Here is a 72,089-nt window from a genome sequence, read left to right on the forward strand (position 1 = left end):
AGAAATCACATCACGAAATTAAATTAGAAAGTATTTGGAATCGTATATGTTGTAAATATAAACCTCTTTATCTCTGTGAATTGAATATATATATCACATTTTAAAATTTAACAAGTATATGCGGCTAGTCTAAACAAATTGACACTCACCAATCTTAGGTTATCTTCATCAGACCAATGTAGGCGCTTGCCTGCAGCATCCTCTTCATCTTCTTGACTGTCTTCATCTTCAGAAACTTGTTGTTGCTCGCCTTTATCTCTAGTGCGGTGACCTCGAGATCCTAAAGCTGATGGTGGTTTCCGGCGTTTAACACCTCTCCGGGTGCTCGCTGAAGCTGGAGACCCAGTACGGGCACCAACAAAATGTGAATTTTGTGATTGATACTGAGAGCTCGCTGTATCAAAACGATTGGTAGAATCGTTGGCTGGTGGATTAGGCTGAAAGTGATTGGGAGAATCATTGGCTAGTGGAGTTGGAGTGTTTAACAAATCCGTGTAGGTGCTGTTTGGGTCATAGTCGTCCATGGCTGTAGGAGACAGAACAAAGCAATGAAAGTTCAAATCGACCTGTATATACATACATACATACATACATATATATATATATATATATATATATATATATATATATATATATATATATATATATATAGCAAAACTAATATGTGCACCCCGTAGAATAAGCTATTCTATGCCCCCTCCCCTCATAAGGCCCAAACCCTCTTCCACTCCCTTCCAAAGGTCCAAAACCCCTTTTCTATCCTGGTCAAAGCTAAATCCCATCGGTCAAAGCCGTTATTTGACCTTCCTTCACACTCTATCTTTGCCAACTCCTATCTATCTAAAAAATACAGTAACACGAAGACAAAAATACAGTAACAACATCAAATAGTCATGACGGATCTAGTTTTCTAAATCATTTTTTTTTAACCAATGTGGTGAAAACGGTTTTGAAAAATAATATAAAACACATGATATATTGCTCTCTAAAGATTAGAAATACAATATTTTTAGCTCTCTCATATGCATTAGCAATATTGTAGCAACAATATACAGTCATAATGTTACTGTATTTCAATCATGATGTTACTATATTTCTATCACAACATTACTGCAACTGTGCAACACACACGTTACTGCACGTATATCGTGATGTTACTGTACTTCTATCGTTACTATAATTATAATTGACCAGTAACAATATACGTATTTTGTAGCAACATAGCGGTATTACTGCATAGAAGGCGCATCATTACTGCACTTATAGATATTTCTTAAGATTTTGAACTTTAAACAATTTTATCTCTCACCTCATATATTATTTTTTAAGAACTTTTGTACCATATTGTTTGAAAAAAATTGTTCTAAAAAAGTAGGTCCCTCATGGGTATGTTTTGACGTTGTTACTGCAAATTAGTCGTCGTGTTACTGCATTTCGTCGTGTTACTGCACAATTCCTGTGAGACGAGAGGTAAGCTGAGATAGATTTGAGGGGAAGCCCATAAAGAGGTTCACCTATGACGTTAACCCTTTGACCAGCCTTTAAATGAGGTGGGGGTAGTTTTTGGGCCTTGGGAGGGGGTGGGTTGGGCGTTGGGAGGACTTCAATAAGGAGGGGGTGTAGAATAGCTTATACTAAGGATGCACGGATTAGTCTTATTATATATATATATATATATATATATATATATATATATATATATATATATATATATATATATATGCAACGGAAACATGTGTCCTCAACGTCTAATTTTTGAAGTATTCCATACATATAGCAAGTAGCAACAGAAATATATCGGCTTCTGCTGACTTCATCCGCGCGCGCCCGAAGCACCGAGAAAACTTCGGGAGAACGTTGCGACGCCGGCGCGCGGTAAGCATCGCAGCTTCGGTAGACGTAGATGCAACAGAATTAGCACCAGGTTGATCCTACGTGGCAAAACAAACCGGATTTTTATTTTAAGCTTCTCTTTAAGCACCCCTTTGGAGATGGCCTTAGGGGTGATAGTAGTGTAGCAGGAATAAATTTCACCGTTAGTTGTGATAGCTGTTTTTATTGATTTGCTTAAGTAAGATGGAAGTACAATTTAGTAATCGCGCTACCCGGAGTTGCGACGTAGACAGATTTGCGGATGGAGAAGTTACGATGGTCGGTGGCCGTTTCTCGTGTGTCATGGAAGAAAACAAACTCAGAGTTTGCCTCAGAGTTGCATCAGCACCAATTCAATCACTGAATCTACAACTCAGACTCTATTTGCATTTACATTTAACGAATTACGACATGTTTATCCTTCCTTTGTCCACTTGAATTATTGCCAGCTAAACCTACAAATGTCTGCACATATATGTGACAAATTAAAATAGCTGGTGGACATAGAGCATGACATTTTTTTTCTCAGAACTAATTGATTCGATGTATTCATATATAGTCTCAAAATTACAAACTCTTACCAGAACACTTCCTTTCAAACAAGGGGCATGCAAACATGCAGGAAGAGCGGAGATATTCATGTGTGTACTTATGACGAACAGAGATGAGACATCCGTCATATATACAGTTATGAGTTTCTCTCATTTCCTTCGTTGTCAAAAAAAAGATTAATTTATTAAGCTTGCAACTATATTAGTCTACCACTAACTTCTGACCCACATACATAAATTGATTTTACTCATCCTTCATCATTCTTTAAATTCGATAACTACAACTCACGTCATCAGATCGGACGACCATGAATGCCTCCACCTCTCCCGGTGCAGAATGCCTAATCCACGACGCGTCACCACCCCATGACCCCGAGATCCCCCATCATCTCGCCAGCGAGTGATTCGCTATTGTGTTGCTCCCCTAATCTTGCTCCCCCCAATCCACGACACGACACCACCCCATGACCCCGAGATCCCCCATCATCTCGCCAGCGAGTGATTCCCTATTGTGTTGCTCGCCTAATCTTGCTCACCCCAATCTTGAGTCGTTGTCGATCTAAACCTGTTGTCATCACCATCCTCCTATCCACATTGTCGTCGTCGCCTCTCACGGCCCCACCGCCGCCCCACGGCCTCACCCAAGGAACAAATTCTCAAGGTTTGCCTAAGACAGGAAGGATGGTATAAAAGAGGAGCTGACCAAATTTTTGGCTATTGGTTTCATCAAAGAGGTCAAGTACAATTGGTTGATGAATCTTGTTCTGGATAGGAAAAGGAACAATCAATGGCATATGTGTCGAATATCTGAACTTAAGGATCCGTCTTGGTTTGCCACATATTGATTAGGTTCTTGATTCAATGGTCGGGTGTGAATTACTTAGCTTCCTTGACTACTACTTGGGTTACCATTAGATTAGTTTGGAGGTTGAAGATCAACTGAAATGTCCTTCATCACACCATTCGAGGCTATTGATACATCAAAATGTTGTTCGGACTAAATAATAAAGGGAAAGTTATCAACACGCTATTCAAGGATGTCTTCATTCTCAGATCGGGTGTAATGTGGAAGCCTATATCGATGATGTGGTGGTCATATTGTATTGTGCATTTTCTTTTGTAGTTTGTCAGCTTTAACAATTTGAAATTCTGCATATGCCAAGCATTCTTTTGTATCTTTTATTTTAACCTTTTGTTCCTCATATCCGGTCATTGCCTCAATTGCAGTAACATCAAGTAATTGGATCAAACTAGTCTATGTCTCTGACATTTGTTACTTTGATTATCTAACTCGTTCTGACAAAATACTACCAGTCAATAACGATTATTCTAGCTTTATATAATTAATTATAAGTTGGCACACATTGTAGATGTAAGTTTCCAAGTTTGGACGGTAATTTCAAAACATGTAATGTCAAGTTTATAAACTAATTTCGGAGTATTGCAACAACGAGTTCATACACTAACTTCAGAATCACTACAATATCAAGTTCACACATTACAAGAATAATTTTAATTAATTAATTTATGTTATCTTATTTGCAGAAAATTTAAACTTTATAAAGCTAAATGTAATGAAAATTACTTTATACAAACATGAATTTCATCCTATACAACTTCCTGTCTCCTTATATTAAATAAAAAATAATTGATGTTTGTATATATTAAATGAACAAAATGACCGTGTAACTCTCAAATAATACACAATTCAAAGTCTAAATGTTTTATGAGTTTTAAAAAATATCATTGTGTCTCCTTATATTACATAAAAAGAAGTTAAAGTCAAATGTGTCTGTACAATACCCAGCAAATATTTATCCCACGAGTTCCTTTTAGTTCAAAAAATAACACACCATTTTAACCAAGTCAAATTACATATGATGTTTTAAATAATTGTGTTGCCTGTTCATTATTATCATGTGGTGCACATATCCTTTAATGTTTTAAAATTATGCAGTGATACATCATTTGATAGATCAAGTAATTTACTTATTTTATACAAAAAGATGATGTCAACAAAATATTTCTATAACCCTAAATACCTATTTGTGCTAGCAAAGAATTATCTCTAATGTTATTGTTAGTGATTTGGCTAGTTGGGTGTCTAATCAAAGTGGTCTAGAGTCTTGATCGATCTTATGATTAGCGCAAATGTGGCGTCCCGAGGCGGCAGCATCAGTGCTCGAGCGGCGGCGGCGAGAGCCGGGCGCGGGTGAGGCAGAGAAGGGTGGCAGTGAGCGAAAGGGGGTGAGCGGAGCGGCCGGGGTGAATTTTATAGGGCGAGGAGGGCACGTCGTCAGCACGCGAAGGGCGGGGAGGCAGTTGGCGGTGGTGTGGCCGTTGCTGGTGCGGCGCCGGGAAGTGCGGGCGGCGGTTGAAGGCGGCGGCGCGCGTTGCGCGCGTGGTGGCAGGGCATGCGTGGGTGGAGCGCGCGCGGATTCGGCGGTGCCAGAGAAAGCGGACGGGTGGTGGCGTGGGTGCGGGCGGCAGGCGTGCGTGAACACGGTAGCACGGCGCGCACGGTGTGGCGATGGCTCGCACTACTACAAGAGTGATTTTTCTATACGAGACCCCATGATTTTTGCAAACGGACGATTACTAGTGTTATTTTCCCATACGGCTACTTAAGTGGCCCGTATGGAAAAATTGATTTTTCCCATACAGGCCTCTTAAGAGGGCCGCATGCAAAAATGAGCTCATTTTTGCATGCGGCTCACTTAAGCGTCCGCATAGAAAAATCGATTTTTTCATACGGGCCACGTAAGCAACCGTATACAAAAATAAAATTTGAAAAATTTAAAACTAGTGTATCTCACTCATATGAACTCCAAATTGGATGATTTTTTTCCTAAATATTTCTAAAATCATGCTCTATCATGTTATTGTGTTCTTACTAGTATTATATTAGCTATTTTTTCTTGTGACTTTGTTTTATCAATAAACAATTTGAATTTTAAAACTTCAAATAATATTTTGAAGTAGTAAATGATTTCAACCGAAAAAGTCATCAATAACAAAGTTGTATAACTCATCAAGATCTATAACTTCTATTTTGATCATTTCCTTATCCGAGAAAGTGATTTATAAGATTATTCACAAAATGTATATTTCTTATAATACTATACAAGAGATGTATAAGAGATGTACATTTTGTGAACAAACTTACAAATCACTTTATTGGATGAAGAAATGACCAAAATAGAAGTTATAGATCTTGATGAGTTATACAACTTTGTTATTAATAACTTTTTTAGATGAAATCATTTAGTATTTGAAAATGTTGTTTGAAGTTGTCATAATTTGAAATTCATATTCAAATTATTCAAACAAAGTCATATATAAAATGACCAATACAAAAGCTATAGATCTTGATAAGTTATAAAACTTTGCTTTTGGCAATTTTTCCATTTGAAATCATTTACTACCTGAAAAATTATTTGAATTTTTTATATTTTAAAATTCAAATTTTATATAACTCAATCAAACTCGAATGAAGAAATGAACAAAAGAAAATTGGTAGATCTCAATGAGTTCTGCAACTTTGTTTTTGGCAACCTTTTCATACAAGTTCATTTAATATCATAAAATTATATTTTAAGTTCTCACATTTTTAAATTCATTTTTAATAACTATTTTCGCATGCAGTCCACCTAAGGAGCCACGTGTAAAAATCTATTTTTGCATGCGGCTCCTTTAAGTGGACTGCATATAATGTTTTCCTCCTCCGCAGTTTAAAATTTTTCATGTCTTCTCCTCTCCCCTCCTTTCTCTAATATCTCATCACTATCTTTTTCTTCCTCTTCCTCTCTCTCTTTATCACCTTGATCTGCGCCCGACCGAGGAGGCGGCGGCGGGAGCGGGCGGCACAGCCGAGGAGCCGACGTCGGGAGCGGGCTGCGGATGCCGCAGCCGAGCAGCGAGCGGTGGGGGCCGCGAGAGGTGGCGGGAGCGAACGACGACGATGGATGGCGGCGGGTAACGGCCGAGCGGCGTCGATCCGGCGCAGGGGCCCCTCCCTCGCATGGATCTTGCGGCGACGGCAGGAGCGAGCGCCAGCGAGCAAGCGATGGTGGCGGATGGCGGCGGTCGACGGCCGGGCAGTGCGGATCCAGTGCAGGGGCTTCCTGGATGGGAGTGAGCGGCGGCGGCAGGAGCGAGCAGCCGGTGCCGAGAGCGAGCGGCGGCGACGCATGGCCGATGATGATGGTGACGACGACAGTGACCCCGACAAGGACGATGAGCGGGTGACGACGACGACGCGGGTGCAGTGGTGGCGATGACGGCAACCGCGACAACGACGATCTGGTGGCGGAGAGCCTCGTCCCGCCCAGATCCGAAGGCGAGACTTGCCGGCGGGATCGGGGGCGGCAGCAGGAACCGGCGGCGGTGGGAGCTCGGGCAGGTCGCAGGGCTACGATTTGTTTAATTTGGAATTTTATTTTTTTCACGGTTTTTTCTCTTTGCATGCGGTCGACTCAAGCGCCGCATGGAAAGATGGCGTTCTTTGCAGACGATTTCTCGCATGCGGTTGGCCCAACCGCATGCGAAAATCGTCTTTGCCCGTTTGCAAAAACCTATTATGTAGTAGTGTCGGGCTCGCTGGCGGGGTCATGAGGCAAAGCAGAGGAGAGCGGCTGCGTGCAGCGCGAGCGTGACGCGACGGCAAGGCGCCGCTCGGCGGCTGCGAGGCACAGCAGCGATGCGGGGCGAGGCGGCGAGGGCGCGGCACGACGGTGAGATGCACGGCTCGACGAGCACTAGCAATGCGGGCGAGGTAGCGGCTGGTGGCGAGGTGGCGGCACGACGGCGAGGCACAGGCGGTGACGTGCAGTGGCAAGATTTGGCTAACGTGGCAGAGGAGAGAGGCGGCTGGCAAGCAGCAGCGACGCACGGCGACGAGGCCAACGACGTGAGTGCGCCGAAGCACGTCCAGGGCGACGGGCTCTGGTGTGGGCGCCGGTTGAAAGAGGACAACGAACCCGACAGGTAGGGCCCACCTATCGGTGTCCCGAGGAGGAGGGAGGTGGCCAGGACTTCAGGCGCGGTGGTTTGGGCCGTGGCCTGGCTTGGCCCTGTGCGGGAAAGGGAGAGAGGAAGGGAAGTACGGGGTGATCTGGGCCAGGAGAAGAGCTGGGCCAGCCCAGGGAAAAAGGAGGGAGCAAGAGGACACATGCCGAGCGGAGGGATGTGATGGGGACTTTGAGCGCGAGTTGGACCGCAGCTCGGGAAACTGCGAACAAACTAAAACATGCACGAATCAGAGATTCACACAATGAATCAATTCCGAAACGCGAAACTATGAACTGTTAGCGGAAAAACGATTGGAATTAACGACCTGTTACCTGAGATTTAACGACTCGCTAAACCAAAAATTAAACGACTTTAACGTTAAACCAATCTACGTGCACGAAATTAAAGTCCGCACTAGAGATCAATCTCACGTTAGCTAATAGATTAGAAAATCTAAGCAATTACATGGTAGATCAAAAATAGATTGATTCGCATGAGTAAAACGTATGCGAACCTAAGATTCGGTGGAGAGATCAGCGACGGATTGCTATTATTCCTCGCTGTTCGGCTAGAAAAGCTAAACAATTAAACGGTAGATGAATTTAGATTCATTCGCAAGAATAAAATATATGTGAACCTGAGATTCAGTGGAGAGATTTGGCGAACGGCTGCTGCGCATAGGGAGCAGTAGGGCTGTCAGCGGCTTGCTGCTAGGACAGGGGCAGTAGGAGGTGGCTCGAGGAGCACGGGAGAGGGAGACGGAGAAAAGAGGCGAGGCTCTAGGGGTGTATTTATAGAGAAGAGCTAGAGATAAGCTCGGTAGGGGGGAGATGGGGAGACGTGCGATCTGGGGGCAGGGGGAGGGTCGCACACGGCTGGCGGAGGAGGGGGATCGCACAAAGGGGAAGAGGGAGAGGGGAGTTCGGCCAGGGGAAAAAAGAAAAAGAAAAAAATAAAAGGGAAAAAGGGAGAAAGAAAGAAGGGAAAAAAAGGAAAAAGGAAGGAGGGGAAAAAGAAATTGTCTTCAATTTTACCGATTTTTATTAAGTTTACTTGAGCAAATTTTATTGACTGAGATTCAAATTTAAATCATGTTAATAATTTAAAATGCTTTCAGGATATTTTAGAACATCCGAAAAGCTTCCAATTAAATTAAATTAATTTACACTGGGTTTTCTCTTTGAACTTTAATTAACAAAATATTTTTAATACATTATATGTATTGAGTTTTAGTTAGGGTAAAACTCAGAGTGTGACATGCAACCTAGGTATACCTCATAGTTTTGTCAATAGAATCTTCACTAAAATTGATGCTTCTTTTTGTAGCTGTGATGCTGCAATAGATAATATTTAATGATTGAATGCATGTGTTTAATTAAGTATGTGAATAATGTAATTCTAACTTGTTCTTTTTTGTGGATATATCAGCTGCAATATCTTCTGTAGGTGCACTGTCTTTGTTTATTGTTGTATCTTCGACATGTGTGCTGAGATGGATTTTTCATTAGCATTTAGCAAGTATAGCGATGAATAGAAAACATGAGAACAACAAACCTTGAGATACTTGTATATGTTGTATGTGTTGGAAGCTGTAGTAGATCTTTGGTCTTGGAAGGTTGGATTAGAAAGATAAGTTATACTGAAGAAATATTAAATGGTATCTTCAAATAATATTTACCAACCTCTTCAAATGTCAGCATAGGGTTTTCCATAGTGTTATCAATTGGGAAACTCCTTTTCAGAACATAGCTGATGGGGAATTTAGAAGATGAATCAGTATTCATCCCTATAGTAAAGAGTCTTTTTTTCCAATGGCATTATTAAGAGCTGTTGGATGATCAAATGAGTCTATCTTCATGTTCTGAGAGGCATGGGCTGCATCAAGCTCTACCAGGTCTTCAGCAACAAGAGAAAATGCCACATCATCTAAACTCCCTGAATTATCTGTAATTGTCACAGGGAGTTTATACCTGAAGAATTATAGAGCAGTTAGTTACATGTATATTGGTACATTACAGTTTTTGAATTGTTGGAATGCAAGTTGAGAAACTAACATTGGTTTGGGGAATGAGACTTCGCATGCACATGTTTGGGACTCAGTGTTATAGCTGTACGGAAGTTATCTTTGCAAGTGCACTGTAAGTTGCTCCTCGCTAAGCGATAAAAAATATAAGTTATACATTGTGTAAAGAAAAAAGTACATAATTTCAATAACAACGCAGATATTTCTTTATGTGATCAATTTTACCTGAAAGGCTCAGACAGGCATTGCAGATACTTCATCTAGGGTGTACATTTTTCCTGCTGCTTGAATTGGGGATAAGCGTATAACCTTAGGGAGCTGCTATTGAAGCCTTGGAGATTCCCATTTGTACCTTAAATGTGCAAGGAATAACTTGAAAACTTTACTGATAGCAGGAAGCCCGAGTTCAAGTGGTTTGTTGGGACTAAATAAGACTACCTGAGCCGCGCTCTTTTGAGGGATTGTAGGTTAACTTACCCCGGCGCAGAAAACATAGTAATAGATTAGTACATGATTAATTAATTATTAATTATTAGAAAAACATGAAAAAGAACTTTTCTATAGAAAATTTTTGCAAAGTATACACCGTTTAGCCGTTCGGGAAGCGTGCGCATGGAAAACTGGGGAGATAAGTTATCTTAGCAGTGCAGCCGACCACGGCCCTAGAGCGATACTCTGCCACCTGAGCTATATCAAGGTCAATATGAATATGAGTAGCAGAGCTCGAAGATGCTTCTGTTTTTCCTGCAATCATAGGTGGTCAGTGGGTCTTTGCTATGTGTGAGGACACAATTATTTTCATGGAACAAACCTGAAAAATATCCTACAGTAAGACCAGCAAATATTACTACTACAATTCCTTCCTTTGATTTTTTTAGTACTTCATATTCGTTGAATGATTCTCCATATTGTCCCCAGAGAACTACATCTTGAATCGGTTGTCTACAAAAGTGGAAAAATAAAAACAATTAGTGAAATTACTGGAATTTTTAAATGTTTTGGAAGAGAAGCATACTCCTGGTTGTGAATTTGAATTCTTCTGATATTTTTTCCTGATGTTGGGCTTGCAAAATCATATGGACCAACATGGCTGATTACACCAATTAAATCTAAACAAAACATGTCACATAATGTTAAGTATAATTGATATTATAAGGGGGTGGATTAAAAGCAAGGATTACCTATCAGAGGTTTGGCTGTAATGTTTTTTCTTGGAACTTGATCAAATGGGCAAAAGTTGAAAAAATATCTCGGTATTGTTGATCCTCTAGATTCCAAATGATGAACTATTGTGTCATGTTTAAACTGGATCATGTAATGCTGGGGCTGATAGATATATGTTTTCCTTCTGGCATCAACAACAATGGTATTGCTAATCAGGTAGACAAATCCTTCAGTTAGCAGGGGGCAAAATTGTTTCTCAAACTTTTTTGGCACACTAATTTGTGCCACCGAACCCTGCAAGATCATTACACATAAGATTCATGGTTAATATTACGTAAGAAATTGACATACATGTTCATCTAAGAGGATACCATCAATGCTGATCAATGGATTTACAGATTTTGATTTCATGTTTATAGCATCCCATAATCTAATTAGACGTCCAAAAACCTTGCAGTTTTGCTGGCCAACAACTACATCTTTTAGTGCTACGGTTGAGTTTGTCATTGAGATAAATCTAAAAGGAAAAAAAAATAATATTAGATAACCAAGATATTGCTTATGTTCAGTGCAGCATGTAAATTGAAGTAGAATGGTACCAAAACAATGAATAAGATATGGCTAAAAATATACCAGATATTTAGTTCATGCGTCTATTTATTTGGCTAAAAATCTCAGAATACACTACATTGTGTGTGCAATTTTCATAAGAAATAGGGTTATTCTCTATTAGAACTTTCAAACCCTTGGGTGAAGTAACCCTTGAGAATGCAACATACAATTGACCATGGGAGAAAACAGGAGATGGCAGATAGACAACAACTCTGCTCAAGGTTTGCCCTTGGCTCTTGTTTATTGTCATAGCATATGAAAGATGTATTGGAAACTACCGACGTCTTAATTTGAAGGGCCACTTGGATTGAACTGATGTTGTAACGATCTGAGGAATATATGCTTTAGTACCTTTAGCTTTTCTATGATTATCTCTCCCTCAATCACACGACTTGTCAGCTGCGTGAAAATGAGTCTAGTCCCATTACATAGGCCCCTTGATGGATCAAGATTACACAGAAGCATTACAGACACCAATTTTTAAGTGCAACACATGTTCTGGAAGTCCATTTATAGAAATTGTGTTTAGGAATTCTGTTGGATACAGTGCTTCTAGAGTGTTATGGTTGGAACAACTATCATCAATGGAATCTAAGCTATAATATGACATTTCAGTAGCTGCTACCTGAGCAATCATTTTGTTGTTTATTTCTGAAACCACCACATTTGTACTGGCTAAAATTGCACGTTCGCACAAGAATGATGTAAGATTTCAACCCATCCAAATTCCTACAATCTGGTGAGAAGGAGAGATCGAGGTATCTCTATGAAGACGCTTGGTTGGTCTGGGACATCAACGTAAGGTTCTGAACAATTGCCTACTCTCAATAGCCATTCAACAAAGTTTCTAAGCTCTTCTCTTTCTAATTTCGATGACAAGGAGCGTTTGACGAAAATCTCCACCAAGAACCACTGTTATACCACCAAATTGTTTGTCTGCTGCATGTGGGCTTGTATCAAACAATATATCTCGTAGAGTCCGATCTAATGCTTCAAAGAAATACTTATGATTAACGAGAGCTTCATCCCAGACAATGAGTGATTTTTTTTTGGAACAGTTCAGCTAAATTTGTATTCTTCTTTATACTGCACATTGAATTCTGGAAAATTTCCAATGGGATCTTGAAACGGGAGTGAGGTATTCGTCCACCTGGAAGCAACAAGGATGCTATTCACGAGGATGCAACAGCTAATGCTATCTTCTGGCTTCTTATAGAATTGAGCAAAGTCGCCCATAACAAGGTTTTACATTCCGCTGTTCTGCCATCGACTTCACCTCCGTCAGCTACTTTTGCCACTACATCTTCTTCCATGACTTGGCACCGCCGGCTTGGTCACCCCGGCCGTGACGTTTTGGCTCGTCTTCGTCATAGTGCAGATCTTCCTTGTACTAGAACGCCTGATGAGTATTTTTGTCATGCATGCCAGTTAGGTCTGTCATGTTAGACTTACTTTTTCTTCTTCGCATGCGAGTCATGCCTTTGATCTTATTCACTGTGACCTGTGGACTTCTCCTGTCATCAGTCTTTCTGGATTTAAATATTATCTGGTGATTGTTGATGATTTCTCCCATTACACTTGAACTTTCCCGTTGCGTGCTAAGTCTGACACGTTCTCCACCCTCCTCCACTTCTTTGCCTGGGTCGCCACTCAGTTTGGTCCACTACTAAGGTCGTCCAGTGTGACAATGGCCGTGAGTTCGACAATCACGCCTCCCGTGCCTTCTTTCTTTCTTGTGGTGTTCACCTGCGTATGTCTTGCCCGTACACCTCCCCTCAGAACGGCAAGGCTGAGCGGATGATCCGCACTATGAACGATGTTTTGCGCACCCTCCTCCTTCAGGCCTCCCTTCCTGCCCGTTTTTGGGCTAAGGGGCTCCACACTGCCACCTACCTACTCAATCGCCTTCCTTCCACTGCCTCCCCTGCTCCCACTCCCCACCACGCTCTTTTCGGCACACCTCCTCAGTATGATCACCTCCGTGTCTTCGGGTGCGCCTGCTATCCTAACACCTCTGCCACTTCTCCCCACAAGTTGGTGCCTCGCTCGACTCGGTGCGTGTTTCTTGGTTACTCCCCTAATCACAAGGAGTATCGTTGCTTTGATCTCACCACTCGTCGAGTCCTTGTCTCCCGGCATATTGTGTTTGACGAGTCAGATTTTCCCTACTCCACCTCCACCACTCCCACTCCTGACCCTAAGTTGGAGTTCGTGTTTTTTACTTGGTCCAGCCACCTGTGTATCCCTTTCTTGCAGGTTTCCCGGGTACACCGCCTCCATTTCTGGTGGGTTCTGCTGCGCCGCGCGTGGCTCTGGAGCCTACTCCCGCGCCCTGGGCGGCCCCGACGTCCCCTCCCGCGCCACGCGCGGCCCTGGAGCCCACAGTCGCGCCACGCGCGGCCCCGACGCCCCCTCCCACACCACGCGTGGGCCCAGCGTCCCCACCCGGGCCACGCGCGGCCCTGGAGCCTCCTACCCAGCCCCTGCTTGTCTACCGACGCAGGACGATGCCGACCACAGATCCGATGCCTCCTCCACCTGAGCCGCCGATCCACCATCGGTCTCGCTCTCGCCTCGACCCGGTGGTGTATCCTCCGTCCGTCGTCCATCGGGATCCTGGCCACACTCATCCCATGGTGACACGGCGGGCGGCAGGTGTTCTCCGGCCTTCGGCCTTCTCCGCCACTACGGGTGAGCCGGGGATCTCACCACTCCCCTCCTCTCTCCACGACGCCCTAACTGATCCTCACTGGCGTCAGGTGATGGAGGAGGAGTACGCTACCTTACTTGCAAACCAGACGTGGGACCTCGTGCCGTGTCTATCTGGTTGCAATGTGGTGTCCGACAAGTGGATCTTGACGCATAAGCGTCGTGCTGATGGTTCCTTGGATCGCTACAAGGCTCGCTAGGTTCTTCGGGGCTTCACTCAGCAACCTGGTGTGGACTACGATGAGACTTTTAGTCCGGTGGTGAAGCCTGCCACAGTGCGCACTGTCCTCTCGCTTGCTCTCTGTCGCTCCTAGACAGTGCATCAGTTGGACGTGAAGAACGCCTTTCTCCACGGCACTCCGTCTGAGACAGTCTACTGCAGCCAGCTAGCAGGGTTTGTGGATTCCAACCGTCCAGATATAGTGTGCCGACTCAACAAGTCTCTCTATGGTCTAAAACAGGCTCCTCGGGCTTGGTACTCACGGTTTGCCACGTTCTTGGCCTTCCTGGGGTTCACCGAGTGTAAGTCTGATACCTCCCTATTTGTCTACCGTCGTGGCACCGACATTGCATACTTACTGCTATATGTCGATGACATCATTCCTGCTGCCTCCAGTCAGTCTTTGCTCCAGCACATCATCTCCAGCACATCATGTAGTCACTACAGCGGGAGTTTGCTATGAAGGATTTAGGTGTGCTCCATCACTTCCTAGGTGTCACTATTGAGCCTCGCCCCTCCGGACTCTTTCTTCATCAGCGACATTATGCTCTTGATATCCTGGAGCGAGCAAGGATGACAGACTACAACCCGTGTTCCACCCCTGTCGACACTCAGGCTAAGCTTTCTACAAACTTGGGTGACCCGGTTGTTGACCCGACTGCCTATCGGAGCCTTGCCGGTGCCTTGCAGTACCTCACCTTCACTCGGCCGGACATCACTTATGCCATCCAGCAGGTCTGCCTCCACATGCATGATCCTCGCGAGTCCCATCTCGCTGCCCTGAAGCGGCTCCTCCGGTATGTTCGTAGCACCGTCGACTACGGCCTGGCCCTTCACCAGTCTCCTTCCACCGAGCTTGTTGTTTACACTGACGCCGACTGGGCTGGTTGTCTGGATACTCGACGCTCCACCTCCGGCTACGCCATCTTTCTTGGCGGCAACTTCGTCTCCTGGTTGTCCAAGCGACAGCCTGTGGTCTCCCACTCCAGTGCAGAGGTGGAGTATCGGGCTGTGGCTAACGGCGTGGCTGAGGCGTCTTGGCTTCAGCAGCTCTTGGCGGAGCTCCACAGTCCACTCGCCAAGAGTACCGTTGTCTACTGCGACAACGTCAACGCCGTCTACCTCTCCACCAACCCAGTTCAGCATCAGCGGATGAAGCATGTGGAGATCGACTTGCGCTTCGTTCGCGACCGCGTTGCCATTGGCCATGTTCGGGTCCTCCATGTACCAACTACCTCCCAGTTGCCGACATCTTCACCAAGGGACTCCCCTCCTCGACCTTCTCGGAGTTTCGTTCCAGTCTCAACGTTGCCTGTGGCTAGTTGTGACTACGGGGGGTGCGTGTATTTTACTTCGTGTCCAGTCTTGGAACTCCGCTGCGCTGGTAAGTTCAGACTGCAGGGGGTGTTGGTGTATGGCCTGTGAGGCCCAGTAGAGCCCACTAGAGGCACATGTATCAGTGTACTTATCCCCCTTCTAGGGTTGGATCCAAGGGCAATTCTGGGATTATTCCAACATTGAGGAAGATTAAATGCATCCATATACCAGTTGCTATTTGCTACAAAAGGGCCAAAAAGACCAACGAACACCAACCTGCAGGACAGAGGACAGATATTCCTTCCCACAAACCAAAGAAAAGTCCAAGGTGGATTAAAATGGTTGATTTGCTAAAAAAAAATATTTCTCCTCGGCAAGGTACCTATAGATATATGCAAACACTATCAGTTGAAACATACACACACACTTTGAAAATATAGATAGGAACAAATGCAAAACAAACAAGGTAGTTAATTTAACCTTACATACAAAACAACCATTGAAAAAATATAAGTCAATAAATCAAAGAGGAAATTTGCATAGCTGAATCCAATGGACATAGCTGAATCCAATGGACATATTGCATAGCTGAATCCAATGGACATATTGACACTAATCCTATCAAAGTGTTCCACAAGAACACCACTTTCAAATATGCTCCTTGCTAGTGTGGACCTCAGATGCAGTGATGAAATACTGACCATCATTGCGATGATTCAAACTGGGAACATATTCTATCGGCCAAAGGAAAAACAAGCTCAAGCAGATCGGAAAAAGGGCAACCTTTTCCAGCCAGAAGGGGATCATCTCACGCTACTCACTGTGTATGAAGCATTGAAAGCAAAGCAATTTTCAGGTCCATGGTGCTATGAGAACTTTGTTCAGTTAACATCCCTAAGGAGAGCACAGGATGTGAGGAAACAACTCCTTGAGATCATGGACAAGTACAAACTTGACGTTCGTTGTCTCTGCCGGGAACGATCTGACCAAGGTGAGGAAAGCCATCACTGCTGGTTTCATCTTCCAGGCTGCCAGGAAGGATCCCCAGGGAGGATACAGGACCATTGCCAGTGCGCTCTTCCAGCAGCCAGTGCGCTCTTCCAGCAGCAGCCAGAGTGGGTTATCTATCATGAAATCATCATGATCACGAAAGAGTACATGAGGGAGTTGACAGCCACTGACCCAAGATGGCTTGTTGAACTGGCACCGACCTTCTACAGATCTGTAGACCCAACGAGCATCAGTAGGTGAAAGCGCCAAGAAAGGATTGAGCCTCTTGTATGATAGATACCACGAGAGCCAAACTCATGGCGCCTCTGCAAGCGCCGCGGGTTATTGACTGTATATATAGCTTTTACTTCCCTGGTTTTAGTGCTTCTCTTTATGCAATGCAATGTAAGCCTTGTACTTGTGCAACTGTAAATACACACACTGCTGGTATTTGCCATTACATATTATGATATTATAGTTTATACTCTCTTCGGTCAAAAAATTTAGCATTTTGGACAAGATTTGGTTAAACTTATAAAATTCTGACAAGTATTTTTGTATTAAAATAGATTTGTAAAACCTAATGTTTATGATATTATGATAGTACTTTTCGAGAAGAATCTATTTATACCATTTGTTTTGTATTTAAACTAAACATTTAAGAAATGATTGCTTGTCAGAATTGTAGAAGTTTAACCAAATCTTCTCCTAAACGTCATATATTTTTGACCGGAGGAGTATGTATTTATTCTGTTACCTGAATATGAACATAATGTTGGGTAAACTCTGTTCATTACCTTCACGTTTCTCCTTATCAGTTAAGCAGATGCCAAATGAGGCTTGCAATTATGGAGTTACCCATTTCTAGTATTTTTGTTGCTAAAACCGAAGAACCGTTTCTAGTATGTTTTAAACCGAAGAACCGTTTCTAGTATTTTTGTTGATCCTAAAAAAGTTGCCCATTTCTGGATATGTTCCATGAAATTTACTCTGTTTTATCCCCCAAAAATTACGGTGGAATTATCTAAACTGCTATGTTCGGGATGGTCATCGGTTCATCGCCCACCAAACCTGGACACTTTTAACAAAACTGTATTGATATTTTGATGTGTTTCATCATTCATTTTATTCAAAAAAAATTTGTATAGTTACTCCTTTCGTTTTATATTATAATATTATTGTAAGACATTTTGGCTATATTTAGATTCATCTATATTTCAATGTATGTTATTTGTCTAAATTTATTAGCATTCATATAAATTTAGATAATGCTAGAAAGTCTTATGAAACAGAGATAGTAACATTTATTTTGTTATGATTAAATTTATCACTAATAGTATTTTGACTATAACTTACATTTTGGTATATTTGCACAAATGTTTTGAATGAGAAGAATGGTTAAGCATGTAATAAAAACTCAGCGGTGTTATCAAGAAAGTAACACAATTTTTTTGATAATGTAGTCGTTAACATGGTTCATCAGCATGTGTTAATTTCAATGCCCTTTTAGACAGTTTACAACGAGATCAGTTATCCCAAGGGCTCCAATGAGCCACAAGTTGACATGGTGTTGATCTAGAACCACTGTTGATCTATCCATAATTTTTTTATCAAATCACTACCTTTATTTAATTCTCATTACAAATATTACAACTGTTCCTAGAACTCAATCACAATGGTTGAACACAAAATCTTCAAAGAAATGGATATCAAGACTATATTGTAAATCACCACACACAAAAACAGAGTGGAAAATGAAGAGCAAAAACTGAAAAATATCCCAAAAAAAAGGGAGTGGGAAAAAGGGGATTGGATTTGGACCTGTTGCCGAGATAGCGGTGGAGGCTAACGATGAGGGCCTCCTCGTCGGCGGTGAAGTTGCCGCGCTTGATGTCCGGGCGGAGGTAGTTGATCCACCGGAGCCAGCAGCTCTTCCCTGCAAGAGACATCCATCTCGTCAGCGCGCCCGAAAGCAAAAGCGCAAACACAAAAAAACGGTGTACATATTTAAAGTTTGGAAACAAGCCATACATAAAGATGAAGACGGTACCAGTAGATTACATGCAGACTGCGGTTGAAGACTATGCAAAAGTCTAAGATGCAACCAATGGGTAAATATAAGTTTGTCCAAACCATTAGAAAAGTCATGTGTGAAATTTGTACATCAATATTCTGGACATTTTTAATATAAAAATCCCTATTTGATTGTTTCAATTCCACAATTTGTTTCTAAAACCCATAAATTTCTAAATCTAAACAGGCATGATTCATTAAATTTCTGATTTTGAACAAACACAATGTCCATGTCATGGTGACCATAAACAAACATGATCAATAAAATTTCTAAATCTGAACAAAGAAGATTCCAAAAATTTTTGATCCTGAACAAACACAATGCCCCTGTCATGATGACTCTAAACAAACATGATCCCTAAAATTTCTGAATCTGAACAAACATAATGCCCATGACATGGTGGATATAAGCAACATAGTGCCCATGACATTCTGAATCCCTAATCCTTCTGAATGTGAACAACATAGTGCCCATGCCATGGTTTGTAAACATGGCTTTTGAGCAGCACCAAAGGAGGTATACGTTCATAATTTTTAGGGACAGAAATATTACATATCCTTTTAATGGTTCCTGAAAAGGCTTGGCTAGCACCAAAGGAAACGACATAATTCTCCTTGCCATGGTTATATTTTGTTTAGCAGCCACCAATTAATTTCTGACATCTCCTAGAGGAGCCCTTACACAAAATCATAATTAAGAAAATAGAAATATTAGTAGCAGGTCCAAACTGTAGTAACCTGGTAGAGTTTGCTGGTGAATTGAGGTAGCAGCAAAGAAAGCATAAAAAATATTAAGCCAGGCCAGGCCCCCTTCAACATATTCTACCTCTGCAAAAATATGGCCAGAGGTGGTTCAGATGTATCAAAAGACTAGATTTGATCATCTTTTATCATCCTTTTTGGTAATTTTACCATGTAATGCAAATATTAGTTTGGCAAAAAAATTACCAACGCACAAGAAACAGTTATTTTCGACCAAATGGACTATGATCGATTATTTGGTTGTTTAGAGGGCTAGAACATAAAGTGGCACTGAGAGAAGAAGCCCGACATTTGTACAATGGAATAACCCATTCAAACTTACCATTTGTCAAGTCATTCTAACTGTGATTAAAGCAAGCAGCTTGCACACATCTAATCCCCACCCAAAAAAAATTAATCAAATCCCCAAAATCGAACAAACGTGTGGGCACGTACCTGGAGGTTGCGAGCGAGGGCGTCGAAGTCGATGGCGTCAACGTCACTGCCATCATCGCCTCCGGCTGTCGTGCGGTAGTCCTCCATGGAGACGATCACGACGCACCGAGGCCACCTTCTCCGCAAGGCTGCGCTGCGCGTAACAACAGCACGGCCACCATCGGCCCGAAATCAACCAACCCACCAATCAGCAACGAGCGGCAAGCGCGCGGCGGCGGAACGCACCTGGTCTTGGCGGAGCCGGTGGGCCCGCCGATGCATGCCGACGGTGACGACTGACGACGAGGCCGTCCTTGCGCTCCCGCAGCTCCTGGATCGCCTCGACGAGGAGGTAGAAGCCGCGGTCAAAGGACTGAGGGAAACCCAAGCCCTACCACACCAGATTAGTTAGCTGAAACGGAACAAATGGAGGGCGCTCCCCGAAGAATCGGTCGAGGAGATGGGGGAAGGGGGTTACCACGTGAGCGGGAGGGACTGGAGGATGGAGGAGGAGGAGGAGGTGGCAGCGAAGGTGGATGTGGGGGAGGAAGGGGAGGAGGGGTAGTGGAGGCAGCCGCCGGCCTCGAGGCACCCCTGCACGAGGTCGGCGTCCATGGCGAGAGGTGTGGGTGGAGTGCGGAGCGGGAGGGACTGGAGGATGGAGGAGGAGGCGGCGGCAGAGATGGATGTGGGGAGGGAGGGGAGGAGGAGTAGTGGAGGCAGCCGCCGGCCTCGAGGCAGCGCTGCACGAGGTCGGCATCCATGGCGAGAAGTGCGGGTGGAGTGCGGACGAAGGAAGGAAGGGGCGACGACAGACAGGGGTCGCGGCTTGCTTGGGATGTTGGAGCCGCCGCTGCTGCATGCTTCGCGTGTGGGACTGGACTGACTCTCTCGGCCGGGTTGGGTCGCATCGGCACGACCTTTGCATCGGCGCTGACCTGGCGGACGCTGAATGTTACCGTTACGGAGTTAGCCGTTAGCGGCTTAGCTGTCAGCCTGCACCGGTAGTAAGCGTGTTCAGTTTCACTGTGTCTCCTCGTTTGAATGCTTATAAATTAAAAGTTAAATTTTAAAATTAATTTTAAAGCTGACTTTATAGCTTTCTATCATAGTTTATTTTGTAACATTTATTTTTAATCTGTGGACATATATATAAGTTTTACCTATAAATTATATTTTATTTCGCCAATGAACGTAACTATGGCAAAGAGGTAGGGGTGGACTGCGAGAGTAAAGTTCACCGTCAATCTTTAAACTTGGATAGAGTATCACTTATACTTACAAAGTTACAATTTAGCAAAAGAAACGTTTGGCTATGTATTGAATGTCGATGTGTCTATACATCATCGCGGTGGTTTGCATATGGTGTTCTCCGTAGTGCACGTCATCTACCATATAGGCCGTGTTCGGCACGAGAGGGTACGGGGGGGGGGTTAGTTATCCGACGCGAAAAACGTAGTAATATATTAGTATATGATTAATTAATTATTAATTAAAAAATTATAAAATAGATAAATATGATTTTTTTAAAGCAACTTTCCTATTGAAAATTTTGGTAAAAAATACACCATTTAGCAGTTCGGGAAGCGTCCGCGTGAAAAACGAGGGAATATGGGGACAAGAAGAGGAGAACCGAATGCAGCCATAGTCTACCCTATACACAAATTGGTTTTACTCATCCTTCATCATTCTTTAAATTCAATAACTACAACTCACGTCGTTAGATCAGACGGCCACGAATGCTTCCAAACTCACGTCGTTAGATCAGACGGCCACGAATGCTTCCACCTCTCCCGGCGCAGAATGCCCAATCCACAACGCGTCACCACCCCCATGACCCCGAGATCCCTCATCATCTCGCCAGCGAGTGATTCCCTATCATGTTGCTCCCCTAATCCTGCTCCCCCAATCTCGAGTCATTGTCGATCTGAAACTACTGTCATCACCATCCTCCTATCCACATTGTCGTCGTTGCCTCTCGCGGCGGGGGCCGCCCCACAGCCTCACCCAAGCAATAATTCTCAAGGTTTGCCTAAGACAAGAAGGATGTGATAAAAGAGGAGCTGATCAAACTTTTGGTTGTTGGTTTCATCAAAGAGGCCAAGTACCTAGATTGGTTGATGAATCTTGTTCTGGTTAGGAAAAGGAACAATCAATGGCATATGTGTAGAATGTCTGGACTTAAGGATCTGTCTTGGTCTGCCACGTATTGATTAGGTTCTTGATTCAATAGTCGGGTGTGAATTACTTAGCTTCCTTGACTACTACTTGGGTTACCATTAGATTAGTCTGAAGGTTGAAGATCAACTGAAATGACCTTCATCACACCATTGGAAGCCATATTGATACAACAAAGTGTCGTTCGGTCTAAATAATGAAAGGGAAAGTTATCAACGCGCTATTCAAGGATGCCTTTATTCTCACATCAGGTGCAATGTGGAGGCCTATATCGATAATGTGGTGGTCATATTGTATTGTGCATTTTCTTTTGTAATTTGTTAGTTTCAACAATTTGAAATTCTGCATATGCCAAGCATTCTTTCATCTTTTATTTTAACCTTTTGTTCCTCGTATCCAGTCATTGCCTCAATTGCAGTAACATCAGCAAGCTGCAAAAGTAAGCAATTGAATCAAACTAGTCTACGTCTCTGCCATTTGTTACTTTGATTATCTAAACGAGTTCTGACAAAATACCACTAGTTAATAACGACTATTCTAGCTTTGTATAATTAATTATAAGTTGACACACATTGCAAGTGTAAGTTTCTAAGTTTAGACGGTAATTTCAAAACCTGTAATGCCAAGTTTATAAACTAATTTCAGAGTATTGCAACAACGAGTTCGTACACTAACTTCAGAATCATTGCAAGGATAATTTTAATTAATTAATTTATATTATCTAATATTTGCAGAAAATTTAAACTTTATAAAGCTAAATGTAATGAAAATTACTTTATACAAACATGAATTCCATCCCATACAACTTCCTGTCTCCTTATATTAAATAAAAAATAATTGATGTTTGTATATATCAAATGAACAAAACAACCATGTAACTCTCAGACAATACACAATTCAAAGTCAAATGTGATTGTACAATACCTAGCAAATATTTATCGCATGAGTTCCTTTTAGTTCAAAAAATAACACACCATTTTAACAAAGTGAAATTACATATGATGTTTTAAATGATTGTGTTGCCTGTTCATCATTATCATGTGATGCACATATCCTTTAATGTTTCAAAAAATATTCTGTAGTGATACATTATTTGATAGATCAAGTAATTTACTTATTTCACATAAAAAGTTGATGATAACAAAATATTTCTATAACCCTAAATACCTATTTCTATCAGCAAAGAATTATCTCTAATGTTATGGTTAGTGATTTAGCTACTTGGGTTCTATGATTAGCACAAATGTGGCATGATAGGTGATGAACATAAACTTCATTGGTCTTGGTATCATTATCAGTATGCTAATGGCTTTTTTGTCTACTTGTACTACTACAACGACCTTGTTTCTAATTAGTAAGGTTATTTCAAACATATGAAATTTCTATAACTAGTAAAACAATTTCTAATTTAGAAAGTCTCTAGTATATATAGAAAAATTGTAGAAGAGGTGGAATCCATTCTAACTGGAAGATCTCACGAAGATGATTTTAGTCATAAGATTTAAAGAATGATGAATGAAGAATGAATTATGAGTAAAATCAGTTAGTATACATGGTATATTTATAGAAACTATGAATATATATATATATATAATTTCTTTGTCTTATTTTAATTTTAAAAATAATATCTAACAATGGAAACTCTATAATTTGCAATTTAGAAAGTCTGTATGAGGAGAACATGATTTTAGCCGTCAAATTTTGTCTGATATTGCGAACATGATTTTAGCCGTCGAATTTTGTATTGCGTGGTTTTAACAATGTCATGTCATCAAAACATGTTTAAGTAGATAAATAAAATCAGTGCTCTCAATACAAAATTTAACTTCATAGTCTAAATGTTCTGAGCAGTAAACAAATGCTTCTGAAATATGTTACACCGTGAGTGTAAATCCTAAAAAGCGGCTCAACATAAACATCGTTGGTGCCTTGGGGGCCTACTTGTCGGTGTTCCATGATCGAGCAGCCATACTAGCATGACACATTTGACACTTCCCCGGCAATATGATGCGTCGTCAAACAGAAAACCTATAACAGCAATATAAACCTGGAAACAAGGAGAAAAAAAATCGCCATCCGGTGCAGCTTGCTACCAAATACGGCAACGACAAATATGACAGCACAGGAGAACAAAAAAGAAAAAAAAAATGCAGGCGTCAAAATTTGTTGGTGCAAAATCAACACAGAAGACTTTGCACATAATATGTGTTTCTCCGCGTAATGAATAATTACTTGTTCCATATTCTTAGTTGCTCTCTTCCACAAGTTCTTCAATTATTTGCTGCGCTTCAGCTAGCAACCCCTGCAAAGTCAACGCTTCCGACACAGTGAAATCGCTCTGAACAATACCAGTGAGCCGCCTCAAGCATCTGATGTACTCATTCTTGAGAGCCTTCGATGTGAATTTCCGTGTACAAGGCTGCAAGAGTAGATTTGGTCTCAAAAGGGAAATTTGATTGTGTAATTTGTGCTTTCAAACAATATATTAATCGAACATGTAGCATGATGCTGCCTACCATTCACCCTTGGTTTGCATTTATACTGATACAGGAAGTTGAAAATGGATTTAACACGCACCTCTTTGTGAAGTGATATACACTTGTTAAGAGCCAGTTCAACAGGATATAAATCTTTTTCCTGAAATTAAAGAGTTGGACAAGTTAGAAATACTAAAGGTAAGCTAAATCATTCTCAGGACATAAATCTTGGTCCTGCAATTAAAATGGAACTGAGATCAAAGTTTCCATTTCACACAGAAAAAGTCTTGCAGTTCATGAAGGCCATCACAACTATTGTATCATTTGTAAAAGGAAAAATGATCAACTTATAATTTTAAGCACTAAATCCCTGCTTCCTTTTTTTTCCCTTTCAAATACGGAACAGAGTTGCCTATCATTTCATTGAAGAAAGCAAATTTTCTGTTGTAAAAGCGATGCATTTCATTCTGAGCTAAAAATTTGTTATAGTCAATGATCAATGATGTCCCATTCCATAGAGCACTATAGTAAAACTTAAAGACACTAATAAGATTGTCATATGTTCCCAAACTTCATTTTAAAGTTGATGCACATTTCCATATATAGGGCCTACAAATGAAGAATCTAAGCACAAGTAACAACTATCAGAAGAGAAATATAATTGAATGCTTCCATGATCTTAAAAGAACGAGGGAATTTAAAAAAATAATAAATTTTAAATGCATAAATAAAGTTAACAAAGTACCCCTGGAGGTAGCATACTCATCATTCCACTTTCAAGAAGTCCCGCAACTTCAAGTGCTTGCAACTGGATGCATAAAATGTAAAATCATGTTATTAAACAAAATTTAATAAATTTGCCTGGTTAAATATCATATCCATTGTCACGGATGAGGAGATTGGATGGAGGATTATGACGAAGAGAATATTTGAAGGCAGTAGCTGGACGTGGCTCTGGACCTCACTAGTGCGGAGGAGCCGTGTTGGACACCGCACGGACGAGGCAGGGAATACATGATTGGCAAACTAGACTTTATCGATTGATTTTCAGCAGAACCAACGTAAAATATATATAGTAGACCCAAGAGATATAATCCTAACAGCTAAGAGATAAATAACTAATCAAACTCCTAAACAAACTCTGAACCGTAAATAACTAAGCAAACTCAAGGGCATGGCGGATGCTCTCCATGCCCTCGACTGCCCGGTGAGCGACATGATCCTAGTGCCCCATGTCATGAGGGGTCTCAACAACAACTACGACCCCCTTCGGACCTGGCTTCCTCGGCAGCGGCCCTTCCCCACCTTCCTGCAGGTCCGGGATGACCTCAGCCTCGACGAGATCACCCGGGGCCTCTCGCCTGGCTCGTCCTCCTCGTCCACCTCCAACGCTCTTCCACCGGCTTCCTTGACCCTGCTTGCCACTTCTCTCCTTGGAGCTCCTCCCCCCAGGCCAAGCGGGGGTTGGGGGGTCGTGGCGAGCATCGTTGCCGGAGTGGGCGTGGTGGTGGTTCGGGTGGGGGCCATGGGGGAGGTTGTGGGTCCTCCCATCGCGGCACCTGCTCCTAGAGGTGCTCCCTGGCCATCCTTCCGCAGCCCATGGTCAGGGCGCATCTCGATGTGGCCCTTCCAGACTCCAGGAGGTGGGCTCGTCCTCCACACCAGTCCATGGCCATGTTCGTTGGCCCTACTTCCCCAATGTCTTGGATTCCCGCTCTACCTAGCCAGCCTCCGACCTGGTCGGGGGATGGGACCAGGCGACACTGGCCTAGTCCTTCAGCACCATGTAGCTGACATCGCCGGTCAGTGCGGAGTGGATCGCCGACTTGGGCACCTTGTACCACACCACACCTGATGCCAGTATACTTTCTTCCGTCCATCCTCCCCAGCCTTCCTGCCCTTCCACCATCATAGTTGGCAATGGTTCTTGCCTTCCTGTCACCTCTGTGGGCTCTGTTCCTGAATCCTTTCGTCTTCCTAATGTTCTTGTTGCTCCACAGATGGTTCACAATCTTCTTTCCATTTGCCAATTTACTGCTGACAATTCTAGTTCTTTTGAATTTGACTCTTCTGGTCTAACTGTGAAGGATTTGGCTTTGCATCGTCCACTCCTCCGATGTGACAACCAGGGACACCTTTACACCCTCCGTCTTCCTACTTCCGCTGTTCCATCATCGACTTCACCTTCGTCAGCTGCTTTTGCCCCTACTTCCTCTTCCACTACTTGGCACCACCGGCTTGGTCATCCTGACCGCGGAGTTTTGGCTTGTCTCAGTCGTAGTGTAGGTCTTCCATGTACTAGAACACCTGATGAGCATTTTTGTCATGCGTGCCAGTTAGGTCGTCATGTTAGGCTTCTTTTTTCTTCTTCTTCACATGCGCATCATGCCTTTGATCTTATTCCCTGTGATATGTGGACTTCTCCTGTCATCAGTCTTTCTGGTTTTAAATATTATATGGTGATTGTTGATGATTTCTCTCATTACTCTTGGACCTTTCCGTTGCGCACTAAGTCTGATATGCTCTCCACCCTCCACTTCTTTGCCTAGGTCACCACTCAGTTCGGCCTCACCATCAAGGCTGTCCAGTGTGACAATGGTCACAAGTTCGACAATCACGCCTCTCGTGCCTTCTTCCTCTCCCGCGGTGTTCACCTGCGCATGTCTTGTCCATATACCTCGCCTTAGAACACAAGGTTGAGCGGATGATCCGCACCACGAACGATGCCGTGCGCACCCTCCTCCAGGTCTCCCTGCCCGCTTCTAGGCCAAGGGGCTACACACTGCTACCTACCTTCTCAACCGTCTTCCTTCCACTGCCTCCCCTGCTCCCACTCCACACCACGCTCTTTTCGGCACACCTCAGTATGATCACCTTCGTGTCTTCGGGTGCGCCTGCTACCCTAACATCTCTACCACTACTCATAAGTTGACACCTCGTTCGACTCGGTGCGTGTTTCTTGGCTACTCCCCTGACCTCAAGGGGTATCGCTGTTTCGATCTCACCTCTCGCCCAATCCTTATCTCTCGGCACATCGTGTTTGACGAGTCGGATTTCCCCTACTCCACCTCCTGATCCTGCGCTGGAGTCCGTGTTTCCGACTGACCCGGTGGTCCAGCCACCTATATCTATGTATCCTTTACCTGCAGGTCTCCCGGGTACACTAAAACCGCTTCCGGTGATCTCAGCTGCGCAACGCGTGGCTCCGGCGCCCTCTCCCGCACCATGCGCGGCCTCGGAGCCCTCTTCAGCGCCACGCGCGGCCAGACGTCCTCTCCCACCCAGCCCGTACTTGTCTACCAGCGTAGGTCGACACCGACCCTGGGTCTGGCGACCCGGGCGACTCCACTGCCAACTCCTCCCGAGACGCCGGTTCACCCTCGGGCTCGCTCTCATCTTGATCCGGTGGTGTACCATCCGCCTGTCATCCATCGGGATCCTGGCCACATTCATCCCATGGTGACCCGACGGGCGGCGGGCGTTCTCCGGCCTTCGGCCCTCTCCGCCACAGCCGTCGAGCCAGGGATTTCTCCACTTCCCTCTGTCCGTGACGCCCTGGCTGATTCTCACTAGCATTAGGCGATGGAGTATACTACCCTTCTTGCCAACCAGACGTGGGACCTCGTGCCACGTCCGTCTGGTTGTAATGTGGTCACAGGCAAGTGGATTTGGACGCATAAGTGTCATGTTGACAGTTTGTTGGATCGTTACAAGGCTCGCTGGGTTCTCCAAGGCTTCACCCAGCAGCCTGGTGTGGACTATGATGAGACTTTTAGTCCGGTGGTGAAGCCTGCCACAGTGCGCACGGTCCTATCACTTGCTCTCTCTCTCGCTCATGACCGCATCAGCTGGATGTGAAGAACGCGTTCCTCCATGGCACTCTGTCCAAGACAGTCTATTGCAGCCAGCCAGTGGGCCTCCACAAGTCGTCCTGATATGGTTTGCCGCCTCAACAAGTCCCTCTATGGTCTGAAGCAGGCTCCTCGGGCTTGGTACTCTCGGTTTGACATGTTCTTGGTCTCCTTGGGGTTCATAGAGTGCAAATCTGATACCTCCCTGTTTGTCTACCATTGTGGCCCTAACACTGCATACCTACCACTATATGTCGACGACATCATACTTGCCGCATCCAGTCAGCCTTTGCTTCAGCACATCATCTAGTCCCTGCAGTAGGAGTTTTCTATGAAGGATATGGGTGTGCTCCACCACTACCTGGGTGTCACTGTTGAGCCTCATCCTTCTGGCCTCTTTCTTCACCAGCGACAGTCCAAGCGGCAACCAGTTGTATCCCGCTCCAGTGCTAAGGCGGAGTACCGGGCTGTTGCTAACGGCGTGGCTGAGGCGTCCTGGCACCGACAGCTCTTGGCGGAGCTCCACAGTCCGTGGGCCAAGAGCACTCTCGTCTACTGTGACAACGTCAACGCCATCTATCTCTCCACCAACCCGATTCAGCATCAATGGACGAAGCATGTGGAGATCGACTTGCACTTTGTCCGCGAATGAGTTCTTATTGGCCACGTTCGGGTTCTACATGTCCCCACTACCGCCCAGTTTTCCTGATATCTTAACCAAGGCTTGTGGGTAGTTGTGACTGCGGGTTGTGCGTGTTCTATTTTCATTCTTGACAAGTCTTGAACTCCGCTGCGTCGGTAAGTTCAAACTGTGGTGCAAGGGGAGGGTGTTGGCGTATTGCATGAATGAGGCCCATCTAGTGGCCCATGTACTTGTGTACTTAACCCCATGGAATACAGATTTTGAATTATTCCAACAATTGGAGATGCAATCCAAACTAAGATGATCTTCCATTATCACCAAGAAACTTACTTGCTAGGTGATGCAATTCCCATGCAAGTATTTAGGACTGCCTTTCGGTATCAAACAACAAAAAAAACAAGAAATTCAGTCGGTAATTAATAAGGTAGTGAGGCGGCTGCTATATTAGATTAATGACATATACATGTTCAGACAAGCTATAAGGCTGAGGTGTCTTTGGAAACAGTGCAGCCTTTACAGACCTCTAGTTTTGGCTGCAGATAACGGTGATGCAAGCACTGTGAGCCGACAGGCATTGGGGAATATCGGCAGGCATTGGGGAATAACTGCAGCTTTAGGGTTGTCTCAGCATTAGACATTACTACCTCAGAGCAGGATGTCATGTGCTAGAGCCTGCCAGATGCTATTCTTCCAAATTGGTCTATACGAAGCTCATCCTTGGCCATGAACCATTTGAGGAGTGTTGCAAATACTTTTCCTGTTGGTTCTACGCTAGACAGCCAACAGATTGAAAAGGTATGGGGTCAACCACTGGACATGCATGTTCCATGATCAGGACATGTAAACCATCGAATATATACTCACACAATGTCCAGGATCAAGCCAGGTATGGTGGAAACCCAGACATAGAATATTAATCCTTGTCATATATCTAGTCGGTTGCAGCCTGCTATCTATCTTTACATCTTTCTTTACAATTCGGAACCTCCTTCCCTATACGAATATGTACACTACACAGGTATACCCCTCATCCAGGTATCCCATAGTATGTAAGAGTTGAAATAGTGCAAACATAAATAAGACAACATAGGAAAAAATGATATACGAGATTACTAGGTGTCATAGAACATACAAGTGCAGTAGTTGCTGCAATCTTATCCCTGTCCGTAGTTCGTCCATTGTTGAGCTTGTTCAAGTCTTTCCTTGAATCGTATAATATTCCTTCTGCTATCCTATCATGCAAAATATTCATGATTCATCAGTAGTACTATTGAAGCAATTCATAATGTTATTTATTTTTAGTATTATGTGAAATAAAGAGAACAATAAGTATTAGAGAAAATCTTAAAGATAACTGGTTCGATAGAATTAGAACTCAATGAAAGCAATTACCATCTGCTAAAATCATAGGGAACATTTCTGTCTGTGTGGTACCATAATGGGAGGTCCGGAAAAAGTTTCAACCCCGCTCATTGCCCAGAATTATGTTTACAAGCAGATAAGAGTTATGACATTTTTTTACGAAAAGGACTTGCAGAATTGGTGGTTACCTTAGGCTAAGCATGGCAGCCTAATGCCATTAGTAGCGCTACAAGGCTAGTATGCCCCAAAAGTACACAAGTCATTTGGAACAAGTAAACAAGTTGAAAGGATATGCTACACATATTTCATTTTATGGTAACTAGACAACATCATTGCTACTAACTGCTGGCCAGGTATGCTTACCTCAAAATGCAGGACCAAGGCAGACTAGACAAGGTTAGTTAGGCTTCTTAAAATGCAGAACCAACAATATCAAACTTCTCTGTCTTTTAAAGGCCTTCATGAAGTTCACCTAAACAGTCTCCAATGCCATGAATGGAGTCACGATACCAATGGTAACTGGACACCATCATTGCTACTAATTGTTGGCTAGCTAAGCTTACCTCAAAATGCAGGACCAAGGCAGACTAGACAAGGTTTTTAGGCTTCTTAAAATGCAAAACCAAATATCCAACTTCTCTGTCTTATAAAGTAAGGGCTTCATGAAGTTCACTTAAATAGTCTCCAATGTCATCAACGGACTCACGATACCAATGAAATACTAATTCCGTCTCACAAGAAGTGCCTTTCTAGTATTCAAATTGTCTAAAAATAAGTGCCCTTCCACATACCTATTTTTCCCTCAAACCTGAAGGAATAAGTCTTGGCTGGTTGGTCTTGGTGTTGTGGTGTCCTTCCCTTACTTTTCAGCTTTCAATTTTCTAGGACAACATCTAGGACGGGTTGTTTAGGATGCTCTAGGACAGGTGGTTAGGATGCTCTAGAACAAGTTGTTAGGATGCTCTAGGACAACATCCTTTAGGCTAGAAGACAGCTACAAATATGTATATCCAACATCCCCCAAGTAAGGCATGACATTTGGTGATAAGAAAACAGAAAATTGCCCCAAGTTTGAGTGTCATCCTCTCATCAATAAGAGAAACAATTGAGATACTAACATCTGGTATCAGAGCCACACTTTCCTGTAAGTTTAACATCTCCTGCTCCTCCCCTTCCCAAGCTCGAGTGAGCACTCAACCAGCAGCAGCAGCACCGGCTGCTCCTCCTTCCCCTTTCCCTTTCCCTTCTGCACGCAGCAGCCCCCCGAAGGCGCGCAATGTCCGATGGACAGTCTCGGCGTTCGATTGCCTCGAGCACACGGCGTCAGCAGGACGCCGAGCTCGCTGCAGCAGAAGAGCGCAGGCGAGCAGCGGCATAGACCGCAGCAGCAGCAGCGAGGGCAGCAAGGCTGGCGGCGGCGATCAGGGCGGAGGCGGAAGCAGAGGCAAAAGATGCAGCCGACAGGGACCTTGAGGAGCTGGTGAGAGGGAGGGCGCCGAAGCAGACAGCGCAGTGGGCACCAACCCACCTCCACGGCGGCGGTGGTCCAGGGGACCACACGCCCACCGACAGCGTGTTAGTATCTCAATTGTTACTCTCATTGGTGAGAGGATGACACTCAAACTTGGGGCAATTTTCTATTTACTTATCACCAAATGTCATACCATCCCGAGGGGAGGCTGGATACATATTTATAGCTGCATTCTAGCCTAAAAGGATGCTGTCCTAGAGCATCCTAACGACCTGTCCTAGAGCATCCTAACCACTTGTCCTAGAGCATCCTAACAACCTGTCCTAGAGCATCCTAACAACCTGTCCTAGTAACTGAAAGCTGACAAAAAAAAAACAAGGGTAGGACACCACAAGACCAAGACCAAACAGCTCAAGAGTTATTCCTTCATTCTCCCCCTAAGTCTTGTGCGTCGTCTTGTGGGAAAGTTGAGCCATCCCGATCCGAGAGCAAAGTTCAAGGAACTTGATCCTCCCAAGGGGCTTGGTCAGCAGATCCGCAAGCTGGTCCTTGGTGTTGATGTAGCTTGCCTTGATGCTCCCTTCCTCCAAGCAGCCTCGGATGAAGTGGTACCTCACCCGGATGTGCTTGCTCCGTTCATGAAAAACAAGATTCCTTGCCAGGGCCAGAGCGGACTTGCTGTCCACCCTAAGCTCCACCGCTCCAGTGTCTCGGCCGAGGAGATCACCGAGCAAACGGGCAAGCCAGAGTGCCTGGGTCAAAGCAGTGGAGGCCGCTATGTACTCGGCCTCGCAGCTGGATAGGGCCACCACCTGCTGCTTGACCGACTACCAGCTAACGAGGCACTTGCCGAGGAAGAAGAGAATCCCGCTCGTGCTCTTGCTAGTGTCGATATCGCCGGCGTGGTCGCTGTCGGTGTACCCAATGAACAGTGCCTTTCCAGGGCACCTCGGGTAGTAGAGGCCGTGGTCGAGAGTCCTCGCAACGTAGCGGATGATCCTCTTCACAGCCTGCTGGTGCTCCGTCGTCGGTCGCTGCATGAACCGACTAACGTAGCCGACGGAGAATGCCAAGTCCGGCCGTGTGTGGGTGAGATAGCGAAGACTCCCCACAAGACGCCGGTACTGCGTAGCGTCCACCTCCTCCGCCGTGCTGTCCCGGCTCAGCTTCAGCCTCCTCCATCAGGGTGAGGGCTGGGTTGCAATCGTTGAGCCCAGCTAGCTCAACTACGCGCTTGGCGTAGGTAGTCTGGCGAAGTGTGATCCCGGAGTCATCTTGGTGCACCTCGATCCCCACATAGAAGGAGAGGAGCCCCAAGTCACTCATCTGGAAAGTGGCCTTCATGTCTTCCTTGAACGCTGCCACCTCCGTATCCTTGGTGCCGGTGATCACCAAGTCATCAACATAAACACCCACCAGCAGGGTATTTCCTCCATTTCCCCGCCGGTAGATAGCAGCCTCGTGCGGGTTTGGCTCGTTGAGCGTGGAATCCAACTTGGCATTCCACGCCCTCGGTGCCTGCCGCAGGCCGTACAAAGCCTTGTGCAGACGTAGCACCTTGCCCTCCTTGCCGGGGATCGCAAAACCCGGTGGCTGGTGCACGTAAACCTCCTCCTTCAAGTCGCCGTTGAGGAACGCCGACTTGACGTCCATGTGATGGATGCGCCAGCCTTCCTGAGCTGCCAGCGCAAGTAGTCGCACGGATTCCATCCATGCCACTGGGGCGAAGGCATCGTCGAAGTTGATCCCCTCCTGCTGCACGAAACCACGTGCCACCAAGCGAGCCTTGTGCTTGACGATGACTCCGGCTTCATCCCTCTTCAGCTTGAACACCCACTTAAGAGAGATCGCACGATGACCATGAGGGAGGTCAGCAAGCTCCCAGGTGCAGTTCTCCTTAACCGCGTCCAATTCCGCCTTCATCGCGGCGCGCCATGCCGCGTGTCTCTCGGCCTCTGCGAAGGACCGAGGCTCGCCGTCGTCGCATGCAAGGTGCAACTGTTCCTCCAGGCCATGAGGCACCAGTCCCGGCACTGGCTGGTCGCCGAGGAGGTCCTCCATCGTACGGTACCGCAGGGGCTCTCCATCATGGTAGGCGTCGGTGCGCTCCTCATCATGTGAGAGCGGAGTAGCGAACTGCACCGGGCTGCGCTCGACGTGAGCTGGTGTTGGTGTGGACGTGCCCTGAGGGATGGCTGTTGGTGTCGAAGTGCGTGGGGTCGCCGACTGTGGTGGTGTCGGCGCAGAGCACGGCGCAACCAAAGTCATGGCTCGAGAGCGTGGCGCTGCCGAAGTGGCGGGTGCCGGAGTTGGTGGAGACTCGGAGACTAGGGTAGGCACGCTCGGTGAAGGGGAGCTGCCCACTCCCCCAGCTTCCCTGAAGTGGATGTACTCGACAGTGAAGTCGTCGTACGTCGGAGTAGAGCCGTTGTCCACCGTCTTGTCCCATGTCCATCCTCACCCTTCGTCAAACACCACGTCGCGTGCCGTGCGCACACGCTGTCTCCGGGTCGAGGATGCGATAGGCCTTCGAGCCTTCCGTGTAGCCGATGAACACCCCTGGGATGCTCCTGTCGTCGAGCTTGCCGATGTGGCCAAGCTCCTAGGCGAACGCGAGGCAACCAAAGACTCGCAGGCGGGAGACCGATGGCTTGTGCCCATGCCAAGCCTCGTACGACGTCCTGCCATCGAGAGCCTTGGTAGGTGAGCGGTTGAGGATGCAGACGGCCGTCACCACCGCCTCCCCCCAAAAGAGAGCCGGCATTCCTCTCTGCTTGAGGACGGCTCGAGCCATCCCCACAACCGTCTGGTTGCGCCGCTCAACGACGCCGTTCTGCTGCAGGCTGTACGGCGCGGAGTAGTGGCGGTGAATACCTTCATCGGCACAGTACGACGCGAATTCAGCCCCCGTGAATTCTCCGCCGTTGTCGGTGCGCAGGATGCGCAACTTGCGGCCGCACTCCGCCTCCGCAGCAGCCTGCATGCGCCTGATGGCGTCCACAGCCTCTCCCTTGCTACCGAGGACCGTCACCCACATGTGGCGGGAGAGGTCGTCGACAAGCAGCAAGAAGAAGCGTCGTCCTCCTGGTGTGGCCGAAGTCACCGGGCCACACAAATCCCCGTACACGAGCTCGAGCCGCTCCTTGGCTCGGAAGCTCGTCTGATGGGGAAAGGGGAGCCGCCTCTGCTTCGTCACACAGACGTCGCAAAACTGCTCCACGTGGTCAAGGCATGGCATGCCTCATACCATCTCCTTGGTACTGAGCCGCTTCAGGGCCTCGAAGTGGAGATGGCCGAAGCGCTCATGCCACTGCCACGCCTCGTCGTCCCGGCAGGCGACGAGGCACACGAGTTGTGCTACCTGCACGTTGAGGATGTACAGTCGGTTGTTGCCTCTGGTTACCTTGACAAGGAGGCGACCACGGCGCTCCCCGATCTTGCGCCGATCCCAAATCCTCATGACTCCGTTCTTGATCACCACGCATGAGCCTCTCTTCTTCCAGCAGTCCAATACTGATGATGGAGTTCCTCAGCGCGGGGATGTAGTAGACTCCGGTGAGCAGCCTGTGCTCGTCGGACTTGGTGGTGAAGATGACGGAGCCGGTGCCCTTGATATCCACGCTAGAGGCATCCCCAAACTTGACGAAGCCTCGGACGCTGGGATCAAGCTCGGTGAAGAACTCCCGTCGATCGATCATGTGATGGGTGGCCCCGGTGTCGAGGACCCATCCATCAGTCTTGTCGTTGTTGGAGTCGTCGCCAAGAAGGGCCCGTGCCTTCGGCTCTTCTGGGTGGAGGAAAGCCGATGCGGCCGGTGCCGCTGGAGATAGCTCGATGCTTGCGTGTGCTAGGAGCAGAGCTGGTTCTTCCTGCACTTGTGCGGCGTTGGCCTAGCCTTGTCGTGGTTGTCGACAGTCCTTGGCCCAGTGGCCAGACTTGCCACAGTTGCGGCAGGCGTCGTCTCGCGTCGACCTACGGTTGCCGGTGGTGCCGCCCTGGACACCTCCGCGGGCTCCACCCCGGATACGTCCTCGCAACCTGACCTGGACGCCTCCGCGCCCCTTGTGCAGATTGCCGCGCTTGCGGCCGCCTACCGAGGAGGACTCCCCCTTTTTTCCATCACCCTGGCAGGCCTCCCACTGCTCCCGAGTGAGATGGAGCTTCCCGCCAATAGTGATGGGCCCGGAGAGGGGCTGTGGCTCATCGCCGTCGACGACCTTGAGGCGACCAATCGCCTCCTTGATCGTCATCGTGGAGAGGTCCAGCAGAGACTCGATGGAGCGGGCGATCTGCTTGTACTTCTCTGGGATGCAGCGGAAGAGCTTCTCGACAGCTCTCTCCTCGTTGTAGGTGTCGTCGCCGTACTGCACCATCTTCTGCAACAGAGTGTTGAGACGGAGGGCAAAATCATCGATGTCCTCACCTGGCTTGAAGGCCAGGTTCTCCCACTCCTTGCGGAGTGCTTGCAGCGTGCTCTTGCGGGCGCGATCGCTGCCGATGCGTACCGCAGCGATGGCGTCCCAGGCCTCCTTGGAAGTCCGCTTTTGCGAAAGCGAAAACTGCATCTCGGATGGAACTGCAGCGATGAGGGCATCCAGCGCCCGTCGGTCTTCATCGTAGTCGACGTCGCCATACCGAACTGCCTCCCACATGTGCCGCACCTGGAGCCTCACCCTCATCACCGCGGCCCACTCGATGTAGTTGGTCTTGGTGAGGGTAGGCCACCCACCACCGGGACCAAAGTCCCTGACCACCGCTTGGATGCCATGGTAGCCATGGCACCGATTAGGGGAGGGAGAGTCGCGCTGCCTGTGAGGGCCGCGCTCTCCGAAGATCCGGCCGCCATCACCGGGAGGGTAGCCGCCGCGACCTGTGTTCTCTAGGTTGCCGCCGGCACGCCTGCGCCCGTCTGGGCTACCGTTGCTGCACGCGCCCTCGCTTGGGGCGCCATCGACGGGTGCGTGGACCGCCGCCGCCATGGGGGTGGGCTGCGGCCCACCGTACTGTCCGCTCCCGCGCCCTTCCTCTCGCCAGCTCCTCAAGGTCCCTGTCGGCGGTGATGTCGCCGACGATGGAGCCGTTGATGCTGCTGCGCAAGGTCTCAACCTCAGCCTCCGCCGCACGTGCTGCATCTTCCGCCTCCTCTGCTTCCGCCTCCGCCCTGATCGCCGCCAACTCCGCTGCTGCCAGCCTTGTTGCCCTTGCTGCTGCGGTCTGTGCCGCTGCTCGCCTGCGCTCTTGCGCTGCAGCGAGCTCGGCGTCCTGCTGACGCCGTGTGCTCGAGGCACCCGAACGCCGAGACCGTCCGTCGGACATGGCGCGCCTCCGGGGGGCTGCGACGTGAAGGGAAGGGGAAAGGGGAAGGAGGAGCAGCCGGTGGTGCTGCTGTTGGTGGTGGCTGAGTGCTCACTCGAGCTTGGGAAGGGGAGGAGCAAGAGATGTTCAACCTACAGGAAGGTGTGGCTCTGATACCAGATGTTAGTATCTCAATTGTTACTCTCATTGGTGAGAGGATGACACTCAAACTTGGGGCAATTTTCTGTTTACATATCACCAAATGTCATACCATCCCGAGCGGAGGCTGGATACATATTTATAGCTGCATTCTAGCCTAAAAGGATGCTGTCCTAGAGCATCCTAACAACTTGTCCTAGAGCATCCTAACCACTTGTCCTAGAGCATCCTAACAACCTGTCCTAGAGCATCCTAACAACCTGTCCTAGATACTGTCCTAGTAACTGAAAGCTGAAAAAAAACAAGGGTAGGACACCACAAGACCAAGACCAAACAGCTCAAGACTTATTCCTTCACGGCGGCGCCCCAGGCGAGGGCGCGCGTGGCAACGATAGCCCAAACGGGCACATGCATGCCAGCTGTAGCCTAGAGCACACGCGCGACGGCAACGCTCTCTCCCTCCCCTGACCGACGCCATGACTACCACAGCATTCAAGCGGTGGTCAGGGACTTTGGTCCCGGTGGTGGGTGGCCGCCGTCACCAAAACCAACTACATCGAGTGGGCCGCGATGACGAGGGTGAGGCTACGCTGTGGCACATGTGAGAGGCAGTTCGGTACAACGACATCGACTACGATGAAGACCGACGAGCGCTGGATGCCCTCATCGCTACAGTTCCGTCCGAGATGCAGTTCTCGCTTTCACAAAAGCGGGCTGACAAGGAAGCCTAGGACGCCATCGCTACGACACGAATTAGCAGCGACGGCGCCCACAAGACCACGCTGCAAGCACTCTCCAAGGAGTGGGAGAACATGGCCTTCAAGCCAGGTGAGGACATCGATGATTTTGCCCTCCGCCTCAACACTCTACTGCAGAAGCTGGTGCAGTATGGCAACGACCTGCGACGAGGAGAGAGCTGTCGAGAAGCTATTCCGCTGCATCCCAGAGAAGTACAAGCAGATCGCTCACTCGATCGAGTCTCTGCTGGACCTCTCCACGATGACGGTCGAGGTGATAGGTCGCCTCAACATCGTCGACGGCAATGAGCCACAACTCCTCTCTAGGCCCATCACCATTGGCGGGAAGGTCCATCTCATTCAAGAGCAGTGGGAGACCTGCCAGGGAGATGGGAAAAGGAGGAGTCCTCGGTAGGCGGCCACAAGCGCGACCACCTGCGAAAGGGGCGTGAAGGCGTCTAGATCAAGCTACGAGGACACATCCGGGGTGGAGCCCGTGGAGGCGTCTAGCGTGGCGCCACCAGCAACCACAAGCCGACGCGAGACGACGCCTGCCGCAACTGTGGCAAGTCTGGCCAATGGGCCAAAGACTGCCGACAGCTACAACATAGCCAGGCCAACACAACACAAGTGGAAGCGGAAGAACCAGCCCTGCTCCCGGCACACACAAGCATCAAGCTACCTCCAGCGGCACCGGCTACATCAGTTTTCCTCCAGCTAGAAGAGCCGAAGGCACGTGCCCTTCTCGGCGACGTCTTCAACAACGACAAGACTGATGGGTGGGTCTTCGACACCGGCGCTACCCATCACATGACTAGTCGACGGGAGTTCTGCACCGAGCTTGATTCCAGCATCCGAGGCTTCGTCAAGTTTGGGGATGCCTCCGGTGTACATATCAAGGGCACTGGTTTCATCATCTTCACCACCAAGTCCGGCGAGCACAGGCTATTCACCGGAGTCTACTACATTCCCACACTAAGGAACTCCATGATCAGCATTCGACAGCTAGAAGAAGAGGAAGGCCCATGTGTGGTGATCAAGAACGGAGTTGAGGATTTAGGATTGGCGCAAGATCGGGGAGCGCCGTGGTCTCCTCCTTGTCAAATCAAGGTAACTAGAGGCACCAATTGACTCTACATCCTCAATGTGCAGTGGCACGAGCGCTTCGGCCATCTCCACTTCAAGGCCCTGAAGCGGCTCAGTACCAAGGGGATGGTACTTCTCCACTTCAAGGCCCTGAAGGCCATCTCCATCTCCACTTCGGCCTACCATGCCTTGACCACGTGGAGCAGTTCTGCAACATCTGTGTGTTGACAAAGCAGAGGTGGCCCCCCTTTCCCCATCAGACGAGCTTTCGAGCCAAGGAGCGACTTGAGCTAGTGCACTGGGATTTGTGTGGCCCAGTGACTCCGGCCACACTAGGAGGACGATGCTACTTCTTGCTGCTCGTCGACGACCTGTCTCGCTACATGTGGGTGACGGCCCTCGATAGCAAGGGAGAGGCTGCGGACACCATCATGCGCACGCATGCTGCTGCAAAGGCGAAATACGGATGCAAGTTGCATGTTATGCGCACCGACAACGGCGGTGAATTCACAGTAGCTGAATTCGCGTCGTATTGTGTTGATGAAGGTATACACCGCCACTACTCCGCGTCGTATAGACTGCAGCAAAACGGCATCGTTGAGCGGCACAACCACACGGTTGTGGGGATGGCTCGGGCCCAGAGAGGGATGCTGGCAGTCCTCTGGGGAGAGGCTGTGGTGAGGGCCGTCTACATCCTCAACTGCTCACCTACCAAGGCCCGCGACGACAAGTCGTACAAGGCTTGGCATGAACGCAAGCCAAGCCAGCGGTCTCCCACCTGCGGGTCTTCGGCTGCCTCGCGTTCGCCAAGGAGCTTGGCCACATCAGCAAGCTCAACGACAGAAGCACCCCAGGGGTGTTCATCGGCTACACAAAGGGCTTCAAGGACTACCGCATCCTCGACCGAGAGACAGCGTGCGCATGGCGCGCGACGTAGTGTTCGACGAAGAGCGAGGATGGACATGGGACAAGACGGTGCACAACGGCTCTACTTCGACGTGCGACGACTTCACTGTCGAGTACGCCCACTTCAAGGGAGCTGGGGGAGTAGGCAGCTCTTCTTCACCAAGCGCGCCTACTCCAGTCCCCGAGTCTCCAGCAACTCCGGCACCCGCCACTTCGGCAGCGCCACGCTCTCGAGCCACGACTTCGGCTGCAACAAGCTCTTCACCAACCCCACACACACAAGCACCAACAGCCACCCCTTAGGGCACGTCTACTACACCAGCTCACATCGAGCGTAGCCTGGTGCAGTTAGCTACTTCGCTCTCACATGACGAGGAGCGCATCGACGCCTACCACAAGGGGCGAAAACGGGCCAGATATTTCCCAACCACCCGCCCGCCCATATTAATTCGGGACAAATTCGGGTTAGATATTCAGGTACCCGGGATTTTACATGGATCCAGAGTCGAATCCGGATATTTTTTGGCGGATATGAGATCAGGTTCAGGAGGGCAATACCAGACGGATACGGATTATCCGGGATAAATTGTGGATACTACCCGGATAATACCCGGATTAATATCCAGTTTAACGGTCAACAATTTAAGATTTCGGCCCATAAGTTTCAAGGCCCAGCACACAGTACTCACACGCATGTGGTCTCACCAGACGACGTCGGCATTCGGCGAATCGGCAGTACGGCGTTGTTGCCTCCCAGCTCTCGCACACAACCCCTCGCCTCCCGTCGGCCGCCTCGAGCCTCCGCCCTCTGGTCCGACCTCCGCGTCTCTCCACAGCAGAGGCGCCACCAGGCGTCCGCCTCCCCCCATCCAGCCGACGTCCGCCTCCCGCTGTCGAGGCGCCATCCGACTTCCCCCACCGAGGTGCCAAGCCGCCGAGCCCTCCTACCCTCTTCCCCCGCCGGATCCCGAGGCGCCGTCGCCTGCTCCTCTTGGCCTCCCCCGTCGCCAGCGCGACAGTGCCATTAGAGTGACGTGATGACGAGCTCTTGTCAATCTAAGTCGTGGCAGCGAGCGCCAGTTCCTCGTTTAGGTGAGGATCTCAGCCGTGGCAACGAGCGCCCAGTTCCTCACCCAGTTCATTTGAGACCAATGTGCTGATGTCGATCTATGATTTTTCCTTTTGTTGGACTAAAAACTATCTTCTGATTCTCTGTTAGAACTTCAAACCCATTTGATTGCATGATTACACATCATTTTGGGACTCATATTATCTGGTCATTGTGATACTTGTCTGGATATTATTATGATGTTTAGAATTCTTTCTTTCCATGTATCTGTCAAATGAGCCTAGCTTGCAACATTCTCAGGACTAAAAAGGTCCGTGAAGTGGCTTCTATTGCAGTCTTGCTCCAAAATATAAACTAATTTTTGTTGCTCCAAGTCTGCTACTGTATGTACTAGAACTAGTCACCTAATTGCAACTTTGCAATGTACCGTCATGTTTTAGTGTGATTGTGTACTACTAAAGTATTGGTACTTTTGCTAGTTGCTGCTATTTTGGTACTGTTACACATTACTATGAGACTAGCCCCTAATTCAGTCATATTTTGGGTATATGCAAATATACAATAGCTATCGTATATGTGGTAAGTATGGTTGTTGTTTTAACTTGATATCCGCATAAATATTCGTACCGTGAGTGCTCGTATCTGTCTTGGTATTATCCGTGATTGTATCCATATTCGACAATATTCGTATTAGATCCGAATCTCATGGCAAAATATGGGTTAGGATATGGGAAAGGCGAAATCCGACCAAACCCGACCCGTTTTCACCCCTACCTACCACGATGGAGAGAACTTACGGTATCGTACGATGGAAGACCTCGCCGATGCCGAAACCGGTGCCTCATGACCTGGACGAACAGTTGCACCTTGCGTGCGACGACAGCAAGCCTCGGTCCTTCACATAAGCCGAGAGACACGCGGCATGGCGCGCCGCGATGCGGTCGGAATTGGACGCGGTTAAGGAGAACTGCACCTGGGAGCTTGCTGACCTCCCCCATGGCCTTCGTGCGATCTCCCTTTAAGTGCTCTTCAACCTCCCCCATGGCCTTCGTGCGATCTCCCTTTAAGTGCGTGTTCAAGCCGGAGCCATCGTCAAGCACAAGGCTTGCTTGGTGGCACATGGTTTCATGCAGCAGGAGGGGATCGACTTCGACGATGCCTTCCCCCCTTAGCACGGATGGAATTCGTGCGACTCCTTGCGCTAGTAGCTCAGGAAGGCTGGCGTGCCCATCACATGGACGTCAAGTCGGCGTTTCTCAACGGCAACTTGAAGGAGGAGGTTTACGTGCACCAGCCGTCGGATTTTGCGATCCCCGGCAAGAAGGGCAAGGTACTATGCCTGCACAAGGCCCTGTACGGCCTGCGACAGGCACTGAGGGCGTGGAATGCCAAGTTGGATTCCACACTCAAGGGGATAGGCTTCGAGCCAAGCACGCACGAGACGGCTATCTACCAGCGGGGACACGGAGGAAATGCCCTGCTAGTGGGTGTTTACGTTGATGACTTGGTGATCACCGGCACCAAGGATGGGGAGGTGGCAGCGTTCAAGGAAGACATGAATGCCACTTTCCAGATGAGTGACTTGGGGCTCCTCGCCTATCTGGGGATCGAGGTGCACCATGATGACTCAAGGATCACGCTTCGCCAGACAACATATGCCAAGCGCGTCATTGAGCTAGCTAGGCTCATCGATTGCAACCAGTCCTCACTTCGATGGAGATGTTGAATCTGAGCCGAGACAGCACGACGGAGGTGGACGCTACGCAGTACCGACGTCTTGTGGGGAGCCTTCGCTACCTCACCCACACACGGCCGGACTTGGCATTCTCCGTCGGCTTTAGTCGCTTCATGCAGCGACCGACGACGGAGCACCAGCAGGCTGTGAAGAGGATCATCCGCTAGGTTGCGGGGACTCTCAACCACGGCCTCTACTACCCGAGGTGCCCTGAAAGGCACACTTCATCGGGTACGCCGACAGCGACCACGCCGACGACATCGACACTAGCAAGAGCACAAGCAGGGTTCTCTTCTTCCTCGGCGAGTGTCTCGTTAGCTGGCAGTCGGTCAAGCAGTAGGTGGTGGCCCTACCCAGCTGCGAGGCCGAGTACATAGCAGCTTCCACTGCTTCGACCTATGCGCTCTAGCTTGCTCGACTGCTCGGTGATCTAGGCAGACACTAGAGCAATGGAGCTCAAGGTGGACAGCAAGTCCGCTCTGGCCCTGGCAAAGAATCCCGTTTTTCATGAACGGAGCAAGCACATCCGGGTGAGGTACCACTTCATCCGAGGCTACTTGGAGGAAGGGAGCATCAAGGCGAGCTACATCAACACCAAGGACAAGCTTGCGGATTTGCTCACCAAGCCTCTTGGGAGGATCAAGTACCTTGAGCTTTGCTTCCAGATCGGGATGGCTCAACTTTCCCACAAGACGATGCACAAGACTTAAGGGGAGAATGAAAGAATAAGTCTTGGCTGGTTGGTCTTGGTCTTCTGGTGTCTTTCCCTTACTTTTCAGCTTTCAGTTTTCCTAGGACAGCATGTACGACAGGATGTTAGGATACTCTAGGACAAGTTGTTAGGATTCTCTAAGACGGGATCCTTTAAGCTAGAAGACAGCTATAAATATGTATCCAACCTCACCCCCTTCCCCCGGAAGGCATGGCATTTGATAATAAGTAAACAGAAAATTGCCCCAAGTTTGAGCGTCAGCCTCTCATCAATCTCTCCATTTTAAACAGTTGAGATACCAACAGAGCCACCCCTTATTAATTTCTCTCCATTTTAACCCCTCCCCTCCCCCCCCCCAACCATTCTCTCACTAACAACCACACCACCACCCATTTAATGAGGGGCATATAGGGCATTTCCATTATCTGGTATTTTGTCCATTGAATGCTAGAAGTGCACTTATTGTGAGATGGACAGAGTATTCAAAATGTTACTAGTTGTCAAATGTAATAGACCTCAATGGCATACCTGATTGAATCATTGACAAGTAACCTTGCCCTGACAAGTTTAGATCTGGCAAGGTCACCGTCCTCCTTGTCGCTAATAAAGTTTAGCATAGTTAACCTTGCCAAGTGTACCAAAGTAACAGCTACCTGTAATATTGGGAATGATAGGAAATCAATAACTGTCCACTGCAGATGTAATCATTCAAAATTGTGTTCAAGTAGTCTCAATAGCTGGTTCAGGATACACCAAGTGTACTAGGTTCCAACTGGTGATAATCACTACTAAATTGACTTTTCAGGATTTCCGGGATGTAGCTTCAAGCCTTCGATACTAAATCTTGAAACAACATCAGATTTGTGGATTTAGAGCTTCGAATCAACCTTTCAACTTTCAGATTCTGCATTTTGTATCTAGCTTTGAGTTATGCAAACAGAAGGTCATCTTCTAAAAATTTAAAATTGCACAGTTTTTTAGTTTTATATAAAAATTTAAATTCATAATTTGAAAATTGCAGAATCCCATATTGAAAGGCTGAGATTCAAAATTTAAAATTTTAGATTATTTGAACTTTAATATTGTCCCAGGAAAGGGTAAAATAATGATTCCAGTGTATAGTGGTAACTGGCAAATGGTGATCATTTTTGCAGTGCCCATAGCCAAACACGACTTTTGTGGTGATTTTAGCAAATAGTAGTTGACAACTAGAGACTAGAGAGTCTAAGAGCAATTTTTGCGTAAGTTTAAATTAAGAATGATGGTGCTTTGAGTTCGCAGTTCAGAGCTCTAGTGATCACCCAATTTGTCATAACAAATATATTCTTTTAGGACTCCTCTGCTGTCATTGTTCAAACAGATTTTTCATGCTTCTTAGATCAGACTATATCTCCTTTCTGTTTTAAAAGTGTTTTGTGAAGTCTGCCACTTGAATACAGTTCCACGATTCATGAGTTTAAACTGGAAACACCTGGACTTAAAACAACCCAATGCTTTCACCAAAATATGATCACAGAACATCTCTGTGCATCAATCGCAATTACATAAGGTCCAAAGCTCGAGTCTGAGTAGCGATGCTTATAAAAAATTGTTGATGATGGATTTGTTTTGATGAAAAGTAGTTGGAGTATCGCAAAAGTGTTGTGCTAAAATCCAAACAACTATATTTAATTGTCACTGTGAAACAGCATATTATGCGACAAAAAATGACTTGCAGCATCACTTGCCCAACAGGGGAAAAAAGGTATTTTTTACACAAGATCAGAGAACATATCGTGCATTATGCATTATGGGAGGAACACATGGCACAAGCACATCCCACCCTGCATAAACTGCCACTAAAGCAGATGCATGTGGTGAAAACCTAAAAGACGTGGTAAATGGTCTGACATGACTCATGACTCAGGATGGGAATGGTTAGGATATGGATCAAACTAAACATTTCTTAATTGAGTTCAAGAATCTAAGGTTTAATAGGGTTGATCCATACCGAGCTCACTGTGTGGATAGGTTAGTCATGGATAACCAAATAAGTAACACAATTAGTAATAGAAAAACATATGTAGGCCCCACACCCATAGGTAGAAATGGATCAAAATTTGTACAAAGTTACTTTTCTATGTAATAAAACATCCCACCAAATTTTAGTCAAATTTGATTTTTTTTTTTTGTAGTGTGTATACAAAGTTTATAAATGAATATAAACAAAGTGGGTAAAATGTATACAGCAGCCAGCCAGAAGGATCGATCCATATATCCTACGTCATAAGATTAGAACCATTTGCCCCATTTTAATTTTAGCGGCACTATTTCAAATCCATTGGACCATATTATAGATAGGTTTGAACCTAAGCATTCCCACCCTGAGACATGACACCCATAATTTTAAGCAACCAGATAAATGAGATCATATGAGAAAGCTCATGTGTTTTGTCCATTGAGATGATGCTATCAAGTTTTATTTCCACTAAAGATCACATGATAAAATAAATATGATGCAAACCTGAAAATGGTCTTCAGATAAAATCTTCTTTCTGGTTTCAAGGCATCTAATGCAAACATAAAAAATCTATCAGTAAGAAACAAAACAACCAAATGATCAATTTAAAAAACTACTCCCTCTGTTCCAAAATATAAGCATTTCTAGGTTGTTTAGCAGGGATTAAGGTTGCAAAGACAAGACTATGGTTCCCCTTAATACCCTTAATAAATGAGGAATGTATGCATGAGAGGGTAGGTGGGAATAAAATGGGAAGATTTTTGAATGGGAAGTAATTGATGGGACAAGTATTAATGTGAATAGTGCTAGAAATGATTAAATTGCAGAACAAGATTCAAATCCTAATCCTAGAAATGCTTACATTTGGAATAGAGAGTGTAGTACACCTTACCTTTCCAATAATTCTTCAGATTCCTTCAATTTCCCCATGGTTTGAAGAGTTAATGTTAAGAGTTCAGCTGCATTCGTGGTGTCCAATGAATCCCAGCCCTACCAAACAATTGCAATGGCAAACATTAACAGATTTTGTAAGGATGTGGATTTGATAAAAGCTTGAGGTGGTTCATCCAATATAATTTTCAATGGAGTTATAGTTCATATGTAATATTGACACATGCTGAATGTAAAAGTCTGCATTACCTGTACAAATTATTGGGGCAATACACAAACATTTGGTTTAAGGTACCACAAATATTCAAATATAAAATTAAACAAAGATAATTTATAAGATGAATGCAACATAGACAGATTTACTGTACATAAATAGAGTCTAGGCAAGACAACACATTACTTCCATGGTGCATACAAAAACCATTCTATTACAAGGAGAGGATATATTGATGTGCATCACGATAATGACTAAATATCACCAGAACAACTAATGAAGTACAGTAAAAAAATAAAGAGAGATATTGACATGCCTTTGAGAGTTCCAAGTTATGTAATATCTTCCTTTGCCAATTTTCAGCTTCAGCAAGTCGGTTCAACTTTATCAACTCCTAATATTAAGTATCAAATAAGTATCAACTATCAAGCAACAAAAAGTGCTACTTTAGAATGAAATAGAGAATTGTAAATGTGAGATTATTTTTCTATGATCTCCATACATAAATCATAATTCCAATGTGGAACTTATTCTAGAAAAAAACTAGAGGTGTTCAGAAAAGAAATATCTCTATTGTTTACTTGTGCATTAAACCCCCATGAATTCCTGACCAACAACCACTAAAAATCCAAGGAAAAAGTTTTTTGTCATTGACTTAGACTTACTAATACCCTAAGAGAGTCCTTTTTAAATGAAATCTGACTTTCAAGGAGCAAGTAAAAATTTTACCAACCCACAAAATCAGAAAACACATTTTCCCAAATCAACTCCAAATTCAAAAGCAAATGCATATGGAAGAAATTCAGAGGGCTCGTAGGGTTTCTATTTGGCTCATCCTACGGTCAAGATTGGCTCTGATACCAACTTGTCACGCTGAGAAATTCTGAACATGAATTTCTGAACCAAATGTGCATTAAACCATTGTCCAGGACCAGTCGGGGTACACAGTTGACAATCAATACACAATTCCACATCTTACAAACAAATAAAAAGACCGTCTATCGAATGCAGCGAAAAAGAAATAAACAACTAGCTAACTCCCGCTTGCGTGGTGTCGACTCGAAGCCACAGGCAGTCTTGATGGTAGGGTGAGGCCTACTCCTACGAGTTACCACCGTCTAACCCATAAGTCAGCTCTAGTTGGGAAATTAAGCAACACTAAGTACTAAGCACGATACTCAGCAAGTCGCACACAAGGGAAGAATAAATCAATGCAATTGATATCAAGGAGAGGCTAGGGTTACTTTGCATAAAGCGGCAAGTACTTAGCAAAAGAAGTAAATTAAATAAACAGAGTGAATCTTGCTAATGTTAATGGTTGTGATTAAATACCCTTGTAGGCTCAAGTTAGCCTGTGGAACTGTGTATCGACTTTGTCAACTGTGTACCCTGGATGGTCCTGGATGAGGAGTTTAATGCACATTTAGTGCAAAAATTCGTGTTCAAAATTTATTGGCGTGACATTACCTCAGATGAAAAAAATTAGACTTAATTTCATTTCAACTTTGTCAACATCAATTCTAATGCTTAATATTGTTTCGTTGAAAATTTACTACTACTCGAGTACAAATATGTCGTTTTGGATAAGATTTGGTAAAACCTTTGAAACACCAACCATCAATAATTTCTTAAATGCTTAGTTTAAATACGAAGTAAATGATATATATACATAGATTTGCCTCGAAAAGTACTACCGTTATAAATTTATTCTAACATAAAATTGGTTGTCTGAATTTTAGATTTTAACCCAATTTTGTTCTAAACGACAAATATTTTTTACTAGAGGGAATACTTTTGTAAACCTTGTCAACAACTGCCACTCTACTTATGATTTGTTACATCCCATTTATAGAGTTTTGATTTTTTCCATAATTTAAATTTTTGCTCAGTGTTTATTCACTTAACAGATATTTTGAAGCAAAAACAACTTTACCTTGAGTAATTAATTATTTAAACATTCTCTTTGCCATCATTTGGTTATTTCCCAGTTCCATGCCCTTCCCAGTTTTCAAGTTTTTACTTGGACTTTGCTTTGCCAGTTCAGAGTTCAAGTTTGAATTTACAAATTCATCCAATACATAAATTTATGCAAGCTCATCAGCCTTAGAAAAATTTTCCCCAGAATTTCCTTTTTCCTCTTTCTTCCTTTTCCTCTTTTGTTATTCCCTTTGTCCTACTTTTATCTCCCCCCCCCCCCTCCCTTTTCTTTCTTTTCTTTTTGCCTTCTTTCTTCCCTTTGTGTTCTTCCAGGCCCAGTCCCTCCTCACTCTGTGCCTAAGCTTACACCTAGCACCCAAGCTCACCTGATCCATGCCCAGCTGTGTGCCCCTAGCATGCCCGAGTGCATGGCCACCAGTGCCCAGCTGTGCACCCTACTTCCACAAGCCACACGCCTGCTTCCATCATGCGGCAGGACATGTCATGGCCTTTACGCACCCCATGCATTTGCACATCATGCCCCAACCCTGCACCAACAAGTTCACTCCCCTACAACGCCATTGTACGTTGCAGTTTTGTGCTTACCACCTACTTGTCTATATGTTCCTTTCAAAGGGAGTGGTGGTGGTGGTAAGTAGTGAATCTACCACCCACCACCAACTTCGAAAAGTTCTGACATGTGGGATCACTGTCCATTCCCTCTCCAAACAAACTTGGCAACTAAAAACCTCTAATTTTCCCTAAAGTGAAGCTCTAAAATTCAAAATATATACGTTTGCAATGGGCCGATGTGAATCTTTTAAATTTCGTAACAACGTTTCAGGTTTTTTATGTTGCTGCACTATTACCATTTACTACAGTGTATTTAACACATTTCATGTGCTTAAGCAACAACATGCCATGCATTACAATAAATAGTACAACTATTACCACGGTTCGTTAAGACCACTAATACACAGGAATATATGCATAGGGATTAAACGGCCTAACGCTAACTATTGCAGGCAATTGAAATGTAGAGATAGGCACTTACCGTAGAGAGATACCTCATTCTTTGTATGCATGTTGGTGATTCACCGAGCCCAGATTCCTAAGAGCATGGTAAAATCCTCATCAAACATTGCATGCACATACAGAAGATTCAAACACACAAGCTAATATGGTAATCATACCTCTAATATACTAATAGACTCTTCAATAAGGGCTTCTGCATCTTTTCCTTGTTGACTTAGCACCTAATAACGGAAAAATAAATTTAGCCTTATGTGACGACAGTCACTAAACGACGGTCACTAAACACCGTTGTAGAGATAGAGAGGGTAAAAATGGTTAAACACATAACCTTCTCTCTAATACTAATATGTTATAATTATTTCATCTAAAAAGAAATTGACAATATGAGCTAATGTTCACAACAAAAAATCCTCCACTCAATAATGACCAAAAAATTTACTTCATAATTACCATGGAATGATGGGAGTGAATTCTTTTGTATACGTGGGTGGCTAAAAATAAATGACTAGCAGACAAGAGAATGAATTAGGGAAGAATACGGAAGACCATTTAGTCAACAATATAAGTAGTTTTTTTTGTAAAACAGTGCCATGAGGCCAAATATACTTTACTAGTTGTATAGTTCTTTTCTTGATTCATCCCAACCTTGCACAAGGAAGTAAATCAGGAGGTATGTACAGGTTTAAAAAGGCAATATAGGCATGACTGTTGGCACAAAATAATGGAAATATAAAAACACTACAACAATTTGATAAGCATCTAATACTACCACCCTGATTGAAAGTTACAGGACTAAGGTAACAAAAGCAGGAAAACTGATAGAAAAGAGTAGCACGATAATATACAGCAGCAATACAAATATAAAAGGGGCAACAATACCTTGCCTAGAAGGTACATTGTGCTTGCATACTCTGGATGACCAACCCCCATAACACGTCCTTCTATCTACAGATGCAATTAAAAGTGAGGTTGTATAGTAACAAAATTGAATTTCTTTGCTAGTATGGTTTAATATTTTTATACATGTAAGCAATGACAAGTTATTTTCTAGGTAGATCAGTAACTGTCAACAGATATGCATCCTTATTAGTTGAATCAACAATATCCATTGCAGAAAATTACTTAGTACTCCACTAATTATTAGTTGAATCAACAAAACTAACCTTAACAGCAGGGGATCAAACATAGCAGGATGGTCAAAGCCCTATTGTCCACAAATTTGAGTATTGTTCGATATGGTGGATAAGATCTTGAACATTCAACAACTCATTTAAAAGATTTTAAAAAAAATGCTGTCATTAGACCATCAAAAAAGATAGAATATCAATTTAACAAAACCAAATTGAGCTGCCAAACTATTATTTAAACACAACTTTAAAACTGATGTCTTGCTCTCTCTGAAATTACAATCAAATCTATTTGCATGCTATCATCCAATCAAAAACAATGATGTTAATGGAGAAAGAAAACACTGACTAAAGTGTTGTTAATGTGTTATCACTTATTAGTAGTACCATTGACAAGCAATATAAGAAACTGAGCTAATAGATTTTCAACCTGGTAAGAAAAGGGAGACACATATAGTTACAATACCTTCAAAGCACGCTGCAAAAGGAAACAACAGAAATAGATGACAGTATAAGAAGCAAGCTTATGCTGAGAAAACACATTCATAAAAGAACTGATACAAATATACAATAATTATAGTCAAAACTAAATAGCATTCTTTGTTTTTTCATTAATATTATTTCATTGATATTTTTGTCATGAATTTTCATTCTGCAGGTACAATCTTAAAGCTGGACAGTCACAACAGGTTAGGTGAGCCACAGCTCTGCTATGTTGCTTTAGGAAATTCTTTTAACAAACATGTTTGGAACAACATAGTGCACATTACTAAATCCGGCAAAATATTCTACGAAAAGCTCCATTAATCTAACACTCCTAACAGAGCACAAACACTATACACTTGAAGTTAAGGAACAGAGAATAATACTTCCCGTCTATGCTGATCCCATAGACAAATAGCCAGTATTCCCTCCATTTCAAAATATAAGGCATATTTTGTTTAATTAGGACAAGAGTTTGACCAAAGATTACTCTATTAATATATAACTTATGTGATACAAAAGTATAATCACAAGAAGGTACTTTCGAATTCGAATCTAATAATATCAGTTTTGTGTAATAAAATCCTAATAGAGTAATCTTTAGTCAAACCCTTGTCCTTACGAAATAAAATGCGCCCTATATTTTGAAATAGAGAGAGTACTCTATAACAGTTTATTATACCAAAAAAACTTCAACTGTAGCCCATCACAGCAACAGAACCAAGGAAAAAACAGAACAAACTCAAAAAGACCCATTAGGCCATAAACGGTACCTCGTAACAAGTCTGAGCTAGAGCAAACTTGTGTTGAAGATGATAGCATATCCCAAGGCTATGCAAAGCAGTTCCAACCCTACAGTAAAATACAATTGGTAGATGGGCAATTAACATAATTACCAAAACTAACAAAGACAAAAATCTTGCATTTACCATATGTGATCAAGCTGGTAAAAGATACAGAACGAGAATTTGATTAAAATCAAGATAATTGAAAATAAGCACTGAAAACAAAACTAGCAAATTAAGACAAAACATCTTGCATTTACCAGATGTGGTCTAAGCATTTACTTTAAATGATACAGAATGAGAGTTTGATTAAAATAAAACGTAGCTACAAAACACACCTAAAATTTGAAGGAAAACAAAATATGCATTTTTATGAAGGATGTATGATCAGACTATTTACATTTTACACGCCAACACAAGAGAGGGGATAAGCATAACCGATTGTTCTACAGACAGCTAATACTTGTTAACTATTAGTGTTAACTTAAATGCCACCTAAATTTCACAAACTTCTTGCTATAACTGCTCCTGCTACATACCTCAATTTTGTTTGCGTTCATTTCTTTTTTCTCTCATCCCTGGATTTAGCTTCCAGCCACCTCCTCAAATCTTATATCACAACCCTCTCTCACCTTGCATCACTCCATGAACAACTTCACCAGCACACTGGGTCATATCCCTTCAAAGCACAACACAGGCAAGGCTAGGCACCTGGCGGCCCTCCAAAGTCATCCACCCCTTAACAGTCTAATTTTTCTCCCCTTCCCTCTGTATGGCCAAACTCCCAAGCACATGCCAAACAGGCTCCGCGAACAATCACCATCTGCTCCTAAAACCCCTTTGTCAAGACTCCACAATCAGTGTTCTTAAGGCAATAAAGCGAGGTGAGTCAATCCACCATCCCTTTCAAACACCTAGGCGATGCCTAGTATTTAAGGCAACATCTTACCCATCCTACAATTTCACCAAATCTGTAGTACATAAATACATTGTTGGCATTTGTTGCTGCCAATTCGTGTGCCTGGAATTTGTTGCTGCCAATTCTATCATCCTGGCTCAGGCCTGGAATTTGTTTCTGCCAATTTTTGTGCCCATGTACCACAGCAGCACCTAACAGAAGTGGCCTGTTCAAGCCTGGCCCGGCCCGGCCATGCCCCAGGTCAGGCCTAGGCCTACATATTAAAGCCTAAAAGCCTGAAATTTATGGAAAAACCCAAGAAAGCCTAAAAACCCAATAATCCAAAAAAGCCTAACCCGGCCTGACCCAAGAGAGCCCAGGGTCGTGTCAGGCCAACCAGGCTTTTCCCAGGCCCGGCCCCAAGCCAAACCTAGCCTGAGTTTTGAACAGGCAATGTACCACAGAAGCACCTATGAGAATTCTTGCGCCTGGAATTTGTTGCTGACAAATCATTCCAGCTCAGAACTGGAATTTGTTGCTGCCGATTTTTGTGCCCATGTACCACAGAACCTAAGAGAAGTTGCACACAAGTAGCAGGATCACCTAGGGGAGCAGAGCCAGAGTCACAAAGGCAGCAGAACAGAACAGCAAGACCACAAGCAACAGAGCAGAGCTGTGTGACGCATAAGGCACACAAGCAGCAACACAGGGCAGAGCAAAAAGTAATGCCCATGTGCCCTCGGTTCCCTGTGCACATGACCTAGACCATGCCCCTTGATTTCATACGATTTATCATGAGGCAGACGCTCCATGCATGAAAAGCAAGGCAGCAGCGATACCCTGACTTCTCAACATGCCCAGGATGCATAGGTGATGCCTTAAAAAATGTTCCCAACGCAACAAATGGTTCATATGCAGCTGTAATGAAGTCTCCTTCTGAAGGATGATACAGTTTTTAAGTAACATGCTCAGCGTGCTCAGGTTGTGTTCATTGGATTCAGTTTGAACCTAGATTGTTGTAATGGTCAACTGATTCAATTAGAATTACCATTGGACTCATTACAAATTTATGATTAGAATCACCAGCTGCACCCCTGGTGCCTGCTAATGGAGTTGGGGGAGAAGCTCCAAGATGGATCTAGAGAAGAAGGGGCTGCCAACGACAACTTAGCATGAGGCGCATCTGGGGGTGGTGGTGGTGCATGTGGTGTTGCAGCAGTTGCCAGCGTCAAGGCTCGTCAAACAACCAGAGGCAGGAAGGAGATGCAAGAAGGCTCTGGTTTAGTGGCAGTTATAGCCTTAGGAGATTTGACAGGATGCATCAACAGTAATGATATAGTGAGAGAATTTAAAAAGTTTCGATGGTGATAAAGTGAACCTAATTATTTTAATAGCAGATACCTAAATGGATCGTCTGGGTGGTACTTGTATATACCTAATTTTCTGATTATTATATTACTGGCATGAATTTTAATTACAGTGGTCAGTGGTAATATTAGTGAATACTACAGCATTTGCAGTCTCCCACAATGAATGATAGCAGAAAAGATCTAAATGTACCTTATATCATGCGATCCAAATGATTCTTCTAGGATTTCAATTGCTTCCAGATACAGTAGCTCAGCCTTCTCATATTGTTTTTTTAACCTATAAAATTCTGCCTGCAAAATTTGGGAGTAAAAGATTACTAAAATACTAGAGCTCCACCCAGCCTGGTATGAATAGTTTGTGTGTTAAAAGTACCAACATACACATAGCCCCGTCTAGCTGGCTCATGTAACTTGATTGTGTCTAGCGAAATTCAGTCTAGCGCATAGTTGTGGATGGCAAAACATCTCTCTTTACATAAAACTACATCTTAATCCTCGTCAACTCCCTCTTTCTTCCTCACAATTGTCCTTGCATCGCTAATCTGCTTCCGCTAAGTGAATGTAAGCTGCCAACTGTGTGTGATATGCTCTTCAATCAAGATCAGATAGCCATGCGGCAATTCACACTACCATGTAATTTCAGCTATTTAAGAAAAATAACAAAAGCTATGGGCCATCTAGAAAAAAGCTAGCTGTATGTTATCCCTAAATATAAAATTAGCAATATGTTCAAAAGAAAGGTGAAACTATAGTGAGGCTCTGTTAACAAGCATTTCTGGAGTTTCAACACAGGTATTAAGAAAATAGGTAGAAATAATTGGAGGAAGGTTGTGATTGGTTGAGAGGAGAATGTAGGTGAAGAAATTAAAGAGAGAATGGTTGTGATTGGTTGAGATGAGTGGGTAGGTAGAGAAATAGCTACATTTTGGGACAAGGGTGGAGTGATAGAAATAGCTTCATTTTGGGACGGAGTGAGTAGCAACTAGAACAAGAATGTATAACTATTATCAATTAGGTTACTATAAATATTCGTGTTGGTGATACTGGACCATTCATCCCACTCACCTCCCACCCCCCCCCCTCCCACCTCCCTTAAGTATGCATGCATTCTCAAACAGATGATGTCATGGACTGTGTACAGTGAAACCTTGAAATTTTGACTAGGTTATGCAAAACTATTAAGATTTGGTACCTGCAACGACATTAATAGATCCGTTGTTCTATAATACCCTGTAATTATATCTTATAATATTTTTATGAATATATAATAGGAAAAGCAATGATCAATCATGTGCCTTGGACACACTATCATTGTCCTAAATGACAGGTAACAAAAGAACAGGGGAGTATATCCTAACAAAGACACAATAAAACGCATCGCAATAAACAAAATTACTTTAGATTGGATTATGATTCACATAGTAAAAACTCTACAAGGCACAGTGGTGAAGCAAATGAGCCAACATTCTAGATTGAGCATGGTGAAGGAGTGATAACAACTAATGTGCAGCTCTGCTAAGGATAACAACAGAAATGAGGTCACATAGAAAGCCAAGGACCATAGTTAAGTTCATGACCCATGTACAATATGAATTTGTTTATTCAAAGCAACGGAAGGGCATTTAACTTTATAAAACTCATGATTATCATTTACATTAAGGATTCAAAATAATCACAAGACAATTCAACGGAGATGTAACAAAAGAATGCACTTTAGTCTTCAGTAAATAGTCGGTCTAACAATTACCAGATTGTTAAGGGCTGATGCAACATGTGGATCTCTCAGCCCAAATCCTTCCTTGGCTTCATGTAGGGCTGCCTGGAAAAACTTCTCGGCTTCATCTATGTTTCTCTGCAAAATGGAAAGAAAAAAAACCTTTGATGTTGGAATAAAGAGTACAAATTACTAAAGGTTCAACCTTTCAACAAACCTCTCATACTGAGAGCAACTTCATATGCAGACAATAAGGTTCAAGATTTTCCGATCTAAAATATTCATATCAATGTACATTTTTTACCTGGATTATATCATAATTTTGAGGAGAAACACTTGCTACAATGCAAGGACATTGAAAATCATTAGGGGTTCACTTTAACATGTTGCGCTAGATGCCACCTCAAGTAACGAAATAAAGTGACAGGCAGTGAGTAACAAGTCCCACTTGCTACTAAAAATAAAAGGAGAATTGTGGAATGGTTCACTTTAATCATGAACCCATATCATTTTGAACTAGAAGGATAAGCATAATCATGAACCCATATCCAGCCTGAGGTTTCATCAAAGCATCAAATTTTTGGAACCAATTGCGAGAGGTCTCTAGCTCAAATCCAGGATGTCCCAGCTGCGCCTCCAAAGAAAAGAACTCACATATGGTTCAAGAGCCAAACCACTGCACAGGGGCTTTAGTTTGATCTATAAAGCATAAATCAATAGGACTTCCCCAATCTACACATCCTGAAAGGAATGTTAAATAATTTTTTCTTTCTGCAGGGAGCAGGAAAATATGTTGTTCACTTGGTAGGTTCTCCTCCAAGCAGAATAAAGGTCCAGGTTAGTAATATGGATACAAGTTACTGTTATTCTCCAAATCCAATTAACATGAAAATCCCCCGTCTAGGACAGATGCTCTCAAGCAAAAATAGTAATTTTTCCTAACATTGTGGAATATATATCTGAAGACAAAAATAGCTTAGTATGAAAACTAGAAGCACGTCTCCAAGTTCTAATGGAACCCCCCCCCCCCCCAAAACAAGACAGTAGCTACAAGTGATCAAAAGGTGGGTTGAAAAAATCTACAGGTAAAAAGTTACTTGCTTTCAGTAAAAAATCTCGTGCATTATCAGTGAAGATTCTCCATTTTACAGTGTGTTCATTTGAGATCACTGAGCCATCTTCGATTCGCTGTAAACCTGTAGCACTTTCCTCGGTTTGCTCATTTCTTGTAGCCCCTTGACCAACTAAATCATTCTGAGCCAATGCAGAGTCATTGCATAGACCAAGAAAAATAGCTGTATTCAGATTGAAGTTAGGATTTTAGGGCACAATATGAAAATTCACTTAATGAATTGTAAAAGAAGAAAAGAAACAGATACAAGGGAAAATTCTAGTCAAAATCTTAAAGTGTTTAACTACAAATCTGTACAGAAACATATGAAAAATATGAAAATGTAACATTGTAACACATATAGAACTGGTAAAATCTAGCAAAAAATGAACCAACAGAATAATTTTAAGAAGAAACAGTAACATTAAGAAAAACAAGTTGTCAACTACTCAACTTACAATATACTTCCTCCCTTTCATATTATAGACGTTTTGATTTTTTTTCCAATGTCAAACACTTTTTATATTTGATCAAGTATTCAAGTTTATAGGAAAATGTAGCAACATCTATAACGCCAAAATAGTTTTATTAAATCTAACATTGAATACACTTTGATAGTATATTTGGTTTGTGTTGAAAATGCTGCTACGTTTTTTCTATAAACATGGTTAAACTTAAATAAGTTTGAGTTTGAAAAATTCAAAACACCTTCTAATATGAAACGGAGGGAGTACTGACTTTACAGGCCATGCAGTGCACATCATCATCACAACACTATGCATGTGGCTGCTTCAGGAATTAGTTATTGCACTTCCACTGATCTGTGACAGGTGATCTAAATCAAGGATTCTACATCACATCCAAGGAACCTGCAATTCAGTTTTCTTGTCCGAATCAGATACTAAGTACATTTGGGTTCTTAGCATGCTCGACATGTTTGTCACGCAATCAGTACAGAAGGCACAACTTAAATCTGCATTTAACACAAAATTATTTTGCACTTAAATATTGATAGAAGCATGTAATGCACCAATAGGGAATACAAGTATACGCAGGAGAGACACGGAAAGCAGACCTGCTTGTCCAACTAATACAGCACCAATCCTTGCATACAATTTGAGACCACACCTACGACTGAAGAAACCATCGCGTGCCAAACCTACGAGAAACAAATCAACAATGCAGAAATTCATTCCGAACATGTATGTAAGTTTCATCGTTAAATCAAAGGAACCCATAAGATCCATTCCAAACGTGTTCCACCAGGGTTTAATAGGCACTAACCAGAGGGGAGGATGCGGACTGGCGGCTTGACGCAGTGCGTTGAGGAGGCGGAGGGGCACGACGGCGTCAGCAGCAGGGAAGTCGGTGGGGAGAGGTGGGGAGTTGCTGCAGAAGTAGAGGATGAAAGTGCGGCTGGGGGCTGGAACTGGGGAAGGCGGCATAAGTGGAGGACGCGGCGATAGCCGGCCATGCTCCGCGGCGGAGTAGGCGCCGGCGGTCGGCGGAGGAAGGTTGGAAGAAGCCCTAGGCTGGGGTGGGGGAGGATCGAGCTAGGGGGAACTGTGTGACTCCAGGGGGCGCACCCTGTCCTCTTACTGCTGAGTTGACTAGAGAGAGGTAGGGGACAGTGGCGGAACCAGGATCTCTCCAAGCCTAGGGCTCAAACCAAAGCCTGAAACTTCCCACACACACCAAAATACAGTATAGTTATGGTAAAATCAATTTAAAAATATTTGTGGTACGGAAAAAAATTCAATTCTAATGAAGTTAACAGCCAAGAAGGTTCATGGTTGCGGTTGCAATGGGCAAAATTAAGGTCAATTCATCTGACCAATTAACCAATGGAAAAATCAACTTATAGAAGCAATGGTATGAGATGAAAGTAGCTTGAGAAAGCACAATTAGCATGCAACTGAGAAGGCTCAAATTAAAGGCTAAAACTACCTATAGTTGTATCTGTTTGTGCATTTTCTTAGGTTGGATTGGATTCATTTGAGGATTATACTCGGCAGAAAGATTTAATTGGTATACTTCTCTTCATCTATGATTCAAAGCAAGTTCTAACTGGTAAGAAGAGGTACTGTGAGAAAGGGAATGAAAAAAAAGAGAGACTAACCAGTTCTTCTTGTTCTTGTAATCAAATCAAGAAAGGGGGGAAAAGAATTGAAGCCAGACGGCAGGCGCCTCCACGGCTCCCCGTCGATCTCACCGGCCGTCGCCTCTCGCCGCGCGCCCGCTCGCCTCCCGCTGACCGCGGCCTACCCTCGCGCGCCGCGCGCTTGCGCCGCCCCCGAACCGCGCGCGGCCGCGGCCGCTCGCCTGCCGCTTACTGCCGCCGGCCGTCGTGCATCGCGCGCTTGCGCCTCCCCGGGACGCCGCAACAACGCGCCCTACGCCAGCCGAGAGAGAGAGAGAGCAGGTGTGGAGAGCTAGGGTTTTGGCATTTTGGGAACAGGTAGCTGATGACTGATGGGCTACTGGGCTGAGGACAAAGACCCCAGCGGCCGCGGCGGCTCGTGAAGGGGAGGCGGCATTGGCGGTGGATGGCAACTAGGTTCACGTTTGGGTCACTGGCCAATGGGCCACACCCACATATGTTACAACGGCTAGTTCGAGCCGAGCCCAACGAGCGCCTACGGACTAGGGAGCTAGCTACGCTTTAGGTTGGATGGTAAGAGAAAGTTCGGTAGTATAGCCCAACTGCTAGCTCCACGTCATCTATACTTAATCTAATACTACATCTGTTCTATAATAAATTTATTTTTTATTTTTTCGTGTCCAACGTTTAACCATCCGTCTTATTTGAAAAATTTGTACAAAAACCTAAAAAATTAGTCACGTATAAAGTATTGTTCATATTTTATCATCGAGTAATAATAAAAATATTAATCGTAAAAAAATTTCAAATAAAACGAATGGTCACGTTGGACACGAAAAAACGAAAAATGAGGTTATTATAGAACGGAGGTAGTAATTAATTTATATAATACTATACTATAGTATTAATATATGGTCTCATTTATCATATACACATTGCGTCTTGCCGTGCGTGTCGTAGCGGGCTACAAATCTGTATACGCACGAGAGACACGGAAATCAGACATGCTTGTCCAACTATACAGCACCAATCCTTGATACAATTTGAGACCACACCTACAACTGAAGAAACCATTGCGTGCCAAACCTACGAGAAACAAATCAACAATGCAGAAATTCATTATGAACATGTATGTAAATTTTGTCGTTGAGCAGCATTACAGATTCATCGAATTAATTCAAAGGAACCCAAAAGATTCATTCCAAACATGTTCCATCAGGGTTTAATAGGCACTAACCAGAGGGGAGGGCGCGGACCAGCGGCTCAATGCGGTGGGTTGAGGAGGAGGCAGACGAGGCGAAGGGGTGCAACGGTGTCAAGCCGTCAACAACGGGGAAGTCGGTGGGGACAGGTGGGGAGTTGTTGTGAAAGTAGAGGATGAAAATGTGGCTGGGGGCTGGACCTGGGAAAGGCGACGTAGGTGGAGGACACGGCAGTAGACAGCCATGCTCCGCGACGAAGTAGGCGCTGACGGTCGGCAGAAAAAGATTGAAAGGAGCCCTTGGTTGGGTGGGGGGATCAAGCTAGGGGAGAAATCGGAGGGGGAACCGCATGCCTCCGGCGGCACACCCTGTTCTCTTACTACTATGTTGACTAGAGGTAGGGAAGGCATGGGCATGCTTCCCTCCGGCGACAGCGCCAGCGGCTTGAGAAGGGGAGGCGGCGATGGCTGTGAATGGCAACTAGGCTTTTCACATTTGGATCACTGTCCAATGGGGCCACACACATATGTTACGGTTAGTCCGAGCTGAGCCCAACGAGCACTTGGGGACAAGGGAGCCAGTTACACGGTAGGTTGCTTTTGGTTTCCATGTCTAGTATTTGATCATTCGTCTTATTTGAAAAATTTCAAGAACCTTAAGAAAATTTAGTCACATGTAAAGTATTTTTCATGTTTTATCATTAAAAACAAAATTAGTAATCGTAATTTTTTTAAATAAAACGAATAGTCAACCATTGTATCTAAAAACTGGAAAATTGTTTTGTTTTGGGACGAAGGGAGTATCGGCGCTAATGGAAACCGAAATGGCGATGCTTTCCAAAATAAGATATATACTAATATATGTGTGTATGTGTGTGTCTATATATATATATATACATATACATATATATATATACATATACATATACATATATATATATCTACATATACATATACATATATATATGTATATATATATGTATGTATGTATATATACTAGAAAAATTGCCCGTGTGTTGCAACGGGTAGAGATAATTTTAATTATACATAATTAGGAATGATCTCCTCATCGTTTAAATTGGAGTAGAGGTTTTATATGATTTGAATTTGATTTTATGCTTTCTATTGAAAAAACAATTCAAGAAAATCAATGGTATCATCTGTTAAAAACAAATTAAAAGCTACAGTAAGGCCGATTTTTTGGTTGGGATAAGTAACCGGCACGAAAAACGTTATAGGGGATTAACATGTCATTAATTAATTATTATCTATAAAAATTATAAAAAATAGATTGATATAATATTTTAAAGCAACTTTTTTATAATTTTTTTACTAAAAATACACCGTTTATTAATTTGAGATATACTTCCACGCAAATAAGGAGAAAATTTGGACGCAAACTGCGGTTGCATGCATCTGCGGCCTGCGGGCGAGGAGGCCTCGGTCTGGTTCGTCTGAGCCCACTCAACGCATGCACGAGATGCAGATCGACAGCACGCGAGCGGCAATGGCACGGGAGGAAGCACTCGCGCACCCGACGCTGGCAGGCGGGCCCGAGCTAGAGAGAACGCGTGCGCTCTGCTTTTCTGGACACACGGTGGAAGCTGGTTCGACGCATGCAGCTGAAGCGCGCGAGCGTCGTTGGCATGTGGGCCAGCCAAGGTCGTGGACCCATGACCGACCAAAACTTTTGAAAGAATCGTTACCGCTTTTTATAATAATAGATACATAGCTATAAAAGCATGGACCATTTCCGTTGTCTCGGTTCGAATTCGAGGAGAGGCATGTTTTTGTTTTTTTTTTTTGCATGACCGAGGCGAATCCGACGGAAAGGCGAGGCGTTGCCATCGGCAAGGGTGGCGGATTTACGTATTGTTACCATACAAATAATTTATTTATGTATAATATTTATAAATAGAAATATTTTGTTTATTACAAATACAAATATTTTATTTATGTATAATGTTTATAAATGGAAAATATTTTGTCTATGTAGAAAGTTTACCAATGAAAATTATTTTTCATAATATATAATTTTAAGTAGATTTCTATTTTTTTAATAAAACAAAGAAAACAAGCACGTGTTTCTGAACAGGACGTAAAATTCACAGCCAATTCGAATTTTATGTCCCAACGCAACACCACATTCGCCATTGTTCATTGTAATAAACGTTAAACAAAAAGTGCTCCGTTTGCAATGGGATATTTGAGTCGTTACATTTTTTTATTAATTTTATTGTTTTTTATGCAATACATATCTATAAGCATGTTTTTTGCCTTTTACCTGGTGTTAACACCAAAATTTGGTAAATTTTCTTGGTGGATTCGGTTAAGAAAAGGCGCAACTAGCATATGAAAATCTTATCAAGAAGAGACCGGATTCGAGAAGGAATCGTGAAAAACAAGATTTGGCGGCGTAAATTTATCTATTAATTAGAGTTAGTTAGGATTTTTATTTTATCTCTAAGGTTGTTAGAGTCCGATCGGGACTTGTGTGTCAGGGATAGAATCTAAACAGGAGTTTGTTATTTCTTTTATCTATTAGGAGAGTGTATGTCGTATCCATTACGGACTAACTTCTACCCGAGTGTATAAATATGTATGTCCGGGGTCATTGTAATCTATCTACATCATAGATTAGATCAACTACTTTCGGTACATCGCCACCCTCTTTCGAGGTTTCAACTCCGGCGGAACTTGGCACCTGACGCGGGGTTGCATCGCTTCGATCTCCGGCGGAGGGGTAAGTCATATGTTTCGCTGGGCCACGGTAATCGCATCGGTTAGATTAGGACTGTCTCGGTTAGGTTCGATCTTCTAATCTAGTTATGCAATTACTAGTTATCGTATCAGTTTCAGCTTGAGTTACTTCTGTATCTTGAGTTGACCTGGTCGACTAGTTTGGGCAATTTACATTGGTTTGATATTTGTTATTTGACATATTCAATCCAGTACTGTCTCGGTTAGGTCCGATTTAGTAGATTTTGTTTGTCAGATGGTTTATATCAGATTGATGTATCTTGCTCGTAGTTTTATCGAAGTACCAGCCGATAAGTTATCAGTCATCGGCTCATTGGCTTGATAGCGATCTAGATATGTTTAGTATCTACTTTGACATTGCTAGGCGTAATCTTAAATTATGTCGGTTGGGTCCAATCTTCTATGATTATTCTTAGCAATCTGGGCTAGATATTTTATAGATCTTAGTTGTTTTGTCAGTCGTTTATAGCCGATGATATTTACCGATCTACATGTTCATTACATTTATATCAATAGAATAGTCGATTATCTTATTGCATTATTTTTATACCAATCGGCTTGATTTAGTTAGATCGGAAGTTATTTATGTTGCACCGGCTTATGAGAATCACATGCAAATTGGATTTAGCCGATCACAACAAAACATTCGTTGTTAATTATTCCAAGTAATTCATCGGTTTATTTATTAGCCTTGTCAATCTTCATGTTTCCTATAATTATATCGTCCTCGACTGCATACTGTCTTGGTTAAGTCCAATCTATGTATGTTTGGTTCGATCTGGTTATAAGAGCTAGTCCGATTGACTAGGATTAATAAGTAATTTGGTGGATTACGTCGGTCTAATATTTAGTTCAAATCTATTTCTATTGAGTTTCTGCCCGATCCAAGCTTTTAACAGTCGATTGCTCAGTCTATCGGCTAACCGTTGCAGCATCAACATCTGATCGGCTGGATTATTAGTTACCTATCGGCTTGATAGCCGATCGGCTTGTTTTACTGTTCATCTTGTTAGTTATAGGATCAAATTGACTGGCACGCCCGCGCATCATTCTAAGAATTAGGTCCTGCACTAGAGCTGTCTAAGATTGACTCTCAGGCCTTCATGTGTGACACGTCGTCGGATCATTTTTGATGTCAACACCTACCAGTATAGTTTTAATTTTTTGCCTTTTATATCTCATACAAATATATCATCTGATAGTGTAATTTATATTTTATTTTAAAAAAGAATCCAGGGAAATACAATTAACAACAAAAATTGAATCGCAATAGAATTAGGAATCTGTTTCTATATTTTAAAAAAGAAAACAAGCTAATGTTTCAGTTGAATATGACGTGAAATTCACATGCAATTCGGATTTTAGTCACAACCCGACATCGTTCATTTTAAAGAAAAAATAAAAATGAAATTTGAAAGGTTCTTATAAACTGTCAGGGTTTCACTGTTTAAAATTGAATATTTGTATCAAATAAAAAAATTAAAGTGATTATGTCTTAGACAACTTAGCTAAAAATAGCATAATAGTGTTGAGTGTGCCTATATATTCATTCGTTGTCGAAAAACAACCCATCTTATTCAATTTGTTTACTATATTGACCATAATTTATTGTTCTCATCTTATTTAATTTTTTATGATATTGACCCCAATTTATTATTCTTAGTTATATGATTATAAGATTCCCAATTATTCTCAAATCAATTGTTCTTTGAATACTCCCTAAAAAATTTACGCCGACTACACTTTACAATTCTACATTCAACGCATAATTTGTTTTCAAAAATTATGTTGATTTACATAATTGAAATTAACTTGACCCGTTGCAACACACGGGCAATTTTTTCTAGTATATAATAAAAAGGAGAAGTTGGTTCTTTTTATGGCCACCCAATAAAACATATACCAAATTTCTTTATTTCACACTGCAACCATTAGATCCTCTCATTCAACGGCTTAGATTGCTCACAAACATCATTGTCTACCAATCTTACAAAAGACTCACCTCACCATCACCGTCACAAATTTTGGAACCTCCCATGCCCTCGGATTCATGCTCCAAGCACGAATTGCTCCAACGCTCCAAAGCCCGCTCAAGGCGCTTCTAAATTAATATATTATGCCTAAATTTTATTCGCACTACATACAATATTTTTTATTCCACTTCTACTTACGGGAACCCTTCAGGAAGTGTAAATTCATGCAATGAATAGACATGAAAAAAACAGGGCACCCATCACTGGAGAGCCAGAAACTACGTAGCGGTACAACCAAGCTAAATTGGAGTTCGAGTGAGACGATGCCTCATCTAGCAGGTGGAGAAGTAGCTATGCTTTGGAGAGAAATTGAACGGCAGAAGTAGCTATATTTTTTACAAATGGAGCACACAACCTGTAAATGTTATCTATCAATGTGATGTTAACTGTTTAAGTTAAATTGTTTTTGTTAGCTTATAATAATAAAAATTTAAATTGTTTAATATATTAATATTAAAAAGATTTTAATATATTTAAAAAACAAATAATTATTTTTAAAATATACTGCATAAATCAGTGCTTCTCTTGATGTGATCTACCTATTAGGGGGCAGAAATATTTAAATCGTCATTACATAAAGGAAGTAAAAATGCATTCCAAAATTAAAACCTCACTCCTAAGGAGATTTGTTCCGGTCCAACAAAAGATAAAAAAAAGTAACTCAAGATACCGGTACCTCGTGGTACCAAATCGTTTCTGATCATTGGATCTAACAATGCACATCCTACTCAGCTATATCCAATGGTGGAAAATTTTTCATACCTAAGTCGAGGTACCTTTTATTGGACCGGAGCAAATCTCCAAGAAAAATGTACCTACTACTCCGTATTTGTTAATCATTTTGCATCGTCGAATAAATTTGCACATAGATAAGAATCATATTTTTACTCGTTTATTAACTATAGTTAATCTCAGGGCCATATCATCTTGTTAAGAATGTTAATTATGTGATCCGAATTTAACTAGAATTATATTCAGATTAGTTTTCTAGTAGATTTCTCCCCGTTATTTCCAAATATTCCTCCACCTCGCTCCGCCTTGGACGAGAAATTTGGTTATTTGGGACTCCAAACACCGCGCTTCGCAGTTTTGCCATTTGAAACATGTACTTCACAAAACTAGGACTCCAAACATAACATACTTGATTTCATTACCATTTATGTATTTTCTATATTTTCTCATCCATTTCTGCTGTATTTGGAACCTAAGAGACAGCTTTACCCTTCTCTCTTGATCCGTACGTTCTGCCGATAGAAAAAAAGAGAGATCGCCATGAGGACGATCAAGCCGCGGCAGCAGATGCGGCGTTCTCTCTTTTTTTCTTTGATCCCGCAGATGGCAAGCAGTACGTACGTTACGTACAGATCAATCTGAGTTCTCTCTTCTTTTTTTTTTCTAATCCGGCGGAAGGCATCGCATCTGCGTTATTTTTTTTAATCAGCGAGAAAGCAAGCGTGCATAAAGTACGTACAGATTTACAGGGGTAAATATGTCTTTTCAAGTTCCAAATGCAGTAGAAAGAGCTGAGAAAAAATAGAAAATATATAAAATGGCAATGAAATCAAGTATTCTATGTTTGGAGTCCTGGTTTTACGAAGTACATGTTTCAAATGGCAAAACTGCGAAGCGCGGTGTTTGCAGTCCCAAATAACCAAATTTGCCTCGGACGCGGGAGCGAGCAAGCATTGAGGCGACCAAGCCGGAGGCCCGGGGCTTCCGCTCCAAGCACCAACGTGTGTGGTGTCATGGTGGAGTTCTTGGGCATGGGAGCGAGCGTTCCGCTGAGGTGGATGCGGGATACTCGGGTTGGGGAGCGTGGTGGCTCGCGTTGGATGGATAGATGGTGGGGGCCGGCCAGCAAATCCTCTATAGGGGTCGGTGCCCTATGCGGCTGTGTGAGCTTACGCTGGCAGGGTGCACCAGTGGCGACTTGGTGTCGTCCTACCGTGGCATTGCCTGCCCTGCCCATGGCAGTGGCAGCACAGGACTGCAACGATGCGATGCGGCACTGGGCTGGGGCCGCTGAACGACGCATGAGGGGAGCATTGCCTGGATCGGTTAGACGCGAGAAGCAGTGCAGATACTGGTAGACACGAGAACCAGGCTAAGGGCATGGGCATGAACAGTGCAAGCTTCTCCAGGAAGAAGTCCCATAGAAAAAAGGCATGCCACATAGGATGAAGCCACATATAGGATACTTCTCTCACAATGCACGGTGCTTTGGATGGATCCCGCAAAAAACTTTTCTCCGTTTCTTTTACTCCTTCACTGTCACTCTCTCTATCTCTCCCCTCTCTCCTGACTGTCCCGGTGACAGAGCATGATGGTGGCGTGCCGGAGGCGGCGCTTCCCCGTAGTAGAGCTAGCGGCGGCCGCGTCTCGGCGATGGAGCTCAGCCACGATAGCTCAGGGTCGACGAGTGACCTCGGTGGGCGTGTTAGGGACGATGGAGCTCGGCAGCGGCCGCATGCCCTTGGCAGATCTAGGGGGCAGTGGGCGGCAGGCCTCGGCGGGCGACCTCGGTGGCGGCAATGATGGGCTGTATGACCTCGGCGGTGGCAGTGAAAGGACTCGTCCGGCGGCGCTCTCTCCTCGGCGGATCTGACGTCCCGGTAGCGACACTCTCCCCTTGCGGATACGACATCCTAGCAGCGGCGACAAGTTCCCGACGGCGGCGCTCTCCCCTCGGCGGATCTGGCGTCCCAACAGCGACGCTCTCTCGTCAGCGGTGGTGGCGAGTTCCTGGCGATAGCGTGTCCCAACGATGGTGCTCTCCCCTCGCCGGTTCTGCTCTTCCCTCTCTGACAAAAGCTGTGATCCTTAACGAGACAAGCATGCCCTGCAAAGACGACGAGGAGCTCTACATGGCACGAGTTGAGCCGAGCTGGAGGGAATCTCTGACATATTCTGATGAATCCACTCACCCATTCACCGCACTATGTATGCCCTAAGCACAGGCGACGCCAAGATTAGGAGGAGACGGTCTGGCCTACTGGGCCCTCTGACCTGCTTATTGGTCTTGGACTAAAATATGAATTGAATAAGAAAGGTGAGGCCTAATTGTCTTGGCCTAAAACTGAGCTGGGGAAAAAATGAGTTGGGCTCATAGGTTGGGGTAGCACCGGCCTAGTGGCCTGGGTCTCCATCGTGGGTCAGTCTCCCATGGTACGTCTTCGGCCCACTACGATTAGACGGGAACATTAGTTCTCCTCTATATAGGCTGGGGTAAGAATCTAAGGTTAGAATTTGAAAAATAGATTAAATTCTTATGTACCCGTTTAAAATATTTTTTATTAGTGCTGATAGTAATAATAACTTTATAGTTAGACAAAATTAAATTATACAATTTAAATTTGGGTTATTTTTATTGAAAATATATTTTCCCTTTAGGATATTATTTTATAATCATAAGTGCCAGCCCATAGGCACATGTTTATTCAAAAATGGCAATTATCCACTTTTTCCCAGCATCGCGGGATGGAAAAATAAAAAACCACCCCCTGCAAGTAAGCATAGGTGTCGGTTCTTGAAAAAACCAACACCTTTAAAATATTATATGCTAGTTCTTTAACCCCGCCAATCAGAGCTGCCAATCAGAGCTGATGGGTCACTGGAGGAAATTTCCTTTAACCCCGCCGAGTGGTAAAGTCACACATAAACAGGGAGAGATGCTATACATGCTACAATGATCGTACGATCGTCCTATGATCACGGTCGCTCGTGCCGTGCGTATGCATGCGCCGTCGCTCGCCAGCGCATGCGTCTTGCGCTCGGTAGGTCGTCCGTCTGTTATCGTACGTGTATCGTACGACTGTTGTCATATATGTAAGCAATTTTCATAAACAGGAGTGGCCTCGCACATGGTGATGGAAGCAGCGTGCCATACTTTATCTCTCGCTACCAACCTTGGCCACAGCGACGGAGCTACTCCTCTTTGCCAACCACTCTCAGGCCACGTTCAGCGCCCCTGCTAACTTAACTTATCTCAATTGTTTTCCGCACGCTTGTTTTCTTAACTGCTAAACGGTGTATATTTTATAAAAAATTTCTATAGAAAAGTTGTTTTAAAAAATCATATTAATCTATTTTATATTTTTTAATAATTAATTAATCATATACTAATCTATTACTATGTTTTCCACGTCAGATAAATTAACTTACCACCCCTCTATCAGAACGCAGCCTCACTCTCGCTCCCTCACCGCCACCTCTTCCTTCGTGCTATCGCCGTAAATCAATCTGCAAAGGGAGCAGGACAGGGCGGCCCGTTTAGTTCCCTCTATGGCCCATTTATCTTGATGGACTGGCCTGACCCATCTCAAGTGGTGCTGGCCCAGCACATTAGGTTCTAGGGGCCGACCCGTTTAGCTTTTAGGCTCAGTACGTTAGGTTCCAGGGGCATTAGTGATCGGAGAGATGTAGCTTCACCAGCCAGCAGAAAATAGTTTAATGCATCATTATCTCTGTCAAGAAAATAATAATTTGAATGTCAGTTTAGGTACATTACGTGAGTGACAATCACTAAATGTCCCCAAAGGCTCACTGGCAGCAAACAATTCACTATCACTGTTAAGAAAATAAATAATTTGAAGAAAATCTGAGAAAATAAAAGAAAGCCATGCTGCTATTGCCAATAATACAGAGGTAATAGGACAATGAACAAATATGTCTTGCTTTCATCCATCTCAAAGTGTCTTGCTTGGTAACTGATCGGGTTATAATCGATGCAACAGGTTGAGCATGCAACAGGAACTCTGGAAGAGTAGAACGTCAAAGAGATTATGAAACTTGTCCCTGCACGCATAATTACAAATCAGGCAACAAAAATGTTACTTCGAAGTTTAAGTACAGAACAATCAGTTTTTGCTGCAGTCAGTACCTTTAGCTTGCTAACACGAAATGAAGAATGAGAAGCCAAAAGATCCTGAATTCCTGATGGCCAAAGCAAAATCATCTGATAAACACACTAATTTGTGACACCAAATAAACATGTAGAGAGATCAAATGGTCAATGGTATAATCGAATTATCATTTATGACATCCACGCAAGATTCCACGGATGGAAGAAAATATGAGTTTTTTCAGCTTCTCTAATGAACAGCACAGCAAAGTAGTGCATTGGTCATTTATATTTCTCTTGTACACATATATTGCCCTTTGGCCCTTTGGGACCTAAATCAATTGGGTAACTGTTTATTCCCCAAATTAAACGTCACATCTTGTACCTAAAATTTTCACACTAATTTGATTCTCCCAGCAGTGAGTAACATAGCCACGTAAGATAACAGAGGTATTCATTTGATAATATTTGATAGAAAATCCGAAGGTATAAAATAAACTGGAAAGAGTGGTCGCTTATGCTTCTCGTCAGTTGCGACCCCATGAACTAAACTACCCTACTCACGATCTGGAGTTAGCAGCACTGGTTCATGCACTAAAAATCTGGAGGCATTACCTAATCGACAATCGATGTGAAATCTATACTGATCATAAGAGTCTGAAGTATATTTTCACGTAACCCGATATGAATGTGTGCCAACTAAGATGGTTGGAGCTAATCAAAGACTATGATTTGAGCATCCATTATCATCCCGACAAGGCCAATGTCGTCGCAAATGCACTTAGCCGGAAAAGCTATTGCAACATTTCTCTAGTAGCAGGAGTTTGTGAACAGTTGCAATTAGAGTTTGAACGATTGAGCCTATGTTTGCTTCAGGAAGGTATGTAGCTGCCCTAGAGGCACAACCGGTGCTTGTGGATCAGGTTTGTCAAGCGCAAGCTAATGATCCTGAAATAGCATAGCTCAAGAAAAACATGAGTTGGTAAATCTCGTGGTTTCACCAAAGATGAACATGGGACAATCTGGATGGGAGAAAGATTGTGTGTGCCTGACAATAAGGAGTTGAAAGAGCTCATACTCTCAGAAGCTCACCAAAACTCAGTATTCTATCCACCTCGGAAACACTAAGATGTACTTGGACCTCAAAGAAAAGTTCTGGTGGGTCAGCATGAAAATAAAGATAGCAAAGTTTGTCGTCTTGTGTGACGTTTGCCAACAAGTGAAGGCAGAACACCAGAGACCAGTTGGACTACTTCAACCTCTCAAGATTCCATAATGGAAATAGGAAGAAGTTAGGATGGACTTCATTACGAGATTGCCATGGACGTCTGCAGGTCATAACTCTGTTTGGGTGATCATAGATCGCCTAACTAAAGTGGTACACTTCATACCGGTGCATACAACATACTCTGGAAAGAAACTCGTAGAGATTTATCTAGCAAGAATCGTGTGTTTGCATGGAGTACCCAAGAAGATCATATTTGATCGTGGAAGCCAGTTCACCTCCAAATTTTGGTAGAAATTGCAAGAAGAATTAGGTACCCGTTTGAATTTTAGCACTGCATTTCATCCGTAAACAGATGGTCAGATAGAGCGAGTAAATCAGATTCTCGAGGATACGTTGAGAGCATGTGCGCTCAATTTTGGAGGATCCCGGGATAAAAGTTTGCCCTATGCGAAGCTCTCATACAACAATAGCTACTAGGCCATTTTGCATATCACACCATTTGAAGCGCTATATGGTCAGATACGTCATACACCCCTTTTCAGGTTTTAAGAATAGAAGTGCTATGTGAAGCTGAGGAGAAAGTAAGAATCATTTGTGATAGATTGAAGACCGCCTAAACTCGACAGAAGAGTTATGCCGACAACCGTCAAAGAGACCCCAATCACCAGGATTGCACTCCGGGCAGTCTTCTATGGATGGGAGTCGGATGCCTTGCTCCCAACAATATTTGAAAAGCAGGCAATCCTAGTGCTCATCGTACCAAGGGCGTTCTTCATATTCTTGGACTCTATCCCGTTGATGCTGGTACTTGTTTAACAAAGAGGTCGAAGTTATGTGAAGATTACCTTCACACCTCCTTGGTCAAGGTGGCTCCTCGTAGCTGATCTTGGCTTGCACCATGCTCATCAAGAAGGGGTGCCCATCAATCTTCGACTTCTTTGCATCTTCAAACTTGATTCGTTCTTGTTCCACAGCCGACTGGAC

General features: G+C 44.3%; 1 protein-coding gene and 1 long non-coding RNA gene across 11 annotated transcripts; both read right to left on the reverse strand.

Annotated features, from left to right (window-relative positions):
* Positions 1-8,777: 8,777 nt before the first annotated feature.
* LOC107305502 lies at positions 8,778-19,867 on the reverse strand. 9 transcript variants are annotated; one of them, XR_005812630.1, is made up of 8 exons: positions 19,739-19,867; positions 18,290-18,404; positions 10,992-11,137; positions 10,043-10,914; positions 9,895-9,928; positions 9,682-9,808; positions 9,488-9,586; positions 8,779-9,403 (listed from the first exon to the last, which is right to left on the reverse strand). It is a non-coding gene; the product is annotated as an uncharacterized LOC107305502 (long non-coding RNA). The 9 variants fall into 9 exon arrangements; XR_005812634.1 differs by lacking the exon at positions 10,992-11,137 and having other exon boundaries at positions 8,781-9,403; positions 10,043-10,200; positions 10,305-10,914; XR_005812629.1 differs by lacking the exon at positions 10,992-11,137 and having other exon boundaries at positions 8,782-9,403; positions 10,043-10,565; positions 10,638-10,914.
* A 3,741-nt stretch (positions 19,868-23,608) lies between these two features.
* LOC102720552 (nephrocystin-3-like) lies at positions 23,609-59,196 on the reverse strand. Of its 2 annotated transcripts, none has more exons than XM_006662202.3 (19): positions 59,062-59,196; positions 58,227-58,617; positions 58,018-58,101; positions 56,933-57,126; positions 55,865-55,969; positions 54,308-54,408; positions 51,838-51,916; positions 51,048-51,059; positions 50,334-50,399; positions 49,613-49,675; positions 49,474-49,530; positions 46,819-46,896; positions 46,290-46,387; positions 45,902-45,947; positions 43,927-44,051; positions 29,999-30,098; positions 25,118-25,180; positions 24,473-24,532; positions 23,609-24,314 (listed from the first exon to the last, which is right to left on the reverse strand). In XM_006662202.3, the coding sequence occupies exons 2-19, from the start codon at positions 58,414-58,416 to the stop codon at positions 24,141-24,143; spliced, it is 1,695 nt and encodes a 564-aa protein (XP_006662265.1). In that variant the 5' UTR covers positions 58,417-58,617; positions 59,062-59,196; the 3' UTR covers positions 23,609-24,140. The 2 variants fall into 2 exon arrangements, with proteins under 2 accessions (XP_006662265.1, XP_015697409.1); XM_015841923.2 differs by having other exon boundaries at positions 58,227-58,623.
* Between the last annotated feature and the right edge of the window lie 12,893 nt (positions 59,197-72,089).

This window comes from Oryza brachyantha, chromosome 10, assembly GCF_000231095.2.
Source record: "Oryza brachyantha chromosome 10, ObraRS2, whole genome shotgun sequence".
Taxonomy (NCBI): Eukaryota; Viridiplantae; Streptophyta; class Magnoliopsida; order Poales; family Poaceae; genus Oryza; species Oryza brachyantha.

Excerpts from the sequence above, each read along its gene's own strand:
- LOC102720552 (XM_006662202.3), bottom strand. The coding sequence starts at position 58,416 with ATGGCCGGCTATCGCCGCGTCCTCCACTTATGCCGCCTTCCCCAGTTC. Across the intron at positions 58,102-58,226 it reads AGTCCGCATCCTCCCCTCTG|GTTTGGCACGCGATGGTTTC; the intron begins GTTAGTGCCTAT and ends TGTTTCTCGTAG. Across the intron at positions 55,970-56,932 it reads CACGAGATTTTTTACTGAAA|AGAAACATAGATGAAGCCGA; the intron begins GCAAGTAACTTT and ends TCCATTTTGCAG.